The sequence below is a fragment of the Ursus americanus genome, chromosome 21 (genome assembly GCF_024610735.1).
Source record: "Ursus americanus isolate L20-20 chromosome 21, mUrsAme1.1.p, whole genome shotgun sequence".
Taxonomy (NCBI): Eukaryota; Metazoa; Chordata; class Mammalia; order Carnivora; family Ursidae; genus Ursus; species Ursus americanus.
This window is the reverse complement of record NC_142147.1, coordinates 9,635,165-9,707,253: the sequence shown is the minus strand read 5'-3', so window position 1 is coordinate 9,707,253 and position 72,089 is coordinate 9,635,165.

The following is a 72,089-nucleotide window of genomic DNA, read 5'->3' as shown; positions in this document are numbered from 1 at the left end:
GAGAGCTTTGCTCCTCGCTTCAGGGTAGAGACCACACTCCTTGCCCCTGGTCCTCCGGTGGAGACCTATAAATAAGAAAGGAATGACTCTTTCAAGTCCCCACTCTCCCTCCTTCTGATTCTCATTAATGGTGGGGCTGGGGGTTGGAGGCGGAGGAGGGGTCCGGGGCCATGGAAGATGCAGGCGGAAGGGGCAGCAACCACAGAGCTTCCAGACCACAGGCAGGGGGTGGGGGTGCAGCGTGGCCGGAAGCTGCTTTTCCGGGGGTCCTTTGTCAAAGGCCTCCCCTCCGAGCCAGAGTGGCTGGCATGGGGCAGGCGGGATTTGCTTCTCAGCCCCGAGAGTCACAAAGAAGAAATGGATTTCAGTGTAACGTCAAGAGGCTGGAAGGGAAAAAGAAGAAATCCTACCGGGGGCCTGAAGCTGCCACCGTGGGGTTGGGAAGAACCTGAATTCAACTCCCAGCTTTACCACCTGCACTGTGACCTTGGGCAAGTCGCTTAATCTCTTGGAGCCTCTGTTCCTTGATCGCCTGGGATTCTTGGGAGAAGGAAATCAGATCATTTATGTAAGGTACATACTAGAAATAATTGATGCTTAGTAAGCACTTAAAAAAGGAGGGGTACTAAGCCCCATTTAAAAAAATCACTCAAAACACAGCACTTTATTCTGTGCCCATTTAAAGAGGTGAGGTCACCCTCAAGGTGACCTGGAGAATGTCCCACCATGAACAAGGGCTGAACAAGGATCAGAGGGCTGGTGTGAGCTCCACACCATGCCAGCCATGCGGAAGAGGGTTTGGGTGGTGACACAGGTTCCCGAAGATACAGAATAACGATCAAGGAGCTTAAGATCTGTCTAGTGAGACAGTAAGTGTGCACATGGAACTGTCCAGTAATAATCCAGGACTGAGTACTTGCTATACAGCCAAGAGCAAAGCAACCCAAGTCAGACTCAGAATCAGTCAGGGCTAAGATTGTGGGGCAGCACTTCAAAGAGGAGATGGCACTGGATCCGGTTTTGAACGCTGGGTAGGAGTTAGAGGGGCAATGTGGCCCCAGCAGAGTGTGTCCCGGAACACAGCCTACTTGGGTGACCTTGGGGCAGAGACCGTGTAGACTAACAGCAGCCTGAATGGAGAAATGGCCGACAAAGGGCACAGAGAGCGACGGGCTCTATTTTGGGAGATCTTGAGAGTCAGGCCAAGGTATGTGCCCCCTAGGGCAGTGGGCGGCTAGCTAGGGGCTACTGTGCCAAGAAGGAGGAGGCCTCAAGATTATTTGAGGGAACTCACGTGCACGGGCAACATGGACAGGATGAAGACTAAAAACTGAATGCCCATGGGATCGTCGGGCCTTCCTGCCTCACCAACGCTCAGTCCTTCTTTCCCAGCCCCTGAGTCTTTGAGTCAGGGGATTTCTCTTCTTGGTGGGCCTGAAATCATGTTCCACTTGTCTGCATTTCCTGCACATCCCACTGGCCTTGATTGGGGTACACCACGACCTTTCTATCGTGGCGTCATGGCATCTAGGCCAGTTGTAACCTGAATGCAGTGCAGCCCGAGGCAGCCCGGAGGGCCCCATCTGGTCCATTAGCCAAGACTTTCAGAACAATGCAAACGTAAAGTGAGAAAATCAGACAGGGAAGCAGATACCCCATTCAGCTGGCACTCACTTCCATGGTCTAGATTACAGATTGGAGCACAGAAAGACAAGACGCAGCCTGGTGGGGAGACAGACATTCGTTCTGGGCATTCAGAGCAAGTAGAGATATAACGAGTCTAAACTCTTCACGTGTTCAGGGCCTCTCATTCTTCAGGCTTTGGGAGAACTTTGTTTCTTGCCCAGATGCTTTCTGGATCAGTGGAATAGAAAACGTACATGCTCTGGAGGGAGCAGGCATCAGTGAGGATCTAGAATCCTCATCATCCTGATTCTCCAAGATGACGAGTTTTTGTTTCCAGTTTCAAATAAAATCATCAACGTTAAAGCACCTTGAAAAAGGATTCCTGGGGTGCCCAGGTGGCTGAGTCAGGTAAGCGTCCTACTCTTGGTATTGGCTCGGGTCATGATCTTGCCATCGTGGGATCAAGTCCTGCATTGGGCTCTGCGCTCAGCGATGGAGTCTGCTTCAGATTCTCTCTCCCACATGCCCTCTCTCAAATAAATAAATTAATTTGAAAAAGAAAAGAAAAAGGGTTCCGGAATGTACGATGAGTGTCCGCTATCTGCTGAACATCATGCAAGTTGCCAGCAGTGAGGGGAGATGAAGTTAAAGGATTAAGACATGCTAATGGCGCATTTCCCAAAGCACAGTCTACGTAGAACCAAGCCGAGAGACATCACCGGAACGCACCTGTCCTCCGGTCACATAACGTATGATGTGCCAGATAAACAGAATTCTCAAAATATGTGATGTGCTATGTACATTGGGGATACTGAAGGGAGGTAAAATATTTCTCCTTTCTCTCATAGCACCCGCAAAGCAGAGCAATCTTTAAATGGAGAAGGGGGTACTCACTTGCCCTCCTGGGCGGTGGGATGCTTCCAGGTTGGAGCCATTGACCTTGCCCAGAGCAGCAGCAAAGGAAACCCTCTGCCTTTGCTGATAAGCCTCAGTTCCCAATCCATTTCAGCCTAGCAACAATTTATCTCAAGTGACATCCAAATATTTCAAATAGAAATAAATTTTGATTCAATATAACTTATAAGAAAGGAAGCCATGGGATCCTTCTTCTTTCAAATCATGATTTTGAGTTTTTAGTTGATCAGCGGCAAGAAAGCTGAAAAGGGCTTTCTAAGACTTGCTGGTGTAGAAAAACTTCTGAGTGGGTCTTTCCTCTTTTTCATTCCCTGTTTGTATCCTCACCCTGCCTCCAACCTGTGCAAACCCAGCAGTCTCACCAGGAGCAGGGTCTTTCCTCTTTTTCATTCCCTGTTTGTATCCTCACCCTGCCTCCAACCTGTGCAAACCCAGCAGTCTCACCAGGAGCAATCAACACAATTGGCAGTGACATTATCAGACCCTCTTGGTCCAAGGGCAAGTCAACTGTCCATGCAATCACATGGACCCGTCCTCCTTTTCCAGTAAGTCATGCTGTAGGTTAGGCTGCAGGTTTCACTGCCAAGTCCAGCTCCCCAGTCCTGGGAGCTTGATCTAACTTGCCATTAATCCACCTGGTTTCTACATAACTGCCTACAAGAAAAATCAGCATCTCTAGGTGGCCAAGATTGAGCCTGGGATTTCGCCTCCCTCCCCATCTTAAATAACGACCAAGGGTAAGGGCGAGTTGCAGCCTTAAATATTTGATGCCATTCAGCTCCAAGAGGGGAAAGGTTGAGCTGTTTTCAACCTCGCTCCCAGAAGGCAATGGGCATTATTAAACACATCCATTATGGTGGACGTACGAGGTGTGAGTTTCATGACCCTGGAAGAGAATGCCTCTCAGACGCCCAGGAGACCTATGTCTGCAAGTCTTGGTGGGGTCGTCTGCTCTGGTCCCTGCTACTCCCATATCCTTCAGCCCACTTGAAGGGAGTCTAGAGAATTAAGATAAATGCACACAGCATATATTTCCACTGCCCTTTACAAATGGAGTACCTAGAAGCAAGACCCTACCCAATCCCAAACACCCTCACAAGCCTAGCACACCTTCAGGAGTCAGCAGCGAAGACCACTCCTAAGAAAGTAAATCCATGTATGGGTTGGAGCCTCCTCCCATTAGAATGAGGAAGAACCTTCTTGTCTATCAGGATCCTGTCCTCGCTCTCAGCTCACATTCAGTCCGGCCCTGTTGCCTAAATCCTGCATCTCAGCCTCTTAAACATGACTTTCCTCCTACTTTCCTTCACAGCTGACTCCTCACCCGACTCTGAACTTGAGCAGCCCCTGTCATCATATCAGCACCCACCTATTTTTTTTTTCTGATTGTCTTGTATGTGTGAGGTTTGCATCCCTGATCTTGGTTACAAGTTTCATAGGGTTAAGACTTAATCTCCTTGACTACCTACGGCACCTGACACATAGCAGGCTCTTACCAAGTACTGGCTACTTCTCTGGGGCTCTCGACCAAGTGTCTGCAAATGGAAGTGATGCTAGTTACATATTTGTTTCAAGCACCAGAACTCAGGAGGAACAAAGTAAGGAGCCATCCTGCTCATTTGCAAACCATTTTCTCCATTACACAAATGCATTACCTCCCTTCCACTCTCAACGTTGTTTAAAAATTTCCCAGAAAGACATGTATTACACACACACACACACACACACAAACACACACAGTCACCATCCTTTTTGTTTGTTTGCCTATGCAAGCAGCACTAAAGAACTAAGTTCTCTGATGCTAAGTCTCAGAACAGACATGAGAAGCATAACGTGTAGATACCAGTGTCTGATCACAGGAGGTGAAAGAAATCTGTATTCTTAACTTTGACGATTCACCCTGCATAGGAAAAAGTGTCATGCATTGTCGAAAGAGAAAATGCTAAATCTGCCCTTCAGATAATACATCTCTGCTTAGGGAAGTGGAGATTGGGGGGCAAACACATTGAATCACTCCTTCTTTCATTATTTTTGACATTGATTTGTCATTAGGAAAATTTATTAGGCTCCAGATTAAATTGATTTGAAGAATCATTAATTCATGGGATGAAGCCAGAGCCGTTTGGCCTGCCCATGCTAAAATGAAGCAGTATTGATAAAACAAAGGGGAAAATATCAGAGCTGTTTAAAATCCACTTTTTCCTACCTGGAGGAATATTTTGGACATTATTTCAGAGGGGATATTCTGATAGTCAACCTCAGTGAAGCCTTTGCCCAAAGAAGATTTTTCTAATACCTAAATGGGAGGGATAGATGGATATTAATTTCAGAGAGGTTATTAAGGAAAGAGAAATTTACCAATTTACCTAATTGCTCAAAAATAGGGATTAAAACACAGCTCCCCCAAAAGAGAACCAGGATCCAATTGATCTGCACCCCAGCACTTCCCCTTCTCAGATAACCTCCCCGTTCCCCACCGTGATGCCTTTCAGTCAAGCCAGGGGTAACTACCTCATTTAAAGGAGCTTATCCTCGTGTAAGGCAGGACTATTGTTTGTCTGATTCCTCTCCCACTCCTTAAACATTACTGTGGAGTATAAGCAGCTGTGGGACAGACCATAAAGCACACGTTTGCCTACCTTTTCTCTTCAGGTATATTTTCGAAAGAAAAACAAGAGTAATATCCACCGCGCCAATCATTGTATTAATCAGGACTACTGTTTGCAAATGATCAAAAAGACTCAAGAGAGGGGCGCCTGGGTGGCACAGTGGTTAAGCGTCTGCCTTCGGCTCAGGGCGGGATCCCGGCGTTGTGGGATCCAGCCCCACATCAGGCTCCTCTGCTATGAGCCTGCTTCTTCCTCTCCCACTCCCCCTGCTTGTGTTCCCTCTCTCGCTGGCTGTTTCTATCTCTGTCAAATAAATAAATAAAATCTTAAAAAATAATAATAATAAAGAAATAAAAAATAAATAAAAAGACTCAAGAGAAAAAGGGAGTTTTTTGGTTCATTTGGCAGAAAAGTCCAGGATGTAATGGGCTCGGGCAGGTCTGGAAGCAGGTGCTCAAATGTCTTTGGAACACTGTCTGTCTGTCTCTCTCTCGCGCTCGCTCTCCCTCCCTCCCTTCCTCTTACTCTCCATCCTTCCCTGCCTCCCTCCCTCCATTTCTTGGCTCAGGCAGTCTCTCCCCATGTGCAAGCCTGCACTAACTCCGGATTTGCATCCTGTTTATAAGTAGCAATCCCTGAGAAAAATGGCTTCTCTATTCCAAGAATTCCAACAAAAGTCCATGAATTGAGTCTCTTTGTCTGGGAAGGGAACCTTTAATCTCTCATTCACTTACCCATCCATCCAATTCTCTTCTTGTTCATCTGCCCATCTCTGTTCCACTCTTTATCCTTGTGCTAACTTTTGGGGCCCAGAAAGAGCCCTTGCCTTCAACCAACGTTCTCTTTGGAGCAAATTCATTCTCACTGACACTCAGCGAACACAGCCCACAAGCATAGATGTTGCAAGCCTCCATCTGTGGGGCATAACGAATGTGGTTAAATAAGATGTGGCCGTTCTTTTACTTCTCTAGAGATTCCTCAAAATGGCTTTCCAGCCATATGCAGAAAGACCTGGAAAACAGGCATTGGCTTTAAGAAAGGGTGAAGAGTTTGGAGAGCTAAGTTTACAGTTCACTTTACCACTCTTTGACACAATGGCACTTGGGACCCTCTAGGTCGCAAAGAAGCAGCCGAGGAGAGGGCAGCCCTGGAGTGTGGCATCAGGTGCTGGAACTGTATCAAGTGAAGGCCCAAAGAAGAGTTGGAGACAAAATGTCTGGAGAGCAAGTAGGAGGAACTGCAGCTTCACTTACTCCCCTACACACACTTTGGAACTTAAACACAACGCGGGCTCGCCCCAGGCTTCTCTTCAGCTCTGCCTATATCTGCGTGTATGTGTGAGTGTGGGTCTTGGATATTCTTCTGGAAGTTGGGAGACTCCAGGAGAAGGAGCCAAGAGGAGGCCCAGGCTGAAGGCACACACAGGAGAGTACGGGCTCGGAGTGATTACAGGATGCCTATTATACAAATTCTGCCTCCTCCTTGAAGCCCCCGCTGGGTCCTTCCAGCCTCTTGAGATCTATTCCAGCCTGGATGCCTTAGCACCTGATTTGGCCTCTCTTCAGTGTTATTTTACTACATTTGGGACATTAGTTTCATTTTCCCATGGAAAGGAAGGTCGAACACAGAGGACACTCACTGAGACTTTTTTTTTTTTTTTAAGATTTTATTTATTTATTTGACAGAGAGGCAGCGAGAGAGGGAACACAAGCAGGGGGAGTGGGAGAGGGAGAAGCAGGCTTCCTGCTGAGCAGGGAGCCCAATGCGGGGCTCAATCCCAGAACGCTGAGATCGTGACCTGAGCTGAAGGCAGACGCTTAACGACTGAGCCACCCAGGCGCCCCGTATCCTTGAGACTTCTGACTTAGAAAAGATTCACAGAACCATAGACACCATTACACGTGCACACAACTCCATAATTTCCATGCCATCTTTGCATTGATTATATCATTAGCAAATATCTCCATGCTTTAAAAATCCCCAGCGATGAAGCATTTGACCACGTGCTAGCTGACTAAGCACCATGTTGAGTAAATTTTATCATATCTTCTCCTGTTCAATCCATCTAGCAATCATGAGAGAACAAATATGATTATTCTCACTTGACAAAGTATCAAGAAAGGTTAAACAACTTGCCCAAGGTCACACATCTCATGAGTAGCAAAGCCAAGAATCAGACCCAATCACTGTGCTCTTTCTAAAACTATTAACTCAATGCCTTTGACATAGGGGTACTGAGCAAAGACTTGTTGAATGAATGACCGAATTAATGAACAATTTCACCGTGCCTCTTCCGGTTCAGTGTCTCCTGTTCTGTTCGACTGATGCATAGGTAATGTCGGGGGACTGGAAATTAGGGAACTCATGACTCTAGCAGATTGTTCCATCCCATTATGTCTCTTCGGAGCAATTGACAAACTGGGTCCCAGGCATAGATCCTTAGCTGAGCCTCGTGGATCTCAGTCGGGTTCATTAATGCCATTGTGGTTCAAAGACAGTCAATACTCTAGCCGCTGCCTCCGATCAGACTGCATGAAAAAAAGGAATGCAGCTTCTTCCTGTGTTTTGCCCAAGCACAGTATGTTGTGTGGGTAATTTCTGGTCTGGCCAGTAAAAACCTCCGGGAGCCTTCCTTTAGGTCTTTAATTATGAACTGTAGGGGACACCACAAAATAAATACTTAAAATGTCTAGACAACCAGTCATCAGAGTAGGATAATTAACTTCAAACATTCTAAATTGTTGGAGGAGTCGTTATTCACCTTCTGTAGTTCCTTTCTATATCCTTCCCCGGCCAATATGTTTGTAGCAGCGAGGCTGGGGGACGGTTGAAATCTTCTCCTGATACAAAGCAGCCTCTTTGCCCGGCTCTTAAATGACAAGTCACAAAATGACCAGAGAACATACAATAAAGGAACATAAACTGAGACCATTAGTTTTTCCAAGGAAGGAAAATTCTCGCCACTTTTTAATTACATCAAAACGCAAAACAGCAGTAAGGCACATTTAGGGAAGAATTACTATTTTATTTATTTAGTCTATTTTATGGATTCTGTCTGAAGTTTTTTATTACAAAAAAAAAGAATCAAACTATCTTAATTCTTGATTAATGCTCAGTAAATTTGCCTTCTGACATGTACAATGGGATTAGGTTGCTGTTGAACTTGGGGTGTTTCTCCCCTTACCCGTTCTCACCTCCCACAGACTTCCTCCAAGGAAGTATTTTTAGCATTGAGCGCACATTAATTTTGTCTTGATCCAAAAGCAAAACACTCCACGAAAGAGATATGGATTTCACGGTGAGAACTTGCTGGGAATGTGTCTCAGACTCCCGCCCTCACTTTAGGGGGGGGAGCTGGTGGAGGGTCTTGTTGTTAATCAAATCTAAAACCTGAACTCAGCCTGGTTTGGGGCAACGAGTAGATCTTAAAACTAGGAGCCCCACATGAGTGTAGAGCTGAGCCTGGCTCTGAGACCAAGGAAACTATTCAAAATGTCAACAGCTCTTTCCCGTCATCTTCCTATAGCAGATACGCTTTGATAAGACACCAAATAATTAATAAGAATTCTCATTGTTTGGTTCCAATGTCATTTCTTCTAAGTGAAGGAAATGCCATGTCAACTGTTATTGAATGACTATTTTATATTACATTTATAATGGCCATATTTAATTGCTACAGCTCTAATTAAACGTGATATCCGATTGCATGCATATACTTTTTAAAAACCATAATTGTCTTGTACAAGCCACTGAATAGATTTAAGAATCTTCAATAACAAAATTACATTAATAGCATATGCTATTAAATATGATTGATGGCAAAATTGGACCCCTCCTGGTTCTCTACCACACAAAAGCACACACTGCTTTTGAAGATGGTGCCTGGAGTGTCAACAAGGGAGCCAGGGAAAATAGACTGGTACCACCAAGGCCTGCATCTCCCTCAAGAAAAAGCAACATCTTGGTAAGAATAAAAGGTGCCTCTAGCATTCGAGCTCCGTGCCAGATGGGGTGATGAAAATTTACTTGACTGGCTCTGTGTAACAACTCTGCTCCCTGTCAGGGCTGGAGGAGCTCGTGAGAGAAGGGTACTTGGAGGTGGACAGCGTTTTTGAGAAGGTCCCTTGCAGATTGCCATTTCCGGTGAGAACCATCACCTTGAGGAGAAAGCACAAGCCAGCAGCAAGACCGCGTTTAAGTTGTACAAGGCAGTGGGGAGACCAGATATGCCCCATACCCACAGCCCAAACCCTCAAGAGTCTTCATCGAGCTGGAAATTCCAGTCACAGAACAGGCAAAAAAAAAAAAAAATAGGAGAGAATGAAGAGAGATGCAGAGAGATGCTGCATTCTAAGATCAGTGATATGAACCGGAGCCAAAGTGATAAAGAATTGCAACAGAGAAGAGAGAAGCACGGGGACCAACGTCTGTGGCTGACTTTTTCCCCATTTGATCCTCTGAGGATAGAGAGAGGAAATTGATGTTCGGAGACCAAATAATGTTTAGGCCCAAAATCCCACAGTCTTTCAACTCCAGCACACAATGCCTCTCACAAGATAAAAGCGTGGATGTGGGCGCCTGGGTGGCTCAGTCAGTTAAGCATCTGCCTTCAGCTCAGGTCATGATCCCAGGGTCCTGGGATCAAGCCCCACATCGGCCTCTCTGCTCAGCGGGGAGTTTACTTCTCCCTCTATCCCTCCCCCCTGCTCATGATCTCTCTGTCTCTCACTGTCTCTCTCAAATAAATAAATAAAATCTTTTAAAAATAAAATAAAATAAAATAAAATAAAATAAAATAAAATAAAATAAAATAAAATAAAATAAAAATGAAAGCATAGATGCGTGTCCAGAGACCTCTGTTTCAGATTTAATACTCTGGCTCCTTTGCTCCAGTTTCTGAGCCTGTAGAGAGAACTCTTCGTAGGGAAGGGAAAGGTAGCTAAGCCACTTTGGTCTAACACTTCAGGAAAGACTTGTCGACGGGCAGCTGGGATCAAGGCTCGGTGCTCGTGGAACATGGCTCAGAGAATGGCGGCAGGAAATAGGGAGGCATCGAATAGTTCAGAGACAGCACTGAAATGTGTGCTGTGATGAGAGCGCATTGTTTCTCTTGCTCTCCTCCTGTTTGGGTCAGGGTAGCAGGATAGAACACAAACGAAACATCGGAGCCCTGGATCCACCTACAGAATGGCCATCTGACTCCAAGGAACGGCAACAGTTACCATTAATTGGGTTCTCAATACTTGCGGCTACTGCTCTAGATGTTTGAAGACGTAACCTCACCGCCGTCTTTAGGAAGTAGGGACTGTTTTTGTCATTCTCTTTCAACAGGTGAAAAACCAAATTTCTAGAAAGTTAAGCAACTGGCACTGGGTCTCGTAGACAGAACCCAGGACCACCTGACTTTGAAGATCTTGCCCCTAACCACGGAGCTGTATGGTCTCTCTAGAGCAAGATGGCTGAAACCTCTGGAAGAATGACCCTTTTATCCAGCCTGGCAGGTGGATGGACTTTGCCTGAAGGGCCTAGTTTGTTAACCTGAAACTAGCCTCGTAAATGTTTATTGATACAAGCTCATTAATTTTCATTGTATTGGTTCTGAGATGTCTGGGGAGAAAGAGTTCTCATGGTGAGTTTTCCAATTCCCCTCCTAGCTTCTTGGGTGGAAAAGGCTAGAACCACCTTCTTGCCACCGCCCCCAACATGATACTTAAGGCCCTGGCTTAATGCCCATCTGTTAGAGGCATGTGTCTCAACCTCCATCACACACAGACGGTGCCAATATAAACTAGAGCGTAGATGAGATTTCTTGGTCAATTAAGCCTCCAAATACGAGACAGTAAAACCACATCACTGATGGGCAGCAATGAGGAGGGTGAGGAAAACCTGACTCACGGAATATTCTTTTGCAGCTTTATTGAGGTATAATTGACAAGTGAAAATGGTCTATGTTTAGGTTGTACAGTGTGATTTTTTTTTGAGGTGTGCAACATGATGATTTAATATGTGTATACATTGTGAGACACGGGCCACAATTGAGTTAATTAACACATCCATCACCTCGTATAGTTGCCTCTTTCCTTGTGGTGAGGACATTGAAGCTGTACTCTCTTAGCAGATTTCAAGGATATGATAGAGTATTATTAACTGTAACCACCATGCTGTGCATTAGACCCCCAGAACTTTTTCATCTCATCTCTGAAATCTGTGCCCTTTGACCAAAACCTCCCCTTTCCCCCCACCTCTCCACCCCAGACAACGGTCCTTATTTTATGGTTTTATGGGTGTGACTTTTCTTGATTCCACATGTAAGTGAAAACATACAGTATTTGTCTCTTTCATGGTATGTTTTAAAGGAAGACAGTGTGATTCACTCTAGAGAGAATTCTAATGGCCAAGACATATAAGATATACTTCATCTCACTAGTAATAAAATCAATGTAAAACTGTAAAAGAAGAATATATCATTGTTATCAGTAGAATTAGCAAAAAGATAAAAGAAATATAAATCACACATCAACAAAAGGGGGCATGCGGTAGCAAAGATGAATCTCAAATGTGTTACGCTAAATGAGAGAAACTCAAAAGGCTACATACTGCATGATTTCAGTTATATGACAATCTGGAAAAGGCAAACCTACAGGGACACAAGACAGGGGTTTGGGGTAGGGGGAAGAGTTGGCTACACAGGAGTATGGGAGAATGTTCTAGTGGAAGGGACTGTTCTATATCTTGCTTGTGGTGGTGATTTTTCAACTATAAACGTTTGTCAAAATCTGGAGAACTGGACACAAAAGGTGCTGAATTTGGGGGAGGTAAATTTAAACTTTAATTTTAAAATGGAAAAAATAATATAACCTCAATTTTGTAAAAAAAGAAAATATTCTCGCAAATCATACACAGAATTTTAATCGTTCTTGTATCTGATGGCAGGTAATGGGTGCTCTTTCCTTTCTGACCTCCCCAAATTGTAGAAAATGCTTTAGAGTAGTCATACACTGTGTTGTTTATAGAGCCTGGAAAAATTAAATCGTCTTCATGTTCATTAAAAAGGAAGAAAGAAAGATAGTGCCCAGTGTTAATGAGCGGCTAATAAAATAAGCACCCTTATACGCCACCCGGAAAAGTTTATATTAATGATGGAGCGAAGTTTATATTAATGATGTAGCGATATGTCTCAAAGGCATCATGATATGTATTATTTATAGCAGGGAAAGTGAAAGTGTTGTTTGCTCATGGATATTCATTGAGTTGTTTATAATAGAGTAAACTTTGAAGAAGTCTAAATGTCTAATGACAGGAGATTGGTTAAATAAATTATGAAATATCCATTCAATAGTGACTATAATCATGCACATTAATCTGGATTACAATGTAGATGATTTGATATGGAAAGATGTTCAATGACAAAGAAGCATATATATTATAAATGTGCCTAAAAGACTCCAGTTGCGTATTTTCAAACACTAACAGTTATTATGTCTAGGCAGTCATGTTCTTTCAGTGCATTATTTTTTGCATTTTCCCTTTTTTTCCAACTCAATGATACATTCTCAAGTATAGACAAGTACATTATTATTATATCATATTATCGGAGTTTCTTTTCATCCTTTTTTCTTTATGCTTATTAAGGCTTTTTTTGCTTCCAGTTCTATATTGTCTTGTAAGACTATTCTTGTACCAATTAAAAAAAAAAGCCAATCTCAAACTCTTCCTAGTGTTCTTTTCATTGCTTGATTTTTAACATTTCCATGTTACTTGATTTCAGGGTTTTTTTGATCCAGTTTCACACTTGCTGACCTTTACTAGATGAGTTTAACCTATTATGATTTACAATGTTTGGAGGTTATTTCTGTCAATTTACTTTTGTCTTCAATTTACAATGCATCTTCTTTGTCCCTGCCCTCCTGTTCTCCTGTTTTCTGTGGTGTTATTAATGCTATGTTCGTTCATCCTTTTTCTTATTTCCTCAGAGAGTTTGGACTTTACCAATTACTTGTTACTCTTTCAGTGGCTCCCCTTCAAAGATAATTGAGCGAGAGAAAATCTGTGTTGACCATTATTTTCCTCAGCACTTTGAAGATAACATTTCATGACGTGTCCGGGAGTCAGGAAAAAGTTTATGAAAAATTTTTCATTTGAGATCCTTGGGAGATTCATATGCAATTATTAGTCATAATCCAGCGAGATCTCATGTACCGTGATCCAGGCTCCCCTAGTAGTAAATGTCTTGCAAACGGCAGGACATCACCACCGGTATTGACACATATGTCGAAAGGCCCAACATCTGTACCACCTCAAGGATCCCTCCTGGTGCCCTTTTTACAGGCACATCCACTTCTCTCCTGCCCCCCCCCCTTATAACTCCTTGGAGCTGCTAATCTGCTGTCCCCCGTGCTAGGGACACAGAGTCCTATGGTAGATAGCCTTGTGACGTTGGCTTTTCTCACTCAGCGTCATTCTCTGGTGACCTGTGCAGGTCGCTCTGTGGATCAAGAGTTCCTTTGCAGTCGCTGAGTGGCAGTCCTTGGTGTGCAGGTGGCACAGCGTGTTCACCCGTCTCCTGCTGAAGGGCCCTTGGACAGCTTCCGGTTTAGGACCACTGTGAAAACTGCTAAGGACGTACATGGCAATGTTTTTATGTGAATCAGTTTTCATTTCCCTCAGAGAAAAGTGGGGAGTGCAGTAGTTTGGCTTTTATCCCTCATCTCAATAATTGAGGTAGTCTACTCTTTGAGAACTAAGGCCTTTCTTCAAATTTAGAAAATTCTCCGTCCTCATCATTTCTAATATTGCCTCTTCACTGGCTACTCCATGGTTTTCCCCTCTTTGGGAACTACAGCCCTTCTCCATATACCAAGTATCGAACTGCTATTTCGTCCGTGTGCTTGTTGAATTCCCCAATTCTACGCCATCCGTTTTTTTTTATGATTATTTCCAGTGTAAGAGTATCCTGTCTTTTCAGATTTGATTTATTTTCAAAATTTCTAATGGTTCCTCTCACATGTCCTCCTTTTCCCAGTTTATTTATGCCTGTTTTGTTTTATATTTAATTTCTTATGTGAATAGTATGCATTTATTTACCTTGTTAGTGATTCTTCTTTTAAAAGATTTTATTTATTTGAGAGAGAGAGCATGAGTCGGGGGGAGGGGCAGAGGGAGAAGCAGGCTCCTCACTGAGCGGGGACCCTGATGTGGGACTCGATCCCAGGACCCTGAGATCATGACCTGAGCCAAAGGCATACACTTAACCGACTGAGCCCCCCTACCTTGTTAGTGGTTCTAAGGATACTTATTTTAAAGTCATTTTTGGTTATTTCTGTTTTTTTTTTTTAATTTCACCTTGAAAAATTCTTTTTCCAAATATTGATTTTCTTGTCTACCAATTTTCCATACACATAGGGATTTAGTCTGCAGGCTCATTTTGGGGGGCAATCTCTTATTTTAATTTTTCACGTTTGCCTCAGCCTGAGTCTTTTTGTCTTTGTCTCTTCAGATATTTTGTAGTCATCTCCTGCCAGGCCCCCAGAACTCTTAGGCACCCAGTCCAGGCTTAGGGAATGTTCCTCACATGATCTGTGGTGATGGAGCCATTTTCTCCCAGTCCCTCAAGGACTGATGCTTTTGTGAAATTTAATAAAAATGAATTATAGCAGCAGCATCACCCGCTAGCATGTCTTGACCATATCAAATTGCTACAAAAGTTGTAAATATTTACTTCCAACTTGTGTATTTCTCTAGTCATGGACCAGTAACAAACAGTCCACAGGCTAGTATCAGCTGGGGCACCAAACAGCACCTTGAGTTATGGCTCTTGGCTGAAGAACATCAGGGATTTTAAGATCCAGTCATGGACCAGGCTGCCATCTTGGTCTGGGAGTCTGCATGTGCTTCCATCTACCTTTGTAGGTAATCAGCTTTTGGAAATCACAGGCCTAGGAGATGACACTGCATTTCTTTTTCAGCCTCCTTTTACAGGAGGGGACATCCTATCTGAGTCCCTAGTTTTGAGAAGTGAAACTGGTTTGGTTCTCAGCCTCACGGAAGTTGAAATGAGTACCTAGCTGACGAGTGCATTTGGCCCCACACATGCCTCTGAGCTTCTGTTTTCTGGTTCTAGCCTATGGGCATGTGGATGCTGTTTGGCGCAATAGTTATACCTTTTCAATTGTCTTGTTTCAATTGTGCGTACTGTAGCAGATAATAAACAGCTGCCTTCTAACGTCGTCTTCCTTCCTGCTTAAAACAGAACCCCAGTGAGTCATCTATCTACTCTCCTGCTCAGGGCCAGGCTTCTCAAGGAAGTCTATCTCCAGTCCCAGATATGGAAAGGGATAGTCATTGACTTAAATTTGTCATGTGACATATTCTAGCCAATGAGATGGGAAGAGAAATCTGGAGGTTTCTGGGAGAGCTTTCCTCTCTCAAAATGAAGCATCAGAAGAAACCATCTTATTTTCTATATAAGTCAACCTCAACACAAAGCCAACACACCAAAGAGCTCAGAGCTGAAAACTGAAAGGTCCTTAGTGATGCCGTTCAATCACTGAATTATCCGACCCAGAAGTCACCTTCCTTCATTACCTCCATGATCTGCTTGAAGAATTTGCTTATCCTTTGAGCTGATTTGAGTTGGGGTTTTTCTGTTCCTTGCAGCGCAGGGCATCCTAAGCCATGCCCTTCTTATCACTATGTGCTTGGAATAGGACAAACCTACACCACCATCTTAACTTTAAATCACGTTCATTTCTCATGTAACTCTTAGGATACTTCATGGTGATACAAGCATAGGAAATAACTCAAAACTTTTAAATATCCAAATACTTTATGAGAATTATGAGAATTGCTTAATGGATTGATAAGAATGTTCTAGTGAGTCTATTGAATCTGATTGGTAAATAGGTATATCTGAAGTGCTCTCTATTCTAGCTGACATTTATTCAGTGCCTGTTCAATGCCAAACCCCACAACAGGAGCCGTGGGGGTGTAAAGATGGGTCCTTTGCCTTTAAGGACTCTAACTGGGGAGACAAGACTTATAATAACAATATGCAATAGGATGATCTGTCCACGTGAGGAAGACATACAACAAATTATGTAGGGGGTCAGGAAAAAGAACAAGCAGAATTATGGAAACATTCTCAATGAATGTTGGTTTATATTGATTGCTTAGTTACCAAATTCCTTCTCTTATCCATCAAAACTAAATCCCACCCTTGCCCATACTCAAATGGTATCAATGCTGAGTGAAGGTAAAACAGATTGTTGACGATTTTCTCGACGTAATCCAATAAATTGAAGAATTATTTCCAACTACACTCAACATCTCTAGTTAGCATGCCTTTGAATGCAAGTGAAGCAGTTATCAAATTTGAAGAAATATTCCTTGGGGTAGTGTGTTCATTAAATGTGTAAGTTTGTCAGAGCGCCACCGCGTTACGGGATTTTTTTACAGCCAAGTGGTGAGAAAAGTACCTTTGGAATAGTTACTCATTGACAACATATAAAGTGAAAATTGCGTGTGTTCTCAAATCTTTACACATTTCTCTGACTGATCATTGGTTCCTTAGAATGCTGGAGATTTGTGTGAAGCGTGCCTGCGGGCTACATATGTTAAAAGTTAACAGGAAAATGTGTACCAGAAATCAAACATAAGATTGTCTTAGATCCATTCTTCACTGTGCCTGCTTCTCGAGCTGAATGATTAGTGGTTTCTGTAGAGTTGAATATGGACCAGTAACCAAGTACTTGTGCAGAGAGGAAATACTGGCAGAGCTGACCCATTCTATGATTGCTTTTGGAGACAAACGCCTATCTTCTCATTTTATCTATGCTGCCGGCAGAGTAGCTTGATTCTTTTTTATCTAATTTTTTTGGGGGGGGAAGTGCTATTTTATTCTTTTAAAATTATAATAGAATTGAAAAATGAATATAGAGGAAGGTACACAAGGGGTGAACGTCTGCATAATATATGGGCACAAACGTATTTTAAGTCAAATGTCTTTATAGCAAAGAGATTTCCAAACCCCAGCCAATAGCCACTTGATTTTGAGCAACTGTCACCACATCAGAAAACAGACAATGGGCAAAGCATCTTCCTGAAGCTTTGCAATGGCAGCCGAGCTGTCAGCTACTTGTCTGATCAATTACCTTTGTTTGCTCAGCACACCCAACGCGGACCTTCAGCGCCATCAACGCGAACGCCAAGATTGGAAGCAACTGGACAGGAGAACAAATAGGGAAAATGGAGTCTGAAAACCCACACAGGCCAGGGTACAGAAAAAAAAATGTTTCTTTAAAGAATTGATAATCCGGCAGGAGTGGCAGTTGATATAATCACATCACAGTGTGATTAATTTGAGCCTATCTTGTAAAATTAAAAGTGTGTTTACTCTATTCCAGGAATTCACTTCTCCATATCTATTTTAGAAAATACATGTGGCCTAGGTGGCTCAGTTGGTTAGGCATCTGCCTTCGGCTCAGGTCATGATCCCAGGGTCCTGGAATCGAGCGCTGTGTCGGGCTCCCTGCTCAGCGGGGAATCTGTTTCTCCCTCATTCTCTGCTGCTCCCCCTGCTTGTGCTCTCTCTTTCTCTCAAATAAATAAAATCTTTAAAGAAAAAAAAAAGAAGAAAGGAAGGAAGGAAGAAAGGAAGGAAGGAAGGGAAAGAGAAAGAAAGAAAGAAAGAAAGAAAGAAAGAAAGAAAGAAAGAAAGAAAGAAAGAAAGAAAGAAAGAAAGAAAGAAAGAAAGAAAGGTAAAAGAAAAAGAAAAACACATGTGGCCAAAAACATGTACAGGGTGCTCATTGTAAGAGACCAAAAAAAGGGGGGGCGGAGGGGGACCATGAGTCAAATGTCTATCAACACAAGAATGGTTAAATAAGCCATGATTCATACACAGCAGTTAAATATAATAAAGGGAATCTGTATTTGTCAACATGGGGTCGTCTTTAGGACACAAGGATGAGTGGGGAAAAAATAATTTCAGAGTAATATATACAGCTGAAGGATCTGTATGTTAAGTCAATAGATCATAAAACAATACTACTTATTTTCCAGGTGTACATAATTTCTGTATATGCAAATCGCAGAAAGTTTAGAAGTTCACATCCCTAACTGGTTAATGGTGTCTATGTCTGTGGAGGTAAGAGGAGACTAGGATTGAAGAGAAAGGGATTTAAAGAGGTGTTATACCTTTATTTGTAATGTTTTGATTTTATATATCCTTTATTTTTATATATGTTATATACACATGACTTATAAAATTAAAATAGATAAACAAATGGAAAACAATGCAACTTTGCATGGTTCAAGTTTAAACCCATCCAATGTACAGATAGGATTTCCTCAACGTTCTTTGAGGTTCGAGTCACTTGAGCTGATGTCATGATTCTGAGCATTGAAGATTCTTAGAAAGAGGGAACAGTGATAGAGTGAAAGCCTCTTCCCACTACCCTCTTCATGCCTGCACTGGGGCACAGTCAAATATTCTGCAGAAATTTAGGTGGGCCCACTGAGCTCTGCTTCTTTAGTATCTCTTGGCTTTAAGCCACCTCTATGTTGTATCACACAACCTTTCATCATTCTCCTCAAATCCCCTAGGTCAACAATGAATTCTAGAAGCATCCATCAGTGTTTTCAGATGGAACAGGGATTATACACAAGCCAAGCCGGCAGACTGACAAGGAATGTCAGATGGACCAGAGGTCCATGGGCTGAACTAGGACTCTTCCAGTTCCCACCAAGGGAAATCTTGACAGTAGATGACAAATGCCCTGGGAGAAGACCCAAGTAAAACATGGGATGGTCAGGAGTTTTTGAAAAGAGGGGAGATCTCTTTCCCCTAGAGTTTCTGAAACTTTCGATGGCCATGTTATTCCTGCAAGGGAAGGAATATCTGAAAATGGAGCCAAATACAGCAGAAAAATGAGTCATGGCAAAGAAAATCTTGACAGCCGTCATCCTCTCTTCTGCATCTAATCATACCTTAAGGTAGAAACATCTATGGACTTTTTAATTAGATGAGCCACTAATTTCCCTGTTATACTAAATCGTTTGTCCCCAGACAGGTCTTTTCTAATACTTCATCCTACTGAGATCAGCTCAGAGATCTCTGAGGGCTGATGACATGGCGAGTGCAAGATGAAACCCACCCTGGCTTTGTCTTGATTTAGTGGTGAGCCTGGACCAAGTTTTTGACCAGGGATTTCTGTAAGGAAGGGGCAGTTGTCAGAGTCAGAGGGGCTGTCCAGAGGGGGCTTTCTGAGCAAAGCTGGGGAACATCATTCTCAGTGTAGCTGGCCAACCTAAGGTACACAGAAATCCAACCCAGACAGATCCCGGAGGGCCAAAGTCTGTGACTTTCTCTAGTAAGTTTACATTTAATCCAAGAGGAAGTGAGCTCCTACCTCCATAACTTTGGTTCATCTCCCTTACTTCATAAAAGTCTTCTCTTCCCCTTCGGCAAAACATGCTCTAGTTTTGAAAACATAATCACACACTGTCCGGTGTATGATGCTCACGGCTGCTCTGTAAAGGAGCCTGGGAGGAAATGGAATGGGAATCTCCCTTTTACAAATAAACTTAGGCTCGGTGGTTTTCTTAAGGTCCCCAATCAAAACCCTCCCATGGCAACCCTCTGCACTGAATGTCATGGACACCATTGTCCCTGGTGTTCCTGGCTTTTTTTGGTTTGGTCCCAACTGCTTCCACCGCCCCCTTGACCCAGTCTCACCACACCTCTTCCTCCAGCCTCCGTGTTGAAGCAGCTCTTCCTCTTGCCTCAGCACCAGTGGATTTATCATCTTGGTGCTTCAGGCTCCTGATGTGCACCTGGCTAGCTCCTCCTCACCTTCCAGGTCTCAACCCAAATGTTTTCTGCTGCCCGTACTTTCTCCTTCCTCAGAAAAACCTCAGTGCTGCTATTAAGGCCTTTCAGTTGATCGATTGGATGAGGCCTGCCCAGATTGTCAAGAATAATCTGCTTTAATTAAAAATGAACTGACTGTAGATATCAGCCACATCAGATACCTTCATGGCAACACCTAGATTTGAATGGAATACCTGGGTACTAAAGCCTAGCTAAGTCGACACATGAAACTGACCATCACAGCTGGGGCTTACTTACTGTTTTCCAGGCCATGGGAAAGGAGGTTCCGTGAGGAGAGAGGTCTTGTCTATCACGGGCACTGTTGTATCCCCAGTACATTGTTGCATAAGTGAGTGTGGGACAGGCAGATATTTTCCTCCTGATAGTCCAGACAAAGGCAGGTGACATCTCAGGGAGGCCACAAGGCGGCATCTGCAGGAGGGTTCCTGAGCAGATGTCCACTGCTCCCTAACTCAAAAGAAGCTACAGCTTGGTGCCCGAGGTCTCCAAGGAGTTCTTGGTAGGCTTGGTCAGCAGCCATGTGGGTCTTCCTCTACCCTCAGTGAGTGAAGTTGCTCCTCGGCCCTTTTGGCTTTGGACCCCTCAGCCTCACTCAAGTGGTTGTCCCAAGACAACGTCAGAATTTCCTAGAAAGCCTACCAGAGTGGAGTCCTGGAAAGCAGGCTCTGAGGTCATCAGGCTATTATTGGCCCAGGTTCACTTGGGAGTGGAAGCATCTAGGGCTGCTCCTTAGGTAGAGCTGAGAGCAGCTGCTCTTTCCAACCGAGGCATCTAATAAGCCCTTGAGTAAGAAAAGGTCCCTGTTGACAGAGCACTTTCTGCCTTCACCGTGGCAGTGGCTGTACTGAGCCGTTCTGGGGGACCCTCTCCCCAGTGTGAGGGGACGGAGTCAAGAGAAGAATATGCCCAGCTGAGGCAGGTACGAGCATCTTCATTATCTGTAATACACTTACACAATCATTATTACTTATTTACATATTATACATCTTCCCCAATAGATGGTAAATACCTTGAGAAGCGATATCTGGACTATTTTGTTGAACATTCTGTCATAGCTGGAACAGTGCTTGGCCATAGTAGGCACTCAATCGACATTTGAAGAAGGAAGGAAGGAAGGAAGGAAGGAAGGAAGGAAGGAAGGAAGGAAGGAAGGAAAGAAAGAAAGTAAGAGAGGAGGGAGGGAGGGAGGGAGGGAGGGAAGAAGGAAGGAAGGAAGGAAGGAAGGAAGGAAGGAAGGAAGGAAGGGAAGAAAGTAAGAGAGGATGGAGGGAGGGAGGGAGGGAGGAAGGAAGGAAGGAAGGAAGGAAGGAAGGAAGGAAGGAAGGAAGGAAGGAAAGTAAGAGAGGATGGAGGGAGGGAGGGAGAAAGGAAGGAAGGAAGGAAGGAAGGAAGGAAGGAAGGAAGGAAGGAAAGTAAGAGAGGATGGAGGGAGGGAGGGAGGAAGGAAGGAAGGAAGGAAGGAAGGAAGGAAGGAAGGAAAGTAAGAGAGGATGGAGGGAGGGAGGGAGAAAGGAAGGAAGGAAGGAAGGAAGGAAGGAAGGAAGGAAGGAAGGAAAGAAAGAAAGAAAGTAAGAGAGGATGGAGGGAGGGAGGGAGGGAGGAAGGAAGGAAGGAAGGAAGGAAGGAAGGAAGGAAGGGAAGAAAGTAAGAGAGGATGGAGGGAGGGAGGGAGGGAGGAAGGAAGGAAGGAAGGAAGGAAGGAAGGGTGAAAAGAAAGCAAGAAGGAATCCAATTACTATTCACTGAACAAGCCTTAGAAGCTTAGGGGTCCCTGAAATCTGGGCTCTGCAGAGGTCAGATGGTAGGTAGCAAGCAGGCCGGCTTTGGATCCCCACATCCGGGGAGTTTCTCCTCTGTCACTGGGTCAAAATGTTGCCATGGGCTACAACAACGGAAGACTGAGCACTAAGGTCGATGGGTGAGTTTACAGTGAATCTGGACACTGTGGTCTTTCTGGTTCTCGTCGTGGAGGTCAGAGGTGAACTGGTAACACTGGTTGTGGTTGGGAAAGAACAGGGTCTAGAGAGAGACATGCATCAGGTGTCCTGTGATGGTCCCAGTTCTGCACCTGTGATTCTTGGACAAACCTCTTTCTTCGTGTGCCTAAAATCACGTCTTTAAAATCGAGGAGATGGAGAAAATCAGTGGTACTCAGGCTTTATTTTTAAACAGCTGAATCTTACAAGGAATCCCAAAGAGAAGTGGAACTTAATTAATGTATGCTTATTCCAATATATTCAAATGTGTAACGTTTACGTATGTAAACAAGAACAATCATATGCTCTGGTATAAACCAAATATTAAAATCTGAGGTAATGGAAGAGTTGGGCAGCTTTATATCTGCTATAATCATCTGATTTATATTTAATTTTTGTTTTCATGGCAAAACAAGGAGATTCTCACAGACACTTAAAATTGTAAATGCTCATTTTACAATCTCGGAATCTCTAGTGTAGCCAAAATGGCAAGTTAACCCATATTCTAAGGTCTTCAGAGAAGTGAGTTAGCCTTGGCAACACAACTTAACATGTTTGGGGTCGACCAATAGGCTGAAACACATTTTATTAACATGGTTAACAAGCATCCAAAAGAATGTTTAGAAAGCCCCTGATGCACCTCCCAGTAATCAGCCTGAACGTCACCATCTAGAGGATCTCCAGAGGTTCCTCTGCCTCTAAATGGCTCTAAGTCTGATTACGTGTTTATTGAGCGCATACTATGTGCTAGTCCCCAGAGATAAAGGTGATTATGACACAATAGTCCTTTTATATGAAGCATTTTTCAGAACTTTCACTGTAAGCTGTTTTCATATATTATTTTATTTCATCCCCCCCAAACCAACTTGCAATGTTCATGCTTTTATCACCCTGTTTTATAAATGGGGAAACTGAGGCTTAGAGAAGTTCTAGATTTTTCCAAGGATGACAGCTAGTAAGTCGTATGTGGGGCTCAAACCCACATGTCCACTCTGGATTGCTTGCTCTTAAGCATTTGGCACCAGTGTTTGGAGTCTGCCAAAACCCTGGATCTGAGCAGAACGGGTCCTGAGCACTTCGTCCTCCAGGAGGAGGATGGGGTGGTACACCTGCCCCCAAGGAAGGTGGTGACTAGATGCGTGCAGGCCGTTGCTCCTCTGGTTTGCTCTGATCGGGCTTCTCTCCTACCAGCTCGGGGCCAGCCCCGCCTCCAGGCTGCTGGCATGGCTGCCAGGTTCCCTCCACAGGGAAGAAGAAAGCCTCCCATTAGCAGGGGCTGCGGCTTGGAGCATCCCTGGGACGAGAAGCATCTGTTGCTGCTCCCATTGTTCCAGCTGAGAGCACGCTAATTGTCCTCTCCAAAGTTGGACTGCAGTCTCTTGCCAGAGGGAAATTATGGACCCTTTTTCAGCAGGCGAGCGTCCCTTCCGCAGCTGTCAGCTGAATGGCCCCAGGAGGAACGGGGGGAGGGAGGTCTATCTGCATCCTGATCCACACTGGGAAGGAAAGTTAGCACAGCCCTGTGAGGAAGCAGGGCACCCACCAGAGAGACACCACCCCCAAAATCACAGGCAACAACTCTTCTTGACCGTTCCACTTGACTCCACGGCATGCATGATGGCTACTGGTACTGTTGGATCATCTAGGAGCTCCAATGGAGGCTGCCTGATAGAGTGAAAAGCGTAGAACAGGCTTGGGAGTCAAACTAAGGTGAATTCAGGTCCCAGCTTTGCCACTCATTAGCTTTGACCTTGAGCAAATCCCTCCCATTTATCATTCCACAGAACTGGGAGGAGGACATAAGCCAATAAATATCATATATCCAGCAGGTGCTCAATAACTGTGGTTTGTTATTATTATTACTACTACTATTTTTGTTGTTAAATAGACCTCTAAGTAGTTGATCATATGTGTGGAGACAGCCCACATACGGAAGGTCCCCCAAGTAAGGAGGTTAAGAACAGTGGACAGAGACAGAATAGTAACATCATTCATGTATATTCAAAAAAAAAATTTTTTTTAAGTCACCTACTATGTTCCAGGTACTATGTTGGCTGCTGAGAGCATCTAGCTGCTAACACAAAGATCTGGCTGTCTTAGGAAGTCCCAGAGGATGGGTGTCCTCAACTGGGGCTAGACAGGCAGTCCGTGTTCTCAGACGTTGCTAAACTCTACAGATTAACTGATGTCTAATCCCACAATTGCAGACCTTACCAGAAGGCCCTGAGAGTTCCTCTGTGCTGCCTCACCATGGGTCAGAGGAGAAATGAGGACTCCAGAAAAAGCTGTAGATCTTCAACAAATATGTTTTGAGCTCCTACCTTGTGCTAGAAGCTGTCTTGGTGCTAGTAACAGAGTAGAGAGCAAAACAGAATAATGTCATTTTACACATCATAGAGCTTAAAGCCTGATGGAGAAAACAGATATCAAATATTCCCACAAACATATCATGTCAGATTGTGGTGAGTGCTGTAAAGGTAAAGTACAGGATGTTAGCTGAAGGGCAACCAGAGGCCCCAGTCGAGTCTGGACAGGAAGCGAGGTTAAGTCTTGCCTAAGGAAGGACACTGGGTGTGAGATCCAAGGATGAGTTGAGGAAATGACAGTGAACTGCATTCCAGAGTGAAGAGGGCCCCACGCAAAAAGAAGGCATGAACACAGGCCTGGAGAAAACAAGGGGCAAGCCATGTTTCTTTAGATGATCCCAAAGGAGGCCAACGTCATCGGAACTCAGAAGCTGGGGGGTGGGAGTGGTGAGTAATAGAATAGAGAATAAATAACAGAAGGACATCTTAGCCCTGATCATCTAGAAAATGGTCTCTGGCAAGGATGAAGATGCAGCCCTATACTGGGGTTGTGCAAGCCCAGGACAGGGAGGGTGAGGTCCAGGAGGAGAGGTGGGGCAATGCAGCTTTGCTTTAATGCAGGAACTACACTTTGTCATGCACCACAAAGTGTCATGGAAGGCTGCCCCCTCCCCACTAGCTGCAAGGAGGGATGGCATGCTGGGGCAGGCCCTGGGACAGAGAAAGGGGGTTTATCTGCCCAGTTCTCTCTCCCATTTACCACTGGTCAAAATTATCACTTGCAGGTCACATTATTTGGCCTCTTCGTAGCCACTCAGAGAGCCAGATCCCCCTTCCCAGGATGCAGTATTTTATGCCAGTCTGAAAGAGAGGGAAGGACCCAGCCCACTGGGGCACAGAGAGAGAAGAGAAGAGGCCGTGGTGGCAATCAGACTCAGGCAGAGAATAGAGTCCAGGGATGGCAGGAGAGGAGCATTCACCCTTACCAGTTGCTGTCGCTGCTGGTGTTCACTCATATCCGACACCTTTCTTCCAGATGGCTAACTACCTTTCCCCAATCCCCCCTCCACCTGTTGCATCCAGGTGAGAGCATGTGACAGACTCTGGCCAATGGAATGTAGAGACAAATGATGCATCTGCATCACCTCCAGGCCTGGCTAAAAAACCTCCTGGAGACTTTCCCACCTACCTCCTCTCTATGGCTACAGGACTAGAAGCCAAGTTCCCAAGGCCGTAGAAGATGGATCCTCAAGTCACTCCCTAGGAGATGCTTCGTCTGGAGAGCTACCCCACCAGAAACATCCCACTGGACTTGTAGTCAGTGAGAAAGAAACTTAAATTGTCTTAAGGCACTGAGGCCAGGCGTTGTGTATTGCAGGAAGTGACATCGCTCTACCCTAACCCATACCTGAGCCGTGATGTCCTACACGTACTGTGCTAGGTTATCCCAGATCAACCTCACAACGACACTGAAAGAAAGAATTTTCATCCCCAGTTAACAAATGAATAAAGCAAGATTCAGAGAGTTTGTCTCTTGCCCAAGATCACATAACAGGTAAAAGGAGGGCTTGGACATAAACCTAGTCCTGCCCTACTCCTTGCACTGAGTCTTTCTGCCTCCTCTCCCAGCATGGGGATTGATGGGACAAGAGCATAGAGAAAGGCACATGTGCTTGCGGGGGGTGGGGGGCATCCTGGCCTTGACTGGGTTGGCACATCCGTGCAGGAGGGGTGCAGATGCTGGTTGACCCTCACTCTTACTCCTAGGAAAACTGGAGTCAACTATCAGGGACAGAGACTCCAGAATAATCAGTAGGAATGACCCAGTCCCCCAGAGTTTCCTCCTATGCTTCCTGGACAGAGTGCTGGAGAGCTTGGGAGGGGCCTTGGAAGTAGCAACAAAAGAGGTTAAAGAAAAAAGAAAGAAAAAAAACCCCACTTAACCACAGTCAATGAAATTAGATAAAATTATCTGCTAGTCTTTATGTAAAGACTTAATGCTGCCCTCTACCATAAAGGCTCTATATGGCTTGTAAGATACAGTAAAATTAATTTTATATTGGGCTGCCAGGTGCTGTTAGAATAGCATGTTTATATAAGCAGCCCCAGAGCTTCAAACATTGAGTTGTAAAGGCCAAGTCTCAGCGAGTGGCTTAGCAAAGAGAAACTCAAATCCCTGCATTCCCCCTGGGGCAAAGTCTCAGCAATCTTTATGGCTCTACACCCTGTTGGGTGTTTTTCCTTAAACAGTTCCTCCTGACAACACCTGGCAGAGCCCTGAACGGGAATGGTGTGACCTGTCTCTGGGTTTTTGCTCCACAGCAAGTTGGAAGGGAATTGGAAACGACTGTCTGTATTTAAAAACTTGGTGAAGATTGTACCTATATATAGAGATACAGATTGGACTTTCTCCAGCTTTGAATAAAAGAAGCCAGGCTCATTGCAGGGAAGAAGAAAATGAGCTGAGGCAGGCTTGACTGGAAAAAATCGGGACATTGTTTGAATCGAGGGCTCCCTGTCCAACAAAGGTGGTGTACAATTGCGGAAAGGAAGCCATGTCCCTTTGCTTGCTTCCTTTGTATCTAGATGGGATCATGGAATAGCACCAATGGGATAGGAGCAGAAGGCATGAGTGGATCTTTCAGACTTGCACCATCCCTGGTTCCTGCAGAAAAGCACAGTCACCTGGAAATCACACATTAGAGATGACAGAGCCACAATGTGGAAGGAGCCTGGGTCCTTACATCACCACTTGGAGGTGAGCTAACAGCCAATTAAGAGGATCCATTTTGCACATGATGTGAGTAAAAATAAACTTCTATTATGTTTAAGTCATTCTATTTGGGGGATTTTTTTTTTTTTTAGAACAGCTAGTATTATCCTGATAGAGTGACATTCAGCCCTAAGACTGGGGAATAGTACCTTTTTTTTACATTCATTAATATGCAACAAATATGTTGCTGCTTTCCTTCCTATTCCTATGGGAAATATTGTTAATTGATTATAGCATTTCTATCAATCTTCATGTGACCTTGGAATCCTTAAAATTGGGATTACAAATGATTAAATACTATTTGCTATGCCAGCATGACTATAAGTTTCTTGAGATGAGGATTGAAATATCCGTCACTTAACTTAGTACATTGCCAACATATAACAGCAGCTCAAAAACATTAGTTGAATGAATGATAGGTGTTCTATAAAGAAAATCTTCTCTAATATATTTACTACCTTTCTTAGGCAGGGGAGCTACCAACAAACAAAATTAGCAGAATAATCCAACTCAGGAATTCAGGTATTAAGGCTCCTGATAGGTTTGAAGCAGCCATGCCAGGCTGGTAGATCTGTACTCACCGATAATCTCTCACTTTTCGTTTTATCCTACCTACATGGAAAAAGCAATCCAAATTGTCCAGATCTGCTTGGAGATCCAGTGTTGGGGGGAGGGGAAGGGAGGTGGAAGGGACGGGAAGGGAGGTGGAAAAGTCCCCGTATTGTGTAGATGATGTCTTGAATACCATAGCTAGATGGATTGTTTCCCTGGAGAGTCCTCCAAGAATACATGCGCTCAGCAGTCATGATGGCCATCCTCTTTCTTTTTGTGACACCAATTCCAGCAGCAGGACCCCTGCACTCATAATCGTATGTGATCATTGAATCTATTTAAATAAGGAAAGCAGAGAGGAATTTACCCATTTAACAGATGAATAGAGACTTATGACTTAACAATATCACAAAATATTAAGGACGAGCTCAAGTCAAGATCCCAGGACTTAAAATTTCATCTATCCATCCATTCGTTCATTCAGCTGATGTTCATTAAGCACTTATTTACTGAGCACTGTTAGCCTCCAGAAGTTGCTTCACACATCCTCATGCTGTGCTTCCAGGTGCAGACACATATTTCTCCCACCAGCCTAGTGTGTTGTAAAGCATGCCCCTTCCCTCCCATACCCTGCCAGCGTGTGATGGGCAAAATTGTGGGAGGAGTGTCATATGGCAAGAAAGCATGAACCCCCCTTATGCATGATCTGGGATTTGGCTGGAAGTAGCAGAGAGATCATCTAAGTTCAAGAATTAGACAATCTTTCATGGGTCCCCAGGGACCTAGAAGCATTCTCTCTCAGCGCCTTAGCCTGGGCTTCAGATTTACAAATTGAGAAATGCAGCTTTCGGTTTAGAGCCTGGATCCATAAACACCACAATCCAGCTTTACTGGCTATAAGCCATCACAGCATCTGGAACAAACATGGGACAATCCCACATAGAGCCAGCCTGCTTGGTCACTGCTACAGACATTGGGGGACAGAGTCAGAAGCCAGCTTCCATCCAAGGGCCTTTCCATCCAAGCAAGAAATAAAACATGAGAGGCTCTTCCAGAGGCCTTCAGTGGGGGCCAAGGATAACCATTGGTGGCCCAATCCTTCAACCCCTACTAGAAGACCCAAATAAATGTCAGTTCCTTGACTCATCCCCACAGGGAAGTAGGAATTCTCCTGAAAGAGCACGGTAGCATCATGAGGTGAAAATTATCAGAGGGGAATAAGATTTTTGATATCTTAGAGCACATGACAGTCTTAAAAAGAATATTAAAAAGTCGTTGGGAAAGTTGCTTTTACAGGTCACCAAGACCTCTCATCTAACCTTGCTTTCCCCGCAAGGTGTTCTCCACTCTACTCTTCATAAACTCTCAAGCAGGTCGTTTGTATTCCAGTGTCCCCAGTACTGCATCTTCCCCTATGATCTGTTTAAGCAAGTGCTGTCAAATTCAAGTTTGGCATGTAACCACTTCTTTGAGCTGAAACCAAGAGTCAGACACTTAACCAACTGAGCTACCTGGAAAGAGGAGCCCACACCACACGATTCATCCTGTCCCCAGTGTTTCTCGTTATGTTATGTGTGTTCTTCCATCTCTCTTCCGAGGTGAGAAGCCTTGTGCCGAAGAGGCAATATATCTTGTACTCTTTAGCCCATAAACTAGGCACTCAATTTTTTAAAAAATTAAATGTTGTTGTTATGGTGATTGATCTCCAGGCAATGGAAGAGGCCTTTGGCCTCACACAATAGCTGCTGTATTCCAAAAAGATTATCCAAATGTTGGATCTAAATGGATTTGCCATCTGCTATGCACAGTTGTGAGTAGCCAGGTCCCCCATGCAGGGAAGACTCTGGGCCATGGGACAATCTGTATAAGGGGGCCCCACACCTATGTCTGGTAGCAGAAATGTTAGAAATGGTGACATCTTTGAAAATAATCTAACATAAGAGAAAGTGATGGAACTCCATGTTCTCCTTTCTCGGTCATTTTTGGGGGTCTTGGAGGAGAGACTACCTGCCCGTAGCTCCAAACCCCAAGGCCAGGCTCCAAGAATGAACATGCAGGGGTTTGGGGGAGGACGCATCGATTATGACAGTGGTGTGGCCCATGTGCCTGCCGTCCCCACCAACCGGTGACAGGCCCTGAATCAATTGCCCCAGCTCTTTTGCCACACTCCGCCCCCCTCAGGCTGGCTGAGGGCCAGGCAGACCTCCAACATTAAAACCGGCAAATGAGATCTGAGCCTTGATACCCACCCCCCACCTTTTTTCCTCCCTCAAAGAGGATTTTGGTGCCAGCACCATATGTTGAAAAGGCCCAAGCGCAATCCTATTACCATTGCAGGAGGCATTAAATAATTACATTAATTTACCTAAATATGGAAAAAAATCTTTACAAATCAGGGACACTTGGCAGATTTTCCGGCTGCACATTTTTCCCTTGGCACTGTGCACTGTCCTGTCGGGTTCCCATTGCTACTTGGAGTGTTTCCTTTAATTGCGGGGCACATGGCTTCTCTTGTTCTGTTTAATTTTCTTGAAGCTGGTTCCATATTCTGGCTACAAACATTATAGGAAAAAAATGCCCACAAAAGTATGGATTGTGCTGGAGTGTACCCTAAGGGGGAATGCATAAAAATAGTAATTTCTTGTATATGAAACCCTTCCATGGGGCTGCCTTTCCCTAGATTGCTTTATGAAAAACAAGTAAAAGGAATGGAAAACGGGGGGAAAAGGAGAGCAAAAGAAAGGAGTAAAACTGGGAACGAGAAAGGGGTTATGCAGTGGCATTAGAGGTGGGCCTTCAGAGATCTTTGTGTATAGGGAAAACTGACTTGGAATCTTCTTTGGTGGGCATTGTGTAGAAAGGCCTCCTCTTTGGTCCCTGTTTTCGCTGTCAGTGCTCACTGTGTCTGAATCCCGCATCTCCATAAATTGCTGCAAAATATGAAGGCCGAAGTGAAGATGATGTCTACACAGCCTTCCTTCTTGACGCAATGTGGCCTCACAGGAAGGCCTGAGGGACTGTGACCCACACAGGCCAACTGCAGATGCCGAGAAAAGCAAGCGTCCTGGCCCTCACAAGTGCCTTTGACCCGGAGACTGCCTGGGATTCCCTTCCTTGGGATCGAGTCTTCTGGAAGGTGCTTCTCAAAGGTTCTGTGAAGGGCCAGACTCTTGTCTTGTGTTTCTAATCCATCGCCAACGGATATATATATTCTCACTTGCATCAGAGAACTTGGATGTTGCAGTAAAGTCAAATTGTCAGAAAGATTTTTTTTAAGATTTTATTTATTTATTTGAGAAAGAGAGAGAAAGCATAAGCAGGGGTAGCAGCAGAGGGAGAGGGAGAAGCAGACTCCCCACTGAGCAGGGAGCCCGACTCATGGCTCGATCCCAGGACCCCAGGATCATGACCTGAGCTGAAGGCAGACGCTTAACCAACTGAGCCACCTGGGTGCCCTGCTCGAAATTTCCTAAAGGCTTCCTCATGTGGATTAGAGCCACGGCCCAGCCCGTGATAGCTCTGTTCTAGACACAGGGAGAAGAGATGCAGGCAAGATGGCCCCTTCTGAGAGGAGGGGCCCATTGGCATCGGAGGTAGATGGCAACCATCATATCCTTTCTTGGGGAGGAGATAGAGAAGGAGCAGCTGGGGCCCCTGAAGATGAACCTTTGGCTACTGACCCTGGGCCACTCTGTCTGAGGCCCTGAGGAAAGCCGACCCTCAGATGGGCCAGGGTAGCTGTAGCAACCACAGCGCTCTTTTTTAAGGTGACACATACCTTTTTAAAAGGTGATTACATAGGGTTAAAACTATAGTGGAAAGACATTGGAGGAAGGAAAGAAGGGTGATTTTTTTTTTTTTTAAGTTCCTACTTCCCCACCCAACATGGTTCCAGTCCCACCTCACAAAACATTTACTGTTCTAAAGTCAGGATCTGGTGGGGCCTTTGACACAGAACATCCTAAAAGATGTCACTTCACCACTGCTCCTGTGTTCCCACAGCCCATGGCGTAGGTGAGCTCGCTCTCTTCCCTGCTGTGAATTCCTAGCTTTAGCCTGGTGCCACTTCCTCCACGGTCTGTCAGCGTTCACCTCGCCGCCTGGGAGCTTGTTAGAAATGCACAGTCTCAGGCTCCCCCACCCCCAACCTATTACCTCAGATTCCACAGAGTCCACACGTTAACAACACCCTCAAGTGGTTTCCATCCATATAGTGCTCCCAGAAGCTATAATGATGACACATCACGTGCATTTAGCTCTACCCTCTGGCGTGTGGGAGATGGTATGCTCACGTAGGACAGCAAGTTGAAGGACAGGAAATCAATGAGGTAAAGCAGAGGGCTAGCAATTCAGGAACTGCCCCCCCTTCCCCCACAGACCTGAAAGGGCACAGAGAGGAAGTCACCAGCATCCCGGAAGAGCCCTCTGACAGGAGCAAGGGTATTTTACAAACGCTGTGGGCTCCAGTAACCCTGGGAAAATACACAGCCTCTCCCTCTTTTCCCCTCTCTCTGCTCTCTGTGATAGGTTGAATTGTGTGTCCCCCTCTCCCCCAAAAGATATGTGGAAGTCCTAACCCCCCGTATCTCCAAAGATGATCTTATTTGGAAACAGAATCATGGCAGATGTAATTCGTTAAGATAAAGTCATACTGGATTCAGGTGGGTCTTTAATGTGTTCTGACTGGTGTCCTTATAAAAACAGAAAGACACAGAGGCAGGCAGGAGGAGAAGACAGCCATGTGATGACAGGGCCGAGATGGAAGTGATCTATGTTCAATGATTGATGGCAAACACCAGAAAGGAGATGAAGCAAACAAGGGTTCTTCCCTACAGGTTTCAGAGGGAACCTTGAATTCTGATTTTGGGCTTCCAGCCTCCAGAACTGAGAGACAATAAATTTCTCTTGTTTTAAGCCATTCCATTTGTGGGACTGAAGCAAGGCAGCCTCTAGGAAAACTAATGCAGTCTCCCATGGGTCAAACCCATTGGAGGCAAGAGGCTGAGGGAACCTGGCTAAAGCCATTACTAAGAGGGTGGGAAAAAATAGAGAATGGATCTGGGGAAACAGAGTATCCAAAAGACAGGGGCTATCAGTATACATTGATAGAAAGGTATTAGGTTAAAAGAAATAAACAGAACAAAATTCTCTTTTGCAAGAGCCCCATGGGTACTGGTGGTTCCCTCATCTGGCTGCGTGAAAGAAACCTATCTGCATGTGTGAGCATGAGGCCAGCACACAGAGGGGACAGAGCATTGAGAATGAGATCCCAAGTGATAAACATGATGATGTCACCTAAGCCCCTGATCCACCAATACCTGAAGCCTCTCTCCTCTTTCACTTGAGCTCCTGTCTCCAAAGACCTAAATGCCAGAGAATGGGACTATATTTTACTTAGTTCCATGGCTCTGATAAATGTAAGCATCCATATCAAGCCCTGGCTAATCTCAATATCTTTCCTGAGAGAAAGAAAGTGACACCTTCCAGACAGGAAATCTATTAGGAGTCAATACATATGAAAGGAAGCTTCTCATAAACCAAATATCTGGTTTCTTACAAATCTTTCCAATGAAAAATCAGAAACAACCTAGATACCCAGCAAAAGGGGATTGGTCAAATAAATTTTCAATAAAATTCTATTCAAGGAAAAAGTTATTATATGGAATTTTAGTTGTTTAATTGTCATCTACAGAACCCCAGGGTTTCCTCAGAACCCATCATGGACAGAAGGGTGTGAGTGAGCACACCAGACTACCAATATCATAATCCTGATTTAACCAGAGCATTTTACTTTCATCTGTTTTTATCTGTCTGGCTTCCAGATAGGATTTTCATTGAATGAAGCTTTCCAGGCAACACCCATAAGTATGTCCATTGGGTTGAAGGTACCCATCGTTGATCTTTTATCCACATGGGTAGCATGAAAGAGTAACAGGCAGAAGAGTCTGGATTGGATGATGAGCAGATCTGAGAATGACTGTGGCAAACTGGTGACTTGGAGCTCATGGAAAACTGATCCATTGGACTAAGAGGCCAAGTGCGGAGAGGAAAGACCCCAGACAGGGAGCAGGGAGAGCTGAGTTCTTGGCCCCACTGTGTCACCAGCAGGTGATGTGCTTGGGTAAGCCCAAGACTCTGAGCTAGAGTTTCCTTCTCTTTAAAGGGCAGGGGTTCCGCCTACATGGTCTCTTGAGACCATCATGGACACACCAGTGTTCTTTTGTACTACAAAAAACCTTATGTGATATCAAAAAGAAATTTCCCCAAATACCCATACTCATCCAGTCTGTATATCCATTCCTAATTTTGGCTTTCCTTATGTATTTGCAGTTCCTTCCTGAGACAGGAACCAGATAAGTGGGTAGAAATAGACTGTGACAGGTACAATATTTTATTTGATCATCTCAACAGTCTTATGAATAGGTTTCATCATTCCTTATTCATTTCATAGAGGAGGAAGTTAAAACTCAGAGAGGGAAAGCAATTTGCCTAAGGTCTCGCAGACAGTACACGTTCAGAAGCAGGATTTAAAGTCCCAAGGAGCTTTTGCTTTTAGTGACTAGGTATTACAGACCCAAAGGCCAATAGAGACACATCTTTTCAGACCTCAAATTTAACAGATCTGACAATTCAAATAGCTATAGGTAGAGATGATATGGAATCATGTATATATACTTATATGTATTTTTATATATAAAGCATAAATGTACATATATTTAAATTTTTAAAATGTATGTACATCTATATAAGCTTCATAAACATATTTTCATATCATATGTATAGAAAGATTTATTTTTTTAAATCTCATATATCTGTATCTCCATAGATATGTCTATAGATATGCATCTATATACATCCATATCATCTATACATAGAGAAACTGATCTATTTGGAGAGAAAGAGTGATCTACATCTAGAGAGATTATCTATCTATCTATCTATCATCTATCTATGAGACAATAGACTGTTTTTTCCATTTTCACAGGATGTTAGAGCTGGGAAAGGGAGTAAACTATAGAGTCAAGCTTATTCATTTCATTTCTGAGTCAAAGTCACACTGTTAGTTGACATCCCATTCAATCACCACCTAAAACCCCAAAATTTTAAATAAAAAATTTTAACACTTCAATTATCTACCTCACGCTATAACCCAACATGCACTTGCTATACTTTGCGAAGTCTTAAAAAGGGTGAAATAAACCAAAAAAAAAAAAAAAAAAAGCCTGCCTCTGAACTTCTGCTCACCTAATGAACTCATCGGATTCACCAGATGTACAAAAGTGAAACAAATCTGACGCACAATCAGTTAATCTTCCATCTTTCTTGGCGGGAGCTTCTGAAACAGCGGGAGGACAGTCCCCCAGCCTACAGTGGTGTTACGGATCACAACGGAAGCATATTGTCATCAGATTAATTTTCCAACGCTCCTACCCCAACCACAAAATCCTGAGAGAACGAGTGTCAAATACACTTAATAATTGCATAATTATGACATCTGTTACTCTCCAGCACCTCTTAGTGGAAAATTAACCAAAGAAATAGCAGGTTCAAAGATGTGTTAACACTCTGATAGCAGATTTAATTGAAATATGACGGGGGAGGATAATGGAGATTAAATTAAGCTCTCAGATAATCATCTGACACAAAGATAATTGAGCCAGCCTCTGCCACGTTGATGAACGCTTCGGAGATGCTGTGCGGGGTGGCATTTCGAGTATCTTATCCTTCAGGCAAAATGGAATTCTTCTCCCTTCCCCCATTCTTCTCTCTTTCTTGTCATTCAACATTTGTATCCTCCAAATCGATAATGTGAACAGCAGCGTAATTGGAAATAAAAGATGATCTGAAATCCACAGGAAATTAGGTTGAGGTGTGTGGAGGAAATACAGTTGCATCCTGGACACAGAGAGAGTTTTTATGAGTCCGCCGTGAGAGGGTTGTGCCCCCGCCCCGCCGTCTCCCTGGGAGGGTTTTTCCAATGCCTGTCCTCCGTGGAGAGAACTGCCCATGGCTGAGACAGGGAGGAGGCCATAAAGACCCCTAGAATGGATGAGACAACAATCACTTGTGCTTTTGCTCCTTGCCCCGGGGAACATTCTCCAGGCTTCGTAGGGCAAGCTCAGGATGTCATGTGTGATGAGGGACTGCCCCCCATGCTGGGGGGTGCGGGGTAACCCTGGAGGGCAGCTAGCTCAGAGTGGTTAGTAGTGAACTTCCGGCAGTGGGCTGAGGGAGGCTAGGTGGTGAGCTGCTGAAAGCAGGAAGTGGGAAACAGACTTCCGGTTGCTGTCATCGAAAGGGTCAGCCTCCAACCGTCCCGGAGAGTAGGTACCCCGTGTCTCCTTCCTCTAACTCAGACAACAGCAGCTCTCGAAGGACTGTGAGTGTTAAGCCTTGTATAGAAAATGAGATGGCCCCCAACTCAACCAGTGCCCCAGCTGCTCAGAGTTTCAGGATTCGGATTTTATACCCGTGTGATTTATCTGCGTACTCGTGTGATTTATCTGCTTTACCAGTGTGGATCCAAGATAACGTGGCCACATCCCCTTTAAGAGTCCATTTAAGTGCCTCCCTCACATGTACGTCTTATTCGCCTCTTCTCTGATATCACCCCACCCATAAACACTCCCAAGAATGCCCTAGTCCTGGCTGCTCCCAGTTCAGTGACATGACTCAGAGGCACCCCCTTGAGCCTGGTGGTTGCCATTGACACCAGTCCCCTTGGAAGTGGACTGCCTGGCAGACAACCACCAGGGCAAAATGGGGCCCTAAACCTAACATAGGGTGGGGACATCTTCCCCTCACTGGTGCAGCCAAGGCTGATGCACACGGTGTCCGCCAGGACTGGAATGAGGGGGTCCGGACAGAGTGTCTCCCTCCAAGTGCTCCCACATCCTGTAGTGCAGATCCTGGCCTTGACAAGAAGTCCTTCAATGGCCAGTGGAGCCTGACAACCAAGACATTTCCTCCAAACTTGGTGGGAATATCCCCTCTCCAAATAGATGACTTCACCCACACAGTGCTCCAGACAGCTGGGGTAGGGTCTGGGGTCCAGGGCCTCACAGATGGCAAATCTCCTCTTTCACTATCCAGCCTTCTCTTTCAGATCTCCCTGAGTTTTATTTTATGAGGCTCATTTCTTCCCCCCCCCTCCTCATTATTAGTCTCAGGCAGGACCTAAGATTCTGAAAGATTACTATAATGCTTAAAGCTGGGGAGATCGATACGGTTCTCTGTTCTCATCTCCTTCCTGCCAGAAGAGTTCCATAAGTGAATGTTCCCAACTGCTGGATTTCAGCAGTCAATTTCATCTCAGGCAACCCCCAGCTAATCTATGACGCCAAAGTTTGGAAGATGGCTTTGTCCCATCTGTTCTATAATTTCTGTCCTAAATTGTTAATTTACTGAAGCATCAAAGAGCGGGGCATCTCATGGGAAGGCAACCGAAGGGCTTGTTTTAATCACCCTCCTGCAGCCAGGTAATATGGCACCAGAAATTCCTTCCAAAGAGAAGATTCTTGACCCTCCTCTGACCTCCCTTTTTATCTGCAAGATGGGTGTGTGGGGCCCATAAATCAGTGGATCCCACCTCCCTCTGCCTGGTCCGATGCTGTCACTGACACTGGCTTGTTACAAAGAAGAGACTCTGCCTGGGGAAAATAGTAGAAAAGCTTAATGTGGTCCACGGGTGACATATTTTGTCCATTCCACAGCTCTTCAGAATTTCTACAGTTCCTTTGAAGAGTTGATTGTTGTTGTTGTTTTTTTTTAAAACTGTGTCTCATTTTGTCTTCTTGTGCAAATTGTACAATCAATGATCTGTTTTGCTGAGTACATAAATCCCTTTACATATTTCAAAATAATATCTAATTAAAATGTCAAGGTCATAGCTCATGTGGCTGGCGTGGACAAGGCTCCACCTCCCTCAGCCTCTCAAAGTAACATTTAAAATATGTCCTATAATTAGGAGTAATTATAAATTCCAATTAAAAAGAAACCCACACAATTCTGAAGATATTTTTCTTTGATGTTCCTTGCTTTAATTTATGGGCTTGTTGCACCAAATTGTCCCAGCTTCCTCAGATATGTTTCCAGACAGAAAAGGTTCCCCAAATTGCAGGGAGAAAAGCACACCAAGTCTAAGAAAAGTAGTAAAGTTCATTAAAAAGGGTTATTGCATCTATAACTTCTAGACGTGGTGTTCATTGATTAGAGATTAGGCATCATCCTTGGTACTACTCAGATTGGGATTTTTAATTAGGATGTCATTATTACACAGATATACTGAATGCCAAATTGATTTCTGAGACCTTTTGAAATAATAGCATTGCTTCTGCAAAATGAAAATCATAATAGATTATTGACTTCTTCAGGAGTTTTGATCCAAGGGCACCTCCCCAATGTCAACGTTTTCAATATTTTTAGTTTCATGCAAAGAGACACTCATAATGAGGCTTATATTAAAAGTTTGTGCATATTGACCGTGTGTTATTAATGCCGATGGCATCACATTGATTACCCTTGAATTATAACAGCAGCAACATTGCTTGTTGCTGAATTGTTTACATACCATCTAGCCTTTGACTGTTGTTTGTGTTTAATTTAGAAAGTGTTTATATACACAATAAGGAGCATCCTTGATTCACGGGATCAGAGGTTCACCAACTTTCTCAGTTCCCCCTACGCTTTGTGTCTCGCTCGTGTTTTCAGGGTGCTCCTGTTCGAAAGAAATGTCTAATGGTTCCATTTATTCAGCCATCAGTTCCAAACAACTTCCTAAGTATGTATGGCCTAACAACTTCATAGGCCTGAAAAAAAAAAATACACAGAAACTGAAAGAAAAATATGTGTTTCTTTTATTCCCGAATACCCACAATTACTTACTAATGGGCTGTCTGTGTCCGTTAGTCCTGAATCATATTGGACCCCACACCCTCATTTTCTGTTCCACATCGATCTTGCTTTTCAACACAGCAACCGCCGAAAGCCCCAATTCACAAAGATAGGAAGTCTTCCAAAGAAATGTCATGCGATCTAATGTTGAAACTAGGAACTCCTTCCAGCTACTAGTTCACGCAGTGTCCTACAGATGGGACTGTGTTTTCCTCCAAAATTAAAAATATCAGACAGCGCCCCTGTGAATTCACCATGGCACCTGGGTGCCCTCCCACACAGTTTGGGACCCATGGCTCTAGACCTGACGTTTCTGGATGTTATGGGATCTATGTTGCCCATCTTTATAGTCTCAGTGCCTAACACAGTAACTCAACAGACGCTGGTTAAAGAACAGTGCTTTGGTTAGCACTTTTTTCTTATTTAGATCATTTTAATTCACTGTAAGACAATTTGAGGGCATACACCCGGTACACATATCCAGTCACTGCCAGCACGTGATGATGTATTTCTCGCGCATACTTGGGGGCTTTTATCACGGAAATTGGTGGAAAGTCATCTCTACTTGAGATATTTCATAGATACTTCTCTGTGAAGAAAGGACATATCTCTGAGGTTCCCAGATTTTCACTACGCGTAGGGAAATAACCTAAAGAGCTCCCATCAACTGCTGACTCCCTAGGGCATTAAAACATACACACAGAAGTGAGTGCTTGGACTAAGGTATTCTTTGAACCACCTGATCTTGTCCCAGTGGGGATGGCGATGCCCATGTCCGGAAATGGAGGCTTCTTACCCACCCTTCACCTCCCTCTAAGCATGGTAGGTTTTGTCCATAGGTCCCATTGAAACCATCCATCTGAATGAACTTGAAGCACCATCTCCCACACACTGTGGTACTAGCTGAACAGGAGTGCAATTCCGATAGCACATGGATGAACCTTTCAAGCCTGATGCTGAGCGAAAGAGGCCAAACACAAAAGGCCACATATTGTATGATTTGATTTATACGACCTATTTAGAATAGGTAAGTTCATAGAGACAGAAAACAGAATTGGTGTTACAACGGTCTGAGAGGAGGGCACAATGGGGAGTTATTGTGCAAAGGGTGCAGAGTTTCTGTTTGGGGTGATTAAAATGTTCTGGAAATGGATAGCTGTGATGGTTTGCGACTTTGTAAATATGCTTATTACCACTGAATTGTACCCTCAAAAATGGTGAAGATTGTAAATTTTCTGTGATGTATATTTTAATGCACGCACCCACGCAGCCTGGAGAATGTGATTAGCTTAAGAAGACGACACCCATAAATAAAGGTTAGAAATGCAAGAAGTCCACAGACATGGTGTCTCTTAAACCATAAAACGCTCGGTTTAGAACAAGGGTTGGCAAACTTTTTTTGTGAAAGGGCCAGATAGTAAATATTTTTGACTTTATAGACCATATAGTCTCTATTGCAACCACTCAACTCTGCCCTTGAATTGCGAAAGTAGCTATAGACAGTATGTAAATGAATGAGCGTGGCTGGTTTCCAGCAAACCTTTATTTGTGAACACTGATTTTGAATTTTACATGATTTTCTCATATCAAAATAATTGTTGGTCTTTTGATTTTTTTCCCAACCATTTTTTTAAAGATTTTATTGATTTATTTGAGAGAGAGAGCATGAGAGAGAAGGAGCAGAGAGCACAAGCAGGGCGGGGGTGGGGGGAGGAGCCGAGGGAGAAGGAGAAGCAGACTCCCCGATGAGCAGGGAGCCTGACTCAGGGCTCAATCCCAGGACCCCAAGATCATGACCTGAGCCCAAGGAAGATGCTTAACTGACTGAGCCACCCACCCCTTTATTCAACCATTTAAAGCTGTAAAAACCATTCGTAGCTTTTGGGTCTTACCAGACAGAGATTCCAGATGTGGCCCCCAAGCTGGTTTGCTGACCCCAGAACCAGAACCCCAAATCATTGAGATGAACCTTACTGATAATGTGTGAAATCCCTCCCAGGTTTAGAGGTGGTGTCCAATGGAAGGTAGAATACATCACCCTTGGAAAATGTGTTAGTTCATGGCTCAGCCAGAATGAGGCGTTTTGTGACTGAGTCAAACCTGGAGCCGGCCCTCATTTCCCCTTCCTGGAATTTTGTCCCACTACTCAATGAGACCAGCGCAGTGCCCCATAGAACAAGGCAGGGAGAAAATCCGCTGGATTCACTTCAGAATATGAAGAATGCCTTTTAGCCTCTCTTCCAGGGTTATTCTCACTAAAGCAAAGGCCTTCCAATAAAGAGACAAGGGTAAGCAAAATAAAATAAAATAGTAAATAAATAAAATTGTGGTGGGATTTATGAAAGGCATTTGCTGGGGAAGATGACAAGGAGATTTTCCAGTGTTGCCAAAATAAAGGGCTGGCCATATGTAGAATCAGTAATGGCAGACGTTCTGGAAGGGAATTTTAGGGGCAAAGGCAAGGGAGCTTCCCAACACTACTAAAAAAAATATGATTCACGCAGCTCCCTCATTGCACGCACGGCCCGGTTTGTTGGATGAGCAGAATTTAACTCAACAAATTTGGCTGAGGACCTACTGTAAGCTGACCTTTTGGCACTGGGAATACAAAGCTCTTTTTTGTTACTATTGTGTGTTTGTTTGTTTGGGAGGGGTTAGGAGAGGGGTTAGGAGAGGAGAGTGTATAAGTACCAGAAATTCTAGTGGTAAAAACTTAGTTCTTATCATGGCCGTTCCTGTGCTCTGAAATCCTTCAGCAAGAGCAATTTCCTCTCATGCCAGCTCCTGCTGTTGGGAAATGGGGTGCCCTGTCGGCAGCTCCAGCATCATGCACTGGGCAGTGGACAGATGGGTGCGGTAGGCGGCCTTCTGTCTGTGTACTTGCTTAAAGCCCTCTTTCCGATGGCCCAGAGTATTCTCCAGAAAGTGAGGGCTGCTGAGGGCAGGAACATTGCAAGCCTACACCCCGGACTGCTGACTTGTGTTTTGACTTCTTCCTGTCGGTTTTTAACATCTCTTTGATTCTTAGATGGCTCCTCCCATCTCTGCACTGGAAGTTTCTATATCAACCCACGTACCATTTTGTCAACACAGTGAACAGTAATCGGCTCTGAATAATTTAAATATTTGGTTACAATGAAGATGGCCACAGCCTGCATGTCTATCTGAGCTCATTAGTTCTAACTTTATTTCCCATAAAATAGGAGGCCATTTGAGTAAAATGATAGTTGGAAAACATTTTTAAACAGAACCAGCAAATAAACATGGTCTTTATGAGTTGTAACTTAATCCCCAGCTGATGTCATGTTTCATGTTTCAACTGCCAGAAAATGCCTGACATCTATATATCAGGCAGATTTATGGAGACTTCAGGGAAAGAGCTAAGAGGATTCCTTAAATAAGGAGAGTGTGTTGGTCTGGGGGTAATTTGGAGCCTCTGTTATCCATAGATTGAAATGTGCACATTTGGGTAAATTATAGGAATATGCCTTTTCGCTTGATCTGTTTTTTATGTTTAAAAATGCTTCAGATCAGGGTGGTGAGTACATGAGAGGAGGGAGGGAGAGAGAGAGAGAGGGAGAGGGAGAGAGGGAAAGAAAGAGGGGGAGCATGCTCAAAATATGGTTCTCTTTTGTCCCTATTTGGTATTGATGTTGCTCTGGCAATACTGGAGGGCAGAGAAAAGATCCTGCATTGCAAACCTCAGACTCATACACCACACACAGGCCCTCCCCACTCCCATGCTTCTCTTGGTGGTAGAATGGTTGTGTTGGCTTCAGGGGGTAACCGAGGATGTAGAGCCCTGGCGATTTCCTCTCAAGACATTTCTGTTGGCTCTGCTCCATTCCAGCAGTTACCCCACAGGGACTGAGCTTTCCAAACATAAACCTCTCTTCATATCATATAGGTTGGTGGCCAATCAATCCAGAAAAATGATTTTGAAACAATCCCAGCAAAAATGACTCCATGTGAACATGTGTTGTCTGTAGATTGACGTTCAAGCTCCCCCATAGGGTCTACCCAGCCTAGTGGTTAAGTAAGAGTAAGTCACGCTAGCTGATACAGCAAACAGCCCCAAATGTCAGTGGCTTATCACGGTAAAGTTTATTTTTTGGTTATATTGTAGTCCTATTGGGTGTTCAGTGAGTGGCCTTCTCCATGGTGACTCAAATGCTCAATAGTCTTCCATCTTGTGACTTTCTCGACTGCAAAAACTTGGAGAACTCCACTGGATACTGAGCATTCACCTGGGAAATGGGAAAGATGGAGAGAGAGAGAAGTCAGGAGAACCACATAAGAGGTTTAACGGAGCGTGAGGCAGATTCGGTCATGTAGCTCCGCTTAGCTGCAAAGGATGCTGGGAAATGTAGACAACAGGTTTCCAACCTCATTTTGATGCAGAAGCCACAGTGCTGTACTGTGGCATGGCTGTTGGGATTTTCTCAGAGACCAAAGGACTTGAAATAAATAACAACAACAAAAGTCATTTTCTCCCATTTATAGTTCATGGTTGACAATGGGCTGAATTTCACTCAGCCCTCACGCTAGCCCTATGAGGGAGGCAGGGCAAATGTTATCCCTACTTTCAAATGGGGCTCTGAGTGGGACAGGGACTTGCCTGTGTCCCGAGTCACAAAACTAAGTGACAATACTTGAATCAGAACCCAGGTATTCCAGTGGTAAATTGGCAGATTTTACTACTGTACAGAAATTGTAAGTGCTAATGGTCCTTGGGAGGTGGGGTCGGGGTGAGGTCCTCAGAGAGCTTGGGGCTAGAGTAGAATCAGAAGACTACCTCTGGTTCCATCTAAGTGTTGGTAAAGACTTACTCACAGGATATTTGAAAATATCCTGTGGGACGTAATATCCAAGGGACGTAAAATTATGTCACTTCCCTATTTTGAGCCTGAACACCAGCCCAATCCAGAGATCCAATCCCTGTGTGTCCTTGTCTTTTTATTATTATTATTATTACTACTATTACTATTATTATCATTATTCTTCTTCTTTAAGAACTTAAAACACAACTTTTCATGGCATTATTTTAATATAAAAATTGTAATAGTTATGACAGCAGTCAGAATGGCAACATGATGAAAACATGCTATGACCTCCCACCAGTGGCTCAGAATGAATGAAAAAAACAGTTTAAAGGGAACTGAAAAATTCAAGAGGGTTAAGGTTAGAATCTTTGTGTGTGTTAATTTCCACAGCTGGTACAATCCTAATAAAATGTTTTCATCCTTCTTGCCAAAGAAGAGTAGAGCTCAAACCCCTTTGCTCTGGGTATGCAGCTCCAAAGAAATGTTGCAAGGCTTCATAATCACAATTTCAAAGAGGTTTGTGGAAATGTTTCATTAATTCTTATAAAGAAATCTTTTTTTCTTAATTTTTTCATTAACTTCAGACATTTACTTGCAATTACATTTGTTCAGTGAATACAATGACAGAAATTAATAATTCATAGCTTTTGTCAGGGAAAATTTAAAAAAAAGGACAGTTGTTCAATCAAATGCAACTTTAAATGCACAATCTTTATTTAAATAAGATTTTAAAAAATAAATAATGGGGACTGTTATTGTACTTCTTATAAACCTCCTCTTTTCCAAATTATATCTATGCTCTACCCAGTGACATGAAATCTTGGGTTGTTCAGAGCACATCAGGAAAATAACAGGTTCAGATCTGATGTTCTAAGATGGGGAAACTTGACTCAAGCTTAGTATTTATGGCACTGCCTGGATCTTCTGGGGCCCTGTGGTTAGTGACAGAGAATCGCCCCACAAGAAAGCTCAACGGGGACAAAAGCATTGTGCCTCCCGACAACATTTGGGAAAATTAAAGTTCAGAAAGAGAGAGTGAGCCTTCAAGTTCATGCTGTGAGTTAGCTGCACAAATGGGCCTTGAGTGTAGGTCTCCTGACCCTTGGCCAAAGCTCTCCCAATCTGCAATGCTGTCTTTGAGCTACCTTCCCACTGGGACCTGCTTAACAAGTGGTTGCCTATGGATTTTGGTTTAAGGTGTCCTGGCCAGACCAAACCTTTTGCCCCAGCAGCATATCTGAAATTCTACCATTTACTTTGGATTATGAAGATTTTTTAAATCATGTTTCCCTTGTTAAAATGAAAGTACTCATCACTAGATATCAACCTAGGTGGAAAAGAGCAATCCAGGACAAAATTGAGCAGAAAAAGGATGATAAGGGGAACAGAGACAAATGCTGCAATTAGGTCTAAAGATAGCAGAGATATGGCTACTAGATATGTCCCCTCACTGCCAGCCTACTCCCACCTATGAGCTGAAGAGCCTGGCTGACAAATCAACTCTTCCTTTCAGTTGTTCCAACCAAAAAGATGACGATGGGGTTTGCCTTAAAAGCAAAGAAAAATTGAACCCTGAAATACTTCTAGAAATTGCTAGCCCAACAAAAGGAGGGTCCATGGGAAAGGTAGTTCAGCATGATGGTTAAGAATTAAATGTCTCTAGGGGCACCTGGGTGGCTCAGTCAGTTGAGCATCCGACTCGTGATTTCAGCTCAAGTCATGATCTCCCGCACTCAGCAGGGAGTCTGCATGAGATTCTCTCCCTCTGCCCCTCCCACCCCCCCCCACTCAAATAAATAAATAAATCTTTTAAAAAAAGAAGAATTAAATGTCTCTAGGTTGAAATCTTCACTGAACCAGCTATAAGTTCTGTGCTTTGGGAAAATCACTACCAAGATCTCTGAGTTATATTTTCTTTATTTGTAAAATGGAGATGTATCAGTTAGCTATTGTGCTGTAACAAACTGCCCCAAAATTCAGGTGCTTAAAACAGCAGTGATTTATTCTAATGTGTCTGAGGGTTGGCTCTGGAGTCTTTGCCTCTCATTGCACTCAGTGGGTTCATAAGGGTGGCTCTGCGCTTTGTATGTATCTGTCATCATCTTTCTGGGGCAGCAGGCTCGCTGGCTCTTCCTGCAGTGATGGCACAAAGGCCAGAGGGCAGGGGAAACACACTTGGCCTCTAAAGACCTGGGCTCAGAACTGACACTGATACTTCCAACTGTGTATCATTGGCCAGAGCAAGGACACGGCCAAGTCCAAAATCAAGGGATAAATTCTGCCTAGAATGAGGCTATGGCCAGAGCATGGAGGAAGCAAGAGATAAAGAATTGGTCCCCAAAATACAATTTACCATAGGAGCTAATAAAAGTACTTTCTCACTGCATTGTCCTGCTAATTCATTAAGAAAGTGTGTGCCCAATACTTGCGTCTGGCTGCGCCCTCTCAGAGAATGGCAGGGGACATAGAGGTGGATATGCTTTGGTCCTCTCCTAGGTGAAGCAGCAATGATGGATTAGGGACTAAGGATTTCCCTCTTTGATGTGGGCAGTTGTTAAAGAAGGTGTCTCCTGGAGGTGAGGAAATTCGTGGTCTTCCTGGATCCATCAATTTCCTGCTTCTCCATACAGTACTGACCCTCATCTCACACGTGAAAAGAAGCAAATGGATTTGATTAGCAAATACTTTCATCTACATCCTAATTGAAGTCTCTGGGACTTCCTTGTTTTGGAAAAGCCCATTTTAATGCACAACACGTCAGGTAGCCCAAAGAATTCCCTCTCCCTTCAGCTGCCTGTCCCTCCCAAACTAGGGAGTTTATCCGCCAGCGTCCCCTTAGCCCCATCTATCTGATCCTAGACCGTTATATCCAGGCTCCGAGCTGGGCGATTCTCCTCCTGCTTTTGATTCATCCTGTGAATCCCTCAATTCCGAAGCTCTTAAAGCAGAGGCAAAGGACAGCCCCCAGTGGTGCCCCGGTCCAGATGTCCTTGCACTGTGGACCTGTCAGCTCCTCGCCAGGACTCCTGAGATGCGAAGCCCACGCTCCCTGGTAGACACCCGTGCCGCTGAACCAAATCGCAGCCGAGGAGGCAACCATTTGGCCATCTGAAAAGTCTGACCAGTTGGCACATTGTTGTCTCCAAATGAGCCGGCAGGAAACGGGGTTTCCTCAAACTTGGTTTTAAAGCACTTAGAACAGGAAATCATTCCCCATGCATGTTAGATCTCTCTAATGACTGACTAACTAGAAACAGGCTATCTTAATACTCTGCCCCGAGCCATTACAAATGGCTTTCTTTCCAGACTTCATTAGAATATTTACTGCAATTTGGATAGAAGACTTTTGACACTGCAGTCATAAAATTTACAGGGGACCATTTTTTTTTCAGTCTGAGAAGAGACTTGGAAGAAGCGGGGAAACCCCTCAGCTCCCCCAGCCACCAATCTCATTCATTAGTGGTCTTCATGTCTCGTGACCTCTAGTTAAGAAAATAAACATCCCTGCGGTAGTCCAACAAATTGCCTTCAGAAAAAAAAAAAAAAAAAAGCTAGATCTCTCTTTTGTCAACTCCTGCCTCTTTCGTATATATGTGGCCAAAAAGAGCAAATTAACAACGTGTGCCCATACTTGGGTTAAGCCCCTTTTATGTGATTGTCACTGACTCTTTGAAACTACATGGCCAGTGGGCACCATCACTGTCCCCATGTCACCTCTGAGAAAACAGAGAACCAAAAGTCACACAGCTAGTGGGTGGCAGAGCTGGGACCGGATCTGTGTCTAGTTGACACCCAGCTCCTCCCTTACCCACTTCACTGTTTGTGCCTGTGCTTGAAGCAGACCAGGTTGGCACAGGCAAAGGGGATGTGGATCCACTTTCACCTTATTTTAACTTGCATGCATCTAGTGCCTTCATAAAAGCCATCAGCTGGGGCTCCAACAAAATGGATATCAAGTCTCCATCCAGAGAAAAGTCAACGTGGGGCAACGTGTCGCACTGTCTTCAATAGTGGGGTACCCAGCGGCACGTGTCATTGCTGGGTGGTGACAAGAGCCACAAGGGAAAATAAAGCGGGGGGGGGGGGGGTTGCCTAGAGAGTCACATTAGCAGGGAGGGGAATGGGGAGAGACCGATGCTGATGATCGGGCAGGGAAGGATTCTAAGGAGGGGGCTCAAATACAGAGACCTGAAAGGAGCTGGGGAGTAGGAAGCTGTGCAAATATGTGTGGGAGTGATCTAGAGTGAGGGGACAGGAAGGACCAGAGCTCTGTGGTGGGTCTGATGACCAGCCAGTGGCCCTGGGTATCTCTCATGGGGTCCCTATGGTCCGAGGATGCAATGATTGCTGGAGGTCTTCAAAGTCCCATACACAGGACAAACGAAGAATGCTTCTCTGCGCTCAGCGATGCACTGTGGAATACGCAGTCTCTGTAACACTCTACGATGAACAGACAAGAGAAAGATGATCACTCCTCAAAACAGTGTGCTTCCTCTTAGTAAGGAATGAAGAGCACGTGACCTATCATGTTTCTCCCTTTTTGCCTTGATTCCTAGGAAGCTCAATGTTAAATTTAATATTCAATTAAAACAACAAAGTGAGCCTTCAAGGCTTTTGAGTATTTCTAATGCTTAATTGTATATCTGCTTTTCATTGCAAGCAGCCTCCAGTCCTTTTGGAACTGGTGTATAAATAACACATGTACATAAGATCATGCATGCCAAGAATACAGTAAGTATGATTGACCTAAAAAATAACATTTATAATCAGCTCATTGGATGCTTAATTCCATTTACATGGAGGCCAATCACGTGGCCAGATTGGATCAGAAAAGGACAAAGAAACGTTTCGGCATTGTTATGCATTGATATGCTAATGCTCCCCCTGAATGGATGTATCAATGAATCACATCTCCCAGGACCCACATCCTTCTGTCGCCTGCTCTCACGTGAACACGGAGCTTAATCATGTGACACTCCCACTGTGTGAGACAGCCAGGTCCAGCCTCACTGAGGATGATAGACAACATGGAGAGAGAGAGGCCCACCATCATAGCTTTCCTGATGGAGCCCAGCCCCACCACAATCCTCTAGCCTCACCCAGCCTCATGAGTGAGCCCAGGCAAACAGGCAAAGGAACCATCCAAGCAACCCCAGAACCATGGGAATTAATAAATCTTCATCTCAAGCCTCTACATCTTAGAGTGGCTTGTTACACAGCAGTAGGTAACTGATATAGACAGCCAAAGACCTCTTCTAAGGACCAAATTCTAGAGAATTGCTACAAAATATGTGGGTCCAATAAGCACTTGGCACGTGCCTGAGGATGCCAGGACCTCCCTGAAGGACTTACCCTGCCAGGGAGTAAAATACATCATGAAGAACGCATATTTTGGAGAACCTATTGCTTATAAAGCATCTCTGCTAGACCAGGAGATGCACGGAGAGAAACACATAGTCACTATGCTCAAAGAACTTGGTAGACCAGAAGGCCAAAATAATTCAGATGGTCTGGAGATTGGCAGAGGAACAGGTGGAGATATGAAAAAAATAGAATAGAAAGTCTATACACAGATCCTAATAAATATAAGCCTGCGATATACCCCCCAAAACAGCAACCCATATCAAAGGTATATAAAAAATGTAAAAAGAATTTTTCATGCATATTCCTAGAATAATAAGTTAGCTACTAGGAAAAAAACCCTGAAATTAAGACCTCACAGCATTCTGAATAGGGAATAGAATAACTCACAATCAAGGTATTATGTTCATACTGACTTCCACAAATGCTGCAAAGAGGACTTTTTTTTTTTTTTTTTTTGAGGGAGCTGGATTCCCAGCACATCACTGACAACATGAAAGATTGATATACTTGACTACACATATATTTAAAATTTGTTTATGAAAAATCTAGGAAATGAAGTGGAATAGGTAATATAGTTCATTTATGTGAAAAATATACATACATATAGGAAAATGTTGAAAAGGGAATATTTCACCATATTTTTCCTTATACCGGTCTGTGCTTTTCAAATTTCCATAGTGAACCATGTCTTGCTTATGTTGTCAAAAAAAAGAAAAAGAAAACAACAACGAAATTTTTAAAATTTCATTTTACCAAAAGAAGTCAGAAAAAGTCCTTCCCCCTCTCAAATAATAGAAATAGTTAACACTTAGACATGCCAGGCATTGGATTAAGGAATTGATGCTTATCATTGAATCCTCTCCACGTTCCCAGTTTGCAGACGATAATATCAGAGGCTGGAAATGTGAATGACTTGTTCAAGGTCATACAGGCAGTGAACACTTGCTGGTTCCAGTATTAAATTATGACCGATGCTACAAGTCATCTTGAATCACTGAGTCCCATAAAATCCTATAAAATTCATAGATCCATAGGTCTCTCCAGCTTTCACATGGAGGCTAGTTTATTTTTATTTTCTTTAGCATTATCTGGTGCGTCGGGGCACCTGTGTGGCTCAGTCGGTTAAGCATCTGACTCTTGGTTTTGGCTCAGATTGTGTTTTCAGGGTTGTGGGATCAAGCTGAGCATGGAGCCTGCTTAGAGCTCTCTCTCCCTCTCCCCCTCCCCCTCCCTCTCTCCCTCTCTTTCTAGAGTAAATGAATAAATCTTAAAAAAACAAAAAACAAAAAAGAATGATATGGAGCACGGTTCACACGGTCAATGAGAACATGAAGGGCGCTAACTCTAGACATTCACGGAGAATGAGAACAAGTGACAACCGAAAGCTTAAGATTGCGAGTCCCTCAGAGAGCAGGGCTGCGTCTGGTTCACAGTTACATTGCCACTACCTAGCTTGCTGCTGGCCCGTGGGAGGCTCTCAATACGTGTCTTTTGGATTTTTCTAAATTGAAAAACAATTTTTTAGTGTTATCAGCTATAGTCATCACGTTACACATCAGATCTTCCGATCTATTCGTCTTATAGCTGAAAGTGTGTGTCCTTTTACTGACCTCTCCCTTTTTCCCCTACCTTCCCAACCCCTGGCAACCACTTTCTACTCTATGATTTTTACTTTTTTTCTTTAGATTCCGCATATGTGAGTGATACCATGCAGTATTTGTCTTTCTCTGTCTGTGTTATTTCACTTAGCAAAACACCCTCCAGTTCAGCCAATGTTGTCATCAGGGGCAGTAGGAAATGGTACGATGCTGGAATCCAGTTCTTCAAGTGGCACCTTGTATACAGTAAGCACTCAAGAAATGGAAACTATAGTTAGTGAATTAAGTACAAAATACATCTTTCAAAGTTGTATTGGGATTGTTTTTCGTTGTTGTTGTTGTTGTTGTTGTTGTTTTAATTTTGGAACTTTGAATGAGAAATAAAATCCAGGCTCTGGTTAAAATGTTAGCCTCTAAACTCATCTCAAATCCTAGAGCGTGTGTGGGGTATTTATTATCTCTTACTCAATGAGATTTTGTAAGACATATGAAGGTAGCTAAGTGATGTGTAAATGGCGATCTTTATTTGTGATTAATTTGTGGGAGTTACGACACGGTTGTTTGACAACCGAGCGTTCTTTCTCTCCTGGGCAGGGGATTTCAAATCTTGATTGAATTTGCTGTGTGTTATTTTGATCCAAAATTTAGGGAGCACTGACTGGGTAACTCCAATTCCTGTTTGTCATTTTCTTCAGAAATATTTGATCTCTTCCACCCACGTCCTTTTGATACCAGATTCAATAAACACACCAAGCAAACAAGCAAAACCGAAAAAATCCAATAAATCCCTTCAATTCCGAGCCATGTTTAAAAAATCCAAAATCTATGCCTTCTGACCCAATGATTGATGATCCACTTCCATGGCTGCCCCTTAATGAGCAAGCCAAACAGGAACTCTAGAAGGAGGGGGCTACAGAGAAGCCCAAACCTTGGCTATTCCTCCATGGCAGAGCAGAAGCTCTCGTTCCCAAACCCAGTATTTGTAGATAGGTATTTATTTTTCAGAGGAAAGGCCCCCATACAATTTGTTGTGCCCTTTACCACAACTTCCAGACTTGCTCCTACAATCCAGCAAAGCTCTGTGGTCTCCTTTTCAAAGCCAGAAGGCTCACAATATTCTACTTGTCTTTTCTCTCTTGTTGACCTTTCAATGAAGGAGAAAAGGTGCATTAATTACAGAGAGCCAGTCCTTTTTGTAGGAGTCACGTATTTACCCCCTAGTGTGACTTTAGCTAGGTCCCATTCATTTCTGCTGGGCACACTATCCACTCTTCGTTTGGACTGCAGTTCGGGTACAAAGAACAAACAAGATACCCTCTTGGGAATCCCATCCACCTCCTGGTTTTTATGGGCATCTCGTTTCTGTCCTTTCGAAAGTTATTTTACAGCAGACTTGTGGGTCTCCAAATCATACGTTTCCCTACCCTAAAATTTTAACCAAGATTCACAACCCAAGACAGCCCTGCTGGTGAGAGAAATGAACCAACTACATTTATTTCTTTCTTTCCGTGATGAAAAGGCCACAGTGCCTCCCTTGTTCTCAAGCTTGGCTTTGAAAAGAAACCTGTTCCCTCTCCTGACAAAAAGGGAATTTCAAGGGGGTTTCACAAGTTCTTTACTCTTGCAGGAAATCTTGTTGCTACTCATCTCACATGTTCTATCTGAAACCCATCATTCCAGACTTCCAAGCCCTCTTTCCCTAAAACTCTTGCCAGAATCATCTAGCCTGCCCATCCCCCTGACTTCTCAGAGCACTGAACATCGATTGTATTCATCTTGGTAACTGATAACATACTGTTTTATACTTATTTCTAATTTATTTCCCAAGCGAGTCACCTTTTCTTGTCTCTCACATATGCATGGTTGCCTGAGGACCTAAGTCTTAAACTCCTCTGTTCTCCTTGTGTGGCTCTTCCTCCCCAAACTATCCGAAACAAGTAGCAGATACCCAGGGAATACGTGTTCAATTGGATTTCTATCGTGAATGTTTTCATCCATTTTACATATTTTCAAATAAGTATCAGAGATAAAGAGAGGTAGAAAGAGAAACCAGATATCTTTACAGCAATTAATTCAAGTGACATGATGACACGAGATCTTTGATTTAAAGACTCGTGGATGGGGCGCCTGGGTGGCGCAGTCCTTAAGCGTCTGCCTTCGGCTCAGGGCGTGATCCCAGCGTTCTGGGATCGAGCCCCACATCAGGCTTCTCCACTGGGAGCCTGCTTCTTCCTCTCCCACTCCCCCTGCTTGTGTTCCCTCTCTTGCTGGCTGTCTCTGTCAAATAAATAAATACAATCTTTAAAAAAAAAAAAAAAGTTTAAAGACTCGTGGAATCATTAGGATAGAAAATGGCCTCATCAGATATAACTCCCCATCCAATCTTGAATTCTTACTAACCTCTCCTAAGAAGTTTTTGAAAGAAGCATTTTTCAATACGTTAAGTGTAATCACCCCCAAAATTTAAATCAGCCCCAAAAAGGAAGAGAAAAAATGAGCTATTCTTCATGATCAATTCTAGTATAGGTTACGCATATGTATTTAAAACAAACCCAGGACGCGGTAGGAACCACATGTTCTGTTACTTCAAGTTAAATTCCAAGTAATTGGTCAGTGGGATTAAAAGCACTAGGATACAGTGAAATTTTAATGGCCTCACACCTGCCTTCCCGTAAAGCCACAACCTATTCCTGCTCTGTGACCTTTAAAGCTCACCACCAGCAAGTTACTGATGCAGCCAATTAGACAATAAAGGGGTCAAGATTTCAGAAACGCTTTCGGTGGGATCGGCCATCCCGAGCTATGTCCAGCCTGCTGGGCTTCTTGCTGAGAACATTCAAGGCTCTCTTCCAGGTTGGGGCTCCGTGGAATTCCTCCCACCTTCTGAACTTACTAGATACATCATCACCAAGAAACGCGTCACCAGACCATCAGGCAATCTCGCCTTTTGTCCTCCCATTCTCATTTCGGTCTGGTTGCTTTTCCAGAGCAAGCATCACCCCGTTGAGATTCGAGTTGGCACGTGGCCACCATCAACGACCCTCCGGCTCTGGCTCTAGAGCTCAAGAGCTTGAAAGAAGCATGGGACGTAGGGTGCCCTTCTCACCGACACATGTTGAGTTAACAGCTATACAATAATGATGAGATTTCTTGAGCATCTTGACCCTCCTGGCTTTCTTGCTCTGCTGCCCTGTGTTGGTCCGTTTATTAAAACCTTACTTACCTAGGAATGACTAAGTCCCCCAAAAAATCCTAGCATGGAAGAAGACACGAATCCTTCAATTATTCACTCAAGAGCCTTTCATTTTTTTGCGGAGCTGGACAGTAAAGTTCCGGGATGGCAGGGGATGTCCTTGGCCGACATAGACAGCCATCTCTATGGAGCCGGAGCTGGGAGGGGAGTTCTCTGTAGACAAGAGAGCACCTGCCTTTAGATCAGTGGGCGAAGGGGAGTTTCATGTGCACTGAAACTGGCATGACCTACTTTTCTCATAGGAGACATTTTCTGGCAAATATGACTGCCCAGCATTCATTTCCTTCCAGATAATTTCGTAACCACGGTCCACTTTTCACTGATTTCTCTTAAATAAGAACACTAAAAAGTAAAGGAATAGAACCTTGACATTTTGGTCAAGATCCCGATTAAATCTTGAACCAAAAAGGCCATTGATGATTTTGAAATAGATATGTTCAAGGCTTTTACTTGCTTTTAAATCAAATTCTGTAAAGAATGCAGGTAATAGAGATGCAGGATTATGGACCTCCTAATTAGATTTTGCATTTTCAGTCACTAGGAAGACAAAAACTAAAGCTCATGAACTTTTGCCTCATATCAATTGGCTGGCTTAAATTAATGAGAAATACCTACGTAATGTTTATGCCAGAAGTGACTGAAGCTTTCAAGACACCTTTAAGATGTGATCAATTGGAGTTTGGATTATTAATGTGCTCATTTGACAGCTTCAGTTTCCTTTTATTTTAAAGAAATGAAGTAATTAGTCTTGCTCTTGTGTTTAGGTGTGCTCTCCAGTGTGGCCCCATGGGGGTGCATCTTTAAGCATTTATTCTAAAAATTCAACAAACTTGAAATGACATTACAGATTAGTAAAAATGGAAGGATACACCCAAACCCCATTCTACACTATCTTCTTCTGTTGTGTAGAAAACCTAGATCCCTTCAACCTTTAGCTCTCAAAACTTCATATGGCTCAGAGAAAAACATCCAGAAAATATGTTTACATATAAAAGAGATCAGCAGGGGGGCATTTATACCGGTAAATTATCGTTTTGCTGATCGTTTTTGTTTGCTTGGGGAAAAAATGGAAACTCAGTATTGGTTGCAGTTAAGCTGACTTCAGGATTATATGCCCCGGAAGAATTTTGAAGATTAACATTAAAAAAAAAAAAAAAAAGATCTTTTACACCCTTTTCAAAATTGCCTGGGAAAAGAAAATGAACACAGGTGATGTGCTGATCCAGTTTCACCACTCCATTGAGAACGATCGAAAATTATACTATACAGAAAAGTTTTCCATAAAAAGAATTTTGAACACATTTGAGCATTCAGTTGCTTATGAAAACAAGAGAGTATCTGGTGCTACAGCTGAATCCCTCCTAATCGGGATTTATTTGAAGTATTTTTGGGGGAAAAAAAAAACAAGAGACAGAAACCACACTTGGTTTTGAATCGCCAACACCAGTGGACACATTTCACTCCCCTTGGATAATTCTTCCACCCTGATATTAGCGACCCTGCACACACACCCAGCCCCACCTCCCCTCCGCAGACTGTCAAAACCATGAGAGGCAGCATCTTTGAAGATGGAAAGCCTGGATGCCCAGCTTAGCCAAGCTGGGTCTCACAGGGGCAGGCTACTTTGGTAGCCTTCAGTATTTGCACTTGCAAAACTCAAATGATAACAGTGGCTACCCCCCGCCCGCCACCGCCCCACCGCCCTGCCACTCGGACTGGTTTTAAGGATCAATTCAGATAATTCATGAAAAATATTTAGCAGAGAGCCTAGCACATGGGATGAATTCAATCAAGAGTATTAACTATTACAGCAGGAACACCACAAGCGTTGGTGGGATTGGATCCCACGGTAGGCTGAGCGGGGCACAGCAAAATTGACCTACACTACATCCGGTGAGGCACCAGGACATTATGCCTTTGGAGATTTTTCAACTGAAAAGTTAGAGGTAGCTATTTCACTACAGGCAGGGAAAAGTGAGAGGAACAGAGGTGAGGGGGGAACTGTGGCAGAGGAGATCATCTGCAGAACATAGAAATGAGAGAGGGGGCTGAGTGGCAGTGGCGGGGTGGAAATTCTTTGCTACTAGAAAGTCTGAGGTTCTTTTACCATTCTACCCATTATTGATTGTATGGCTTCCATCATTTGGTGGGTCACCTCTGTGCCTAATTCCTTATTCATAGAAGTGTTATTCAGACTCATTCTAGGGGTGCCTGGGTGGCCCAGTCGTTTAAGCTTCCAACTCTTGATTTCCGCTGAGGTTATGATCTCAGGGTGGTGAGATTCAGTCCGAGTAAGGCTCCGTGCTCAGTGGAGGAGTCTACTGGAGGTTCTGTCTCTCCTTCTCCCTCTGCCCCTCCCCTCCTCTTTCTCTCTCTCAAAAGAAATACGTCTTTATAAATAAATAAATAAATAAATAAATACAAACAAACAAACAAAAAAGTTATTCATTGGAGCACCTGGATGGCTCCGTCGGTTAAGCACCTGACTCTTGATCTCAGCTCTGGTCTTGATCTCGGGGTCGTGAATTCAAGCCCCACATTGGGCTCCATGCTGGGCATAGAGCCTACCTAAAAAACAAAAACAAACAAAAAAGCAAGAAGAAACCTTATTCAGTGGCTTTGTCCTGATGTCCTGATGAACTGGCCTAGAGTGTACCTAAATGTCGTCCCTAAAGGTGGTCTACAAAGAGTAGCTATTATTGTGAGCTGTGCTGAAGTGTTGAAGGTATCAACACTGGGAGAAAGGTTTAGGGCACGCATTAGGAAAACGAAAGTCCGTGAACAGTGACACCAGCCCAAGGGCGATCAGGGAGCAGGACAGTGGGAAATCAGTAACCACTACGGAAGAAGAAGTCTAGATACCCCTAGTGGGAAGGAAAACTGACTTGAATACTCTGAATGTCACTAATGCCTTGATTATAATAGCTTCACGAAATGTACAGCATAGTAGAGATGGTGGCAGAGGGGCTTGCCGTTGGCCACACCGATTCCCTTCACCTCCGCACATGGCCAGATGGCATCACCAGCCTGTCTTAATGGAGAAGGGTGGCCAGGAGGTAAGTACTCCACAAGCTGGTGGAGTGTGGGCAGAGGTGGTGAGTACCATTTCCAGGCTTGGCTCATTGAACTGCCCAAGCGATTCTCCACCCTGTCTTCATACCTGGTTGTGGATGCTCTTGGACGCCTCATGGTGAATCTGGCAGGCCTCCATCAGCCTGGGCCCCTGAGTGACTACACGCAGCAGCCTCCACCCCATTATCACTCCCACACCTACATCAGTTCGACTTGATGTGAGTGAAAAGTAACTGTGAATTATAAATATGCAGCCACTGAAATGGAGCGATAATAATAATCGGATAGGCCTCAAAGGTGTATCCCTACTTTTTCTCTAGCCATTTCTATCCCCCCCTGAAATTCAGAATGTGATCCAGCCTTGACCCCATAGGAATATTCAAAATTTTGATTCTATTTTTTTCTTCTTAAAATGTAAACAAGACCATTTGTTCTTTGCATTTAATTAATTCTGTTTATAGAGGTAACTTCAGCTTCAAGGAAATTCTAAGTAAATTAACATCAAAGCAGCTGTAGGGGAACACAAATATTTAGGACTTTAAAGGACCACCCTCACTGAGAAATGGGACAATATGATAAATCTATGCTCATCCAAACATCACTAGCCCAACAAAAAACTCAACACAAGGGAGAGAAAAAAAAAAAAAAGCTGCAAACAAAATTATAAATCAGTGTTCAATTTATGCAATACTATCAAATGCCTTTTCAGGGTGCTTTCAGAGAATGAAAATCATTTTACTATTTTTTCTCATCATGAAAGGAATTCAACCTTTAAAAATATTCAGCAAAAACAGAAAGCTGTAAAAACAAGATTGAGTCTGTATTGTCTATAATCTCACCACGCAGAGGCAAACGTACCAGTAAAGACCACAAGAGACTATTCCCATCAACCCTCACTGACCCTGGGTCACCTCATCTCTATATTCTGCCAACGTGGGAAAGGAAAAGTATCACATCCTTGTGCTAATTTTTATTTCTTTGATTATCTGTGGGTGTAGGTTATGTGTGTTTCCTGCGGCTTATTGTATATATTTCTTTTGCACACTTTTTTCTTTTGAACGTCCATCTCTTATAGGCTTTTAGAAGTTCTACATAGAATACGAATTTGAATTTTCTAAACAGAAAATAAATTTGATATTATCTATGTATATATTCTAAATACATTTAAATAGTTCAACATTTTGAAATAGATTTAGATCATCTTTGATGGGACTTCTTTGAGCCTTGGAAGATATTAGTAGTTGTAATTTGCATAAGGATTGGAAACGTCATACAGCTGGGTAGTCTCCACTACAGGGATCTAGGCTCGGATACCACTTTCAACTCTGAACATACAAGATCTCATGTAATTGCTGGTGTAAAATTGCTCACAATTGGCAAGGAAAAGGACCATAGATTTAAGTTTTTGTTAATTGACCAACACTGTGCATATTTGGTGCAGTTTCTTTTTTATTAATGCTCTTAAATGATAGAAATTTTTGAGTAATCTGGTGATAACTAAAGCTGTCATTGTGTCTTACTTGAAGATTTTCTGGTCTGGCACACAAGACAGGATAAAACTCAAAATCACAATCGCTTCTTTATTTGTACCTACACCTTATAAGGCTCAGATTGCTTTGAGAGCTATTATCACATTTGATTTAATACCAGTCTTGTAATAAGGACAGTATTATGTAGCATTACTTTGTTTTCATAGGTGGGACAGATCAAAGTTTTGAGATATTGCTTGACTTTTCTGGAATCACAGTGAATAATAATAATTAATGATATTTAAGATTTATGAGGTCCCTCTGATGCAATAAATCGGCTTTAGCATGCTTAATCTCATTGAATCGTAACAACCATATTTTACAGATGAGTAAAAATAAGGCTGAGAGAGAAAAATAAAGCCCAAAGTCACACAGCAAGTAGATGGTGGAGCCGTGACTTTTACTTGGGCAGATTCTAGAACCTGGTTTCTTAGGCAGCACTGATGAACTCCACTGGAAGAGGGGCAAATCAGTAGTAGCTGATGTACTTTTTTGGAAGGTTGGTGTGTTGGTGGGGTCTGGAGCCGTTGGCCAAGAAAGAATTCTTGAGACGTCTCCAGGGCAAAAAAAGATGGTCTTATGAAAGCAAGGGGACAGGACCGGTGGGCAGACTGCCTGCCTGCTGCTCCCTGGATTGTGAAGAACAACTAATTATATACCTTGAGGTTGGGGGAAGTAAAGCTAAGGGAAGTTCCAAAAGGACTTCCATATGCTAAGAAGACGCAGGATCCTGGAGGAATGTTACACTCTGCCTATCTCAAGTTAATGGGCTGCAGTTTACAAGGACGTTTAATTTCCTTCTGCCATTGTTTCCCACATCACTAGCTCCAGAACCAAAACCAAAGCCTGGGGCTCAACTCCAAACATAAACTTGGAATTTTGCTGTTGCCAGCCTTCTCACAAGAGCCTCCGAAAGGAGCTCCAAGGTGAGGGTGGGGCTGCATTACAACAGCCAATCAATGAAAGAGGGGCATGGCACGCTGGTTAGTCTTTTCCCAATCATTGGCAACTGTAACTTTCCATCAGATCTGTGGTTATAGGATTATTGCAAACTCAAACTTATATTGCTGATTTTAAAGCACGCATGTACAGAATTCTGACACTATCTGATCCAAACAACCATTGTACGCTTTCAGAATGTTCAAGAACCCTCTTCTTAATTTTTGTGCAAGGAGGTCTTCACATATTATCGAGATGATTCTTAGCATAGAAGGTTTTGAGGAAAAGAGACTCTGAACATAAATGCATAGATAAAAGCTGTCTGATCTTCTAAACTCTGTTGCCTAAAACATCCATTTGTGTTATAAAAATAAATGCAGACATTGCAGAGAAACGTTGGCAGGGAACTCTCCCACATTTAATGAATCCTGAAAACACTGTCCCCACTCCAAACCAGTGATTGGATTCTTGTCTCCCCACTCCCAAGTTTAGACACTGAAAGTGGTGTGCTTTTTTCCCTGTCTTTCTTCTTCTTTCCTACTGGGAGAACAGCACATTCCTGATTCTTCATGTGGACTCTCATCTGATGGAGATGTATTCTGGATAATAGGGGAGAGTCCTTTCCAGGGGTGGTAAAACGCCCCAGCCAGCCTCTCTAAGTCTCCTAATTTTGTTTAGAATTGGAGCTGGTGGGTACCTGGGTAAGGTGCAGTCTATTAAACATTGGACTCTTGGTTTCATCTCAGGTCGTGATCTCAGGGTCGTGAGATGGAGCCCCGAGATGAACTTTGCACTCAGCTTGGAGTCTGCTTAAGATTCTTCTCTCCCTCTCCCTCTGCCCTTCCCCACCCCTCATGCACACATGCTCTCTCCCTCTCTCTCTAAAATAAATAAATCTTCAAAAATAAAATAAAATAAAATAAAATTGGTGCTGGAAGGCAACCTAGAAGTAATTGAAACCCAACAACACCTCTTTTTTTTTTTTTTGAAGCAGATGAGCAAACTATGGTCTGCGGACATTTAAACACTTGCCAGAATCACACATCTCATTGCAGAGAAGCCATGGTTCCAACTCAGATCTGAATTTGTCTTTCCATATTCTTCTCCCCAGTCTCCATAGCACCATGACCACCCAGCTTCTTGGCACTATCTCTGTGACACAAATGTCTGGAAAAAAGGGGTGGGGGAGGTCGAGAGGTCGAATCTGCTGAGATCCAGCTAGACAGAGAGGTGGGATGGCTGCTCGATGCTGTGACACGCACACGATCACCAGTGGTACCCACTCCCACTTTATCGCTTCAGGAACAGACAGATCTTGACTGGTGTAGAGGAAAATCTCATGGTAACCCAAGCACACCAAGGAAACAATAAAAGCCAGCTCAGGCAGGGGACCATCCACAGGGCACCCCAGAGCCTCTGGGGTCCTGCACACAAAAAGAGCATAAAATGGGGCCAAGGGGGGTGCAATTTCTAGGCATCTTTCTGACCAGCAGCATTAGAAGCAATCAGAACAAGGGTGGGGGAAGAGTCCATGCTTTTGTGGGTTTTTTGGGTTTTGTTTTTTTTTTCTCTTTTCCAGGGGTCAAAAGCCAACAGTCTGACACTTATGAAAGTGTCAGCCCAAAGGGGAAGTCTCCTTGAAGGACACGCTAGCTCACCCAGCATGTATCAGAAACTGAGATTCAACACCACGCTTTCTTTCTCCTCTTTCCAGCAGCCTGTGTTGCTCGTGGCAGATTTAATGGTGTGATTTACAGCACTGAGAGACCTTTGTCAGGGCCAGTAAAATGACAAACAATAAATATATGGAGCAGTATGTTAACAGCCCGCCACACAATACCTTGTCAGTTACAGCTTGATAGCGATACATTTTAATTTTGTCTTTCATAAAAATCTTGGCATGTATGCCTCATTTGAACACAGGCTTCCAAGTCAAGTGTGTCATCCAAGCATGCAGTTTATCACCCTCTATATTTTCTGTCCTTTTCATTTAATGTCATTCCTATGGCAACAGACATCGCCCTGGAAATCATTTTCAAAACAGCTTATTTGTTGAAAGGGACTGGGTAAGGCTAAAATATGTGTTTGGCTGGGAAGAATGTCAGAGTGTGAATATGGCTTAGTTACATTAATCATATTCTTTGAGGACTTTGTGTAATCAGATACTTGAAGGAGGCGTATTGTGGGGTAGATTTGACATCCCCACCCCACCCCCAGCTTTTTATGGTTTTGCATTTCATAAGGATAAAAATAAGAAAAGCAAACTTGCAGTGCACTTCGCATAAAGGGGTATACACTTGTTTGTAATGCAAACCAGTCTATGAGTTTGGGGGCTCGGGTTGATGGGTGGGTTAAACTCTAATGTTAATGCCGAGCTGCCATTACTCCGAAGCTGATTCTACGAACTCATTTATTCAACACATCTTTATTGAGCGTCTACTAGGTAACAGGCGTTGTGCTGTGAAATCAGTAGTGGATAAGACGTCGTCTCTGTTCCCATGGAGAGAGCAGGGGTAGAGCTCAGACTCTAGTGGGGAAGACAGATGGCAAACAGGTTAAGAGACACATTGGCTAAGTAGAATTCTCCAGAAATGGTCTGAGATGAGGACTGTCATGATGTATCAAAGACTTAATGAGCAAGTCTCACAGGGGAGGCATAAGGAGGTGTGGATGGCAGAAGAGGGCAAAGCTGAGTCGAGTCTCAGCCCGATCCCAGGGGAGCTCTGAAGTGTGAATGACGCAAAAGCTTAGCCACCTCAAGGTGCGGCTTTTAGACTCAGTGAGGAGTCAGCCATTGGTTGCAAGCTGCCTTATGGGCTCAGTGGGCACATCCCAGCCTCCTAGGCATCCCCGGGCTAGGTGGGTCCCATTAGCCAAGAACGATTCTAGGAAGAAGTGTGCAGCTGTGGGCTGTTGGCAGTGAAAACGCACAGCAGCTGGGGAGTGGGCACCCCAGCGGGCCAAAGGCTCAGGGCCCGTAGCTTCTAGTACATGTATAAATACCTACAGTCTGTTCAGTTCGTAAGAATGCTAGGAATAAAAGAAAAGAGGATGGTCAGTGGTGGAGGGATATCTAAACACTCTCTTTTGGGGTAAATGACACAGCAAGGGCAAATAACCTGTGAATTTTTTTGGGGGGGGGAATGCCTGGGTGACTCAATCGGTTAAGCATCTGCCTTCGGCTCAGGTCATGATCCCAGAGTTTTGGGATCGAGCCTGCTCAGCAGAGAGCCTGCTTCTCCCTCTGCCTGCCACGTCCCCTGCTTGTGTGCTCTCTCTCTCTCAAATAAATAAATAAAATCTTTAAAATAAATAAACAAACTTGGGAATTTTTTTAAGGGCGACAAGGTTTAGGATAATGAGAAGCAGAAAGAAATTTCGAGTAGATGAAGGGCCATGAGCAAAGGAGGGTGTGGCAGAGGAGCAAGCCAAAGAGGGTCAGCCAAACAGGGTGTGGCAGGCCATAACAAGGGCTTTGGATTTTATTCTAAGCTCAGAGGAAGGCCTACTACAATGATTAAGCCAACCAGCATTAGAGAGCCCAATCTAGAAGTTAAACAAGTAGCCCACATTCAGCCCCTCCTGGCACCATGCTAGGTACTCTGAGCTCCAAAGTACTGATACACAGCGTGCACACAAAGAGCATTTGGGTGTTGAGTCACACAGCAGCCCGCAGAGCTTCCTTAATCTGCGTCACGGATGCCCTGTAGTTCTGATGGAAAGCCAGAGCCTTTTCACCATGCATTATCTCTGTAGCTAGGATTTCAGGAACTACTGTCCCCAAATTAGAACCTAGTGCATCTCCCACAGAGGCAACACTCCATATGGTAGATCGTGGTAGAACACCGCTATCATAGCGGGATGTGTCTAGACTGCCAACATGGGCATTCCGCTTAGAGATGCACAACCACAGGCCCCCACCCCAGACCTACTGAACCAGAATCTGCATTTTAAGAAGCCCCGCCCCCCGCTGGTGATGTGTATGCACATTAAAGTTTGGTAAACTGTGGTAGAATGTTGTTTCTACAGGAAAATATGTCCTGAGGTCCAATAACTCACCTATTTAACAAACACCTGGAAAATACAACTAGTGCGTAATCTGGCTTCCGGCTTTCTGAAAAAAAAAAAAGGGTTGAACTTGATGACATAACCAGAAAAGAGAAAAACATGTAAGAGTCCTTTTCTTTTTTTTTTTCTTTTTAACCATCATTAAATAATTCATACTTTATTGGTTTTTTCTTTCTTTTTTTTTTTTTTTTTGGCCACGTTCCAACTATCAGATTTGTTTGATTGAATTCTGGTGGACACTCAATGCTACATTAGTTTCCGGCGCCCAACACAGAGATTGGACAAGTTTATACGTTATGCTGTGCTCATCCCAAGGGTAGCTACCATCGGTCACCATGCAACACTATTACAAGACCGTTGGCTATATTCCCTTTGCTGAACCTTTCATCCCTGTGACTTACTCACCCCATAAGTGGAAGTCTGTACATCCACTTGCCTTCACCCATCTCCCAACCCCCTCCTGGCAACTATCAGTTTGTTTTCTGTATTTAGGGGGTTTTTGCTTTTTTTGGTTACGTTGGTTTTTTGTTATTGTTTTGTTTTGTTTTTTGCTTGTTTGTTTTACTTTTTAGATTCCATGTAGAAGTGAAATCATATGGTATTTGTCTTTCTCTGTCTGACTTATTTCACTTGGCATAATACCCTCTAAGTCCACCCATGTTGTCTCAAATGGCAAGATCTCATTCTTTTTTATGGCTGAGTAACATTTCCTTGTGTATATATACACATCTTCTTTGTCCATTTATCTATCACTGTTTAGTGGGGCTAAACACTGGGGCTGCTTCCATATCTTGGCCGTTGTAAATAATACTGCGATAAACATAGGGGTGCCTATATCTTTTTGAAATAGTGTTTTCATTTTCTTTGGATAAATACCTAGTAATGGAATTACCGAATTTGTGTATTTCTGTTTTTAATTTTTAAGGAGACTCCATACTGTTTCCCAGGGTGGCTGCACCAATTTACATTCCTACCAACAGTGCATGAGGGTTCCTTTTTCTCTACATCCTTGCCAGTACTTGTGCTTTCTTATCTTTTGGTTCTAGCCATTCAGACAGATATAAGGTGGTTGTAAGAGTTCTTTCCACAGTTACTGACCATGGACACCAGGAAGCTTCATGGAATCTCTATACCATTCAAGAGAGACCCTGCAGGCAAAGGGATTTGAAGAAGAAAAAAGTGAGCAATACAACGTTGATAGATGGTTTTACAGGAACGGAAACATCAGCCTTAGTCTAAGCGTATCTTTAAATATTACTTCAAGGAGGCAAATCTTCCAGAATGATGGAAATCTGAAAATCTGCTCCTCCATAAAGGGCACAGGCAAAATGATCAAAATCGATTTTTCCGAAACCCCCGAAATGAATGAAAGGCTTGCAACAATCCAAGGAGTGTTGATGCAAGAAAATATTAGTTCTAGAAGGTGGTAATAGGTGTTACCCAAAATAAGATTCAGTGGTCGAATGAGAAACACTGGGCTGGCTGTGGTCAGTTTGTCTGCTGCAGGACTTTTCAGAGCCTTTGACATGTTCAATATGCATTATATAGTGTGCAGGTTTCCCCCAGACCTAATTGACCATAGGTCCCTTTTATTGTGACCTATTTTGCAGATTTAAATCTTGAAAAATACACTTTGGGAGATACTAGGTAAGACTTTGAGGTGAGATCTGAGAAAAGAACAGGAGTTTTAGACACTGGAAGAGGTAGACAGCGTAAAAGAATCATGTGTAAGACAGTCCCCTTCCCCTGGGAGCCCAGATATTTTTCTGGAAGGTGTTTAGAAAAGAAATTAGTTCCCAAGTAAAGTGGTGGGAATTTGGAGTCTTTAAGGGTTGGACAGAGAAATTCAGCTTAAAGAGGAATTTCTTAAACAAGTTACACCAAGCACAAGCCATAAAGTAAAAGGATGGTTAATCTGATGTCCTTAGAATTAAAATTTCTCTAAAACAACGATAAAATTACGCTAACCCAAGTGAAAGGGCAAGCCACAGCCTATGAGAAGATATTTGCAATGCACGTAACCAACAAAGTTGAGTGTCTAGAAAGTATAAAGAACAAAGGATATGAACCAGTGATAGAGGAGAAAAACCTAAATGACCTGTAAATATGTACAAAGATGCTTAGTCTCCACCAGAATTAGCAGGGAAATACCAACCAAATTAAAACCATAAGAAACTTCACCAGAAAATCTAATCTCTGAAAAGACCAACTGCTGGTGGAGAGATAGAGCATGAACTAACTAACTCCCCTGTGCTGCTGCCGATAGAGGAATAAACTGGGATAACCGTTTCAGATTTGGCAAAATTTCGAAAAATTGACGATACGCATACACCCTACAGAAACCTGTTTGTACGCACAATGGGACTAGTCCAAGAGTGTCTGTTCCAGCACTGTTTGTGAAGACAACCTAAATGTCCATTAATAGAACCACAGATGAATGTATTGTTGGATATTTGTATAATAAAATATTACATCGTCGTTAAAATACATGAATCAGGGCTATAGGTTTTCACATTGATAAATCCTAATGGAAGGACCCATAGAGTATGAAAGTGTTTATAATAGTTTCTTCAAATGTAAAACTATGCTACATATTGCTTATGGGTTCCTTCGCAGGTGCTAACAATATAAAAACCTGCATGGAAAGAATACATACAAATTCATCATGATGATGACCCCTAGGAAGAGAAGGGGGTGGTGGAAGGACCCAGGGACTTCAACTGCATCTCTAACATTTGGTTTTCTAACAAAAACAATATGAAGCAAATACAGGCAAATGTTGAAACTTGACCAAGATGTGCATGGATAAGGAGGTGTTTGCAATATTATTCTGTCTGTATTTTTATATATAATATTTGTTGTGGATTGAATGTTGTCTCTCCAAAATTCATAGAGTGAAGTTCTAAGCCCTCCATACCTCAGAATGTGACCATATGAAAACAGAGCACCTGAGGGTACAGTTAAAATGTGGTCATCCTGGGGTAGGACAGACCCCTTACCCAATATGACTGGTGTCGTGATAAAAAGGGGAATATTGGACACAGATACAAATACAAGGAGAATGTTGTGTGACCATGAAAGCAGAGATTGGAGTGATGCTTCTACAAGCCCCAAGTTCCAAAGTTGGCCAGCAAGCCAACAGAAGGTAGAGGAGAGGCGTGAAGCAGATTCCCCCTCGACCCTCGGAAGGAACCAACCTCGGTGACACCTTGATCCCGGACCTCTCGCCTCCAGCCCTGTGGGACAATAAATGTCTGTTGTTTCAGCCATCAGTTGGTAGTCCTGTTACAGCAGCCTCAGTAAACTCATAGATTTTAAAATATGAGACAACTCTGAGCAAAGGGAACTCTTGAATAAGAAATCGCTTCGAGTTCTTGAACAGAGAGTGGAAATGACAGAAGCCATCTTTGGTGTTCCTTCACTTGCAGATGCCTCGCTCCAATTTCTGCCTCCAACTTCACGTGGTGTTCCCTTTCCAGATCACTGTCCTCTTTTCTTCGTAAAAGGACATAAGTCATATAGGATGAGGGCCTGCCTTATCCAGTATGACCTCATCTTAACTGATTACATCTACAAAGAACCTGTCTCTAAATAAGATTCCATTCTAAGGTTCTAGAGGTTAGGGCTTGGATATATTTTTTTAGGGACACAATTCAACCCACAATGACTATGTTCTCAATGAGAAGCAAGGGTGTCTAAGGCAGACTAGAATATTGGCTGACACTATCTAGTAGAAGTGGGGACCAGAGAGAGCAGGATTGTAGGACGAGAGCTATGACCACAGACTCCTTCCCCTAGCTACTGCCATAGTTGCATCAGAGGCAGAGAAAGAAAGGGAGAAATACCCCTGCTTCTCCCTTCTTCTGGCCCTTCGGTCTCCCACCAATGCCTCCTACCTGCCAAAACGACTGGAAAACAGCTGACAAAGGAGACTGGGTAACTTACTGGCAAAAGTCCGCCAGCCCCTTCCTCCGCGTCCAGAGCACAGGCTGGACAATGTCCCATTGCAAATGTTCAAAACCTGTCAAGGCCTGCCTAGAACTCATCACCCCAGCTGGAACAAGAGGTAGAACTGATGGGGTTCTGAAGTGGTGACCAAGAAATACCCAAACAGAAAGAAGAACAAGACAAACCTGATCGCTCTCCATGGACACTTTGGTCCAGTAGATAAGAGATCTATTAAATACAATTTTAATTCTAAACTTTAGTAAGTGCAATGAAAGGTAGAGTGAGTGATGGAGGATAGCCATCGACCCAAACAGAAAATGGTGATTTGGGAAAGGCCACCTTGAATAAGTGACTTATAAATTCAGCATGAAGTGGATTTTTGATCTACTCTGTACTCTTTATTTTGTGGGATTGGCCACTCTCTTTGTATGATCCTGTAGCGTCATCCAGTAGAAGATTTAGGACTTAGGGGCGCCCGGGTGGCACAGCGGTTAAGCGTCTGCCTTTGGCTCAGGGCGTGATCCCGGCGTTATGGGATCGAGCCCCACATCAGGCTCCTCCGCTATGAGCCTGCTTCTTCCTCTCCCACTCCCCTGCTTGTGTTCCCTCTCTCACTGGCTGTCTCTATCCTGTCGAATAAATAAATAAAATCTTTAAAAAAAAAAAAAGAAGATTTATGACTTAGACAACAGAGTTTAAATAGAGTGATAAGGGAGGAATGCGTGGAAGAATGAGAAACCCCGTTGGAAGACCCAGTAATATTATGGAGCCATGAAAGCCATTGTACAAAAAAAGGAGACCCAAACATGGAATGTGCCCACCATAAAGGCACAGGAGAAAGAATTCGGACTCTGGAACTCCCCAGATGTGGACTGGGTCTGGCACCCATCACTGTGAGATGTGGATGCTCCAACATTTCACAAAAACTCCCTCAGAATCCATTCTCTCATCTCCAGAAGGGGGGTGATGATACCCAAGTGTCTGTTGTAGGTTTGACAATGATACTTGTAAATTGGATAGCACTTAGTAGGTATCCAAATAATAATAAATTAATCCTAGACATTAAGAACAATTATAGTAACACCCAAGGTTTCATAGGGACTCAAAAACGTAGGGGGAAAGAAAAGAGGGACAAAAGAAAGGAAACACGGTAGACTGGGAGAAAATGGGACAAAAGAAAAAAGAGCTCACCTGAGAGCACACAAGAAGCAAGGCCAGACAATCAAATCTCAAGGCTGGCTGATTTCTAAGTCTCCACGAGGAAAGCTATTCACAGCCGGAAGCAGCTCCCAGTGTCACCGCCCCTACAGGAGAAGTGCCGGCCACGTGCGGTCAAGCCCTGTGATCTCCTAAAGAATCTGATATTCTTACTCAGGGGTTGGGGCACCTGTTAACGCCCCATGCAACCAGCCCCCAGACAATCTGATGCTCAGTGTGCAAAGACAGATGCAGTTGGACCCCTCCTAAGGGAATCTTCTAATCCCCCTACCTCCGTCAAGTGCCAACAGTGCACTCAATTCTTGGTCACCATGCGGCTCAGCCTCCTGAGGTAGACATGCGGCTCTTTGCGTTCCATTAGTAGGGGAGCTGCAGAAGGGGCAGGGGCAATAGGGAGAGTGGCCCACACTAGGATATGGGCACCAAGTTTCCATTTCTGCCCAGCACCTGATGAAAGTACTTGCTTTTGAACCATATCACCCCAACAGATGGCAAGCCACAGATGAAAGGAATTCCAGCAACTTTCCAAAGTTAGCTAAAGTGTGGCTGCATTGTTGGCACTCCCGGGGACAAAGATGAGGGAGAAACATGCATCAGAGGGAATTTCTTTCTTAAAAGGGAAGTGGATCTGAGTTGAGATAATTCAGGAGACAGATAACCCCCGGGAAGCCTGGTTGCTGGTTCCTTGCCATCATCCTATCCTCGGTGGCCTTAGTGAAAATTCCTCCCCCCAACCCGCCCTCCGGGCGCACCATACCCACATCAGGGTGGGGCAACTTTCTATGAAGAAAATCGAGGTTGCAATGTTTGGCATATTAATTCAGAGCATATGGTCAAAAATATTGTTTGCTATGGCTCGTGGGCTTATGATATTTAATTTAAAATAGATTTTCCTAAATAAAAAAGGGACTTTATACAGATGGCCATTAAAAGCAAACCGTTTCTGCTGCGCGGCATTGTTAAAATACAATGTTTTTAAAGCATTTCATAGCACCTTGGCCCTTTGGCAAGTAGGGGGTGTTCGGAAAGACGGAGGCTTGGCCCAATGACAAGATGGCCCAGAAGCCATTGTCACAAGCCCTATCCCATAGGCCATTCTTCTCTCTGTCAGCTCCATTTTCTTTTGTACAGAAAAGTTGCCTTCTGCGATCCTGAAGTTTTATGCAGAGCCGAGAAAGTACCACTCCCGAGATCAAGGAGCCGTCGTGATGGCAGTGAATAGCTTTATGATGTCATTTCTCGTTAAATACGAACAGATTGTTTCCACAGCAAACATCTAGCAAGGACAAGGCCAGGTGTTTTCCTATTTTCCATGTCTCCTTTCGTGTTAATGGTAGTATTGTGGGCTTTTCCTCTTTTCTCTTGTTTCGTTTTCCTTTGACAATGAGGCAAGGGAGGGGACGGTCCCAGAAAAGGCGTCCTGGAGCTGGGTGTCCCGGAAAATGTGGCTGGTCTACGCAGACAGCCTGCTTCTTTTGCTGATCAAGACTCCGTTGCATTGACTACAAAATGTAAAGACCTTCTCCTTCCTCGCCCCGAGGACCCTACCACGAATTAGGTCAGTCCAGCTTGCTTGCTTCCACCAGGTTCATTTTCAACTTGGGTAGAAGGCTGCTGACCTAGCAGCCAAACTCCCTTAAGCCGCTTAACCAAAAACACCCAACAGAAAAGGACGAGGAGCAGAATCCGTGGTGTTAACTTACAGGCTCCAGCTCCGAGTGGGAACAGGCACAGCCCCTGCTTCCATGTTCCGTCCTCCCCGTGAAACCAGCAACAGAGAATATTCTCCGCTGGAATCTGATCGGGCGAGAGCACATACCTCGGGGTCAAAGCTGGGGAGTGTGCTTTTTATGGTGCAATGTCAGCCGCTCAAGACTTTTGTTGGAAACGCTGATACTTGAGAAATGGTTTCGTATGAGTTCGGGATGGAAAAGAAAGCCGATAGCAGTTTCTAGATTGTCAGTAATCCTTTCTTCTGAGTGGCCAGGGAGAAGCAGCCCACTTCCTGGTTGGAGGCTCAGAGAAATGCTGAGGTACAGAAACAATTGTTCTCAACACAGTCTCGTCTGTAATTAGGAATGCACCAACCATGGCACGGTTTGTTTTTCTAGCTCAGTAACCTTTAACAACACTTGTAATCAGTTGGGTTTTAAAGAGTAGGGGGGAGGCAGGGGGCGGCGGTGAAGGTGATGGGAGAGTTACGTTACACTCAGCACGGTGCTCCTAGAGACATGCCCAGGGCTGGACACACCTTTCTGCCCGGGTGGCTTTCTGTGCCTTTGTTCCAAGGGATATAAACAAAGCTTAGGGGAACACAGGGGAGAGCTCCTGCAATCCCATGGGGTAACTTTATAGGGGAGGCTGTCTCCTTTGTCCACGGAGTGAGGGATTGGGTTTGCAAGTGGCCTGGGGCCTGCAGCCCTGCACTGGGGGAGAGAGTGGGGGACAGTTATTTACCTGGTCTGCACCTGGATATCAGTGGCTTCAGGAAGCACCAAACATGCTAGGGCTTGAAAGATTTAGAATATGTACCTGGCAGAATTCGCAAAACCGGAAGATACCTCTGCTGAAGCCAGCCAGGCCCAAAGTGGGGGCCTTGGCAATTCAGCTCCAGAAAATTCTTCAGAGGGGTCAGCCATTATTAGCACACGCTGCCAGTGAGCAGGGAGGTAAATAATGATTGGTAAAGGTCCTATCTCCTTGGCTGTCTTGGAATGAACTCCCAGGGACTGGCCCCTCTTAGCCAGATATTCAGATGCAAGAAAAAAAGGGGCCCAAGATGTTTTTCTTGTCAAAATGATTTCTTTTCTGTTTATAAAAAGCCCTCCGTGTTCCGTATAGACAAATTAGGAGGGATAGATACTACAAATAGGAAAATTAACAGCCCTCATCATCGCAGCGTCCCGCATTAGTTGATGTGAACTGGTATATAGTACATGACATTTCGAACTTGAAAAATAAATATACAATTTCCAACAACAATCAGGGCAGAGTGTACATACTAGAGTGTAATCTACTTTCGTCACTTTCAAGTCTTTATTGTAACCATTATTTGAAATTGATAAATTTGCATCTACATCATCTGTAATGACGGCCTAGGAGTGTATGTCATAGACGCACAAAAGCTCATTTAATCGATCCTTTGTTTTCAGATGTGCAGACTGCTTGCAGCTTTTGTGCGTGTATGTTGTGAACTGCTTTGGTGAAACACCTCCTGGGTAAATATTTGCGTTTAAGTGTTCTGGTGGTTGTTGTGCAAACAGAATAACTTGATGATGCTTTAGAAAATTTTCTGAGAGCTAAAATCTAGGCAAGGAGCTGACGTAAGCTCCGTGAGGCAGTGGCCCTCTAAATATGACTGCAGAGAAGATGTAAATCTTCTCTTCCGTCGGTGGAGTGACTGGCTTGGTTTCTGCTCAGGTCGTGATCTCAGCGTCATGGGATCGAGCCCCACCTCGGGCCCTGTGCTCGGCAGGGAGTCTGCTTGAGATGCTCTCTCTCCCTTTTCCCCTCGCCCTGCTCTCTCTCTCTCTCTCTCAAAAATATATAAATCTTAAAATATATATATATATGTGAATCAGATTTCCTTGTAGGCATGACTGAAATAGTTGGTAAAATAGGGATCGTTAAAAGAAATTCTGTAGAAATACCAGACCTTAAACCAAATCGTACAGGGCTGCCGATGACCTGTTAGCTGTCTGTCATCTCTAATTTCTAAACATGCTATTCTAGGAGCC